General features: G+C 39.5%; 1 protein-coding gene and 4 pseudogenes across 1 annotated transcript; 4 read left to right on the plus strand and 1 right to left on the minus strand.

Annotated features, from left to right (window-relative positions):
* Positions 1-4,023: 4,023 nt before the first annotated feature.
* LOC148777710 (uncharacterized) lies at positions 4,024-11,362 on the plus strand. Its single transcript, XM_088836735.1, has 4 exons — positions 4,024-4,027; positions 6,687-7,248; positions 10,122-10,726; positions 11,337-11,362. Exons 1-4 carry the CDS (start codon positions 4,024-4,026, stop codon positions 11,360-11,362), a joined length of 1,197 nt encoding a protein of 398 aa, XP_088692861.1.
* A 4,571-nt stretch (positions 11,363-15,933) lies between these two features.
* Positions 15,934-35,229, plus strand: LOC148777711 (uncharacterized; annotated as a pseudogene).
* Positions 35,230-44,687: 9,458 nt separating this feature from the next.
* Positions 44,688-51,554, plus strand: LOC148777712 (C-type lectin domain family 2 member D-like; annotated as a pseudogene).
* A 186-nt stretch (positions 51,555-51,740) lies between these two features.
* Positions 51,741-53,238, plus strand: LOC129536953 (PITH domain-containing protein 1 pseudogene; annotated as a pseudogene).
* A 13,856-nt stretch (positions 53,239-67,094) lies between these two features.
* LOC129536580 (killer cell lectin-like receptor subfamily F member 1) overlaps positions 67,095-72,089 on the minus strand; it is a 13,731-nt pseudogene continuing 8,736 nt past the window's right edge.

Raw genomic sequence — 72,089 nt, forward strand, 5'->3', positions numbered from 1 at the left:
TTCCAATTTGCCTTGATTCATGAACCTAACATTCCAGGTTCCTATGCAATATTGCTCTTTACAGCATCGGACCTTGCTTCTATCACCAGTCACATCTACAACTGGGTGTTGTTTTTACTTTGGCTCTGTCTCTTCATGATGTCTGGAGTCATTTCTCCACTGACCTCCAGTAGTTTATTGGACACATACTGACCTGGGGAGTTCATCTTTGAGTGTCCTGTCTTTTTGCCTTTTCATACTGTTCATGGGACTCTCAAGGCAAGTATACTGAAGAGGTTTGCCATTCCCTTCTCCAGTGGACCACATTTTGTCAGGACTCTCCACCATGACCCGTCCGTCTTGGGTGGCCCTACACGGCATGGCTCATAGTTTCACTGAGTTAGACAAGGCTGTGGTCCATATGATCAGATTGGTTAGTTTTCTGTGATAGTGGTTTTCATTCTGTTTGCCCTCTGATGGATAGGGATAAGAGGCTTATGGAAGCTTCCTGATGGGAGAGACTGACTGAGGGAGAAACTGGGTCTTGTTCTGATGGGCGGGGCCATGCTCAGTAAATCTTTAATCCAATTTTCTGTAGGAACAACAGACTGGTTCCAAATCGGGAAAGGAGTATGTCAAGGTTGTATATTATCACCCTGCTTATTTAACTTATATGCAGAGTACATCATGAGAAATATCAGGCTGGATGAAGCACAAGCTGGAATCAAGATTGTCGGGAGAAATATCAATAGCCTCAGATATGTAGATGACACCACCCTTATAGCAGAAAGCAAAGAAAACCTAAAAAGCCTTTTGATGAAAGTGAAAGAGGAGAGTGAAAAAGTTGGCTTAAGGTTCAATATTCAGAAAACTAAGATCATGGCATCCCGTCCCATCACTTCATGGCAAATAGATGAGGAAACAATGGAAACAGTGACAGACTATTATTTTGGTCTCCAAAATCACTGCAGATGGTGACTGCAGCCCTGAAATTAAAAGATGCTTGCTACTTGGAAGGAAAGTTATGGCCAACATAGAGAGCATATTAAAAACCAGAGACATTACTTTGCCATCAAAGATCCATCTAGTCAAAGCTATGGTTTTTCCTGTAGTCATGTATGGATATGAGAGTTGGACCATAAAGAAAGCTGAGCGCCAAAGAATTGAAACTTTTGAACGGTGGTGTTGGAGAAGACTCTTAAGAGTCCCTTTGACTGCAAGGAGATCCAACCAGTCTATCCTAAAGGAAATCAGTCCTGAATATTCATTGGAAGGACTGATGCTGAAGCTGAAACTCCAATATTTTGGCCACCTGATGTGAAGAACTGACTCATTGGAAAAGACCCTGATGCTGGGAAAGATCGAAGGCAGGGGAAGAAGGGGACAACAGAGGATGAGATAGTTGGATGGCATCACCAACTCAATGGACATGAGTTTGAGTAAACTCCGGGAGTTGGTGATGGACAGGGAAGCCTGGCGTGCTACAGTCCATGGGGTCACAGAGTTGGACATGACTGAGTAAACTGAACTGAACTGAATTCCTGAATAAGCAAGTGTGGACAGTAGCATGGATTTTACTTGGGTATATCTGAATAAAGGGGAAATTCCTCTACTCCTACAGAAGGATGGTTTAGACCATTGTTTTTCATGGGCCTATTACAGTCCTTGACAAAACTATTTAAAGATTGAAGACAAATGAGAAAAATAAACTTGTATGTGTTTTAAATGAATTTAAAGGTACTATGTTTAAATCATTGTATTTTATTAGAATCTTTATTTCTACTGGGACATGTGCAGGTGTAGAATACGGTTAAAATATTTTCTTTCCTAAAATTCATGATCACACCACATAGCTTTTTGTCAGTTTTTTAATGGTACTACATGAAAAATATTATAAATGATTATTTTATGCAAGTTTTTATCTTTCACATATGAATGTATTAATATACTTTTAAAAGTCAAGAAAATGTTCAATTATTTAGCTTTTCTGTTTTCTTTTTCTTTCTGTTTCCTTTACAATGTTTAATCTGTTGATTTAAGTTTTTATTCTATATTGAAAAACTATATGCCTTTCTTTTTTTGAACCTGCATATATAATGTTATTAGAAAGAGTTACCAGTCCATGTTATAGAGTGATTTCAACTTCTGGGAACTCATTAAAACTTTAAAATGGATTTTAATTTTTCCAAGTCTCCTCAACCTCATTCCAAATTCTTTAATTTTTTAAACTAGTGAGACTATGATAGCAAATTTTCTGGGACATTATTCCCAACACAAAAGCACATAATTGTCCTCCTTCTACCCTTGAAAGAGGTGATAACATGGTATTGAATAAAATTGCTTTAAATTCTGTCCAGACCCTTTTATAAATAGGAGGATCAATCTATCTGAGTTTTAGAGACCACCTATCATACAAATTTTCCCAATAAAAATTTTTCTCATGATTTTATAATTCTCAAAATTATAGTGATACATAATTCTCAAAATGCCTCGTTCATTGGTGGATCACTAGTTGAAATCTCCAATTTCTACTTTTCCTCCAAAGTTTTTATCTTCCTGAAGCTTGGATGTTGATCGCTTTATCCTAGTGTCTGTTCATTGCCTAGCTCATAGAAAACATTACATTTTAAAGAGAATAAATTAAATGGGAGAAAGAAAAAATACACAATTGAAATTCTGTTAGGTTTTATTTTTTTCAAAATCCATCCAGAAAAAGTACATAAGTTTGTCAAAGAAAGCTTTGGCCATAATTTAACAAATTTTGAGAGGCTTTAATTATTATACAATATTAAGGATGCATTCTCATGTTTCTTTTAATTACTTATCCTTTTTCCTTCCAGTTTCTTTCAATTCTTCCACTGTTCACACATCATGCCCCACCAAAGATTGGAAGCTACATGGGGGGAAATGCTACTGGGTTGCTGAACATGAAAATAAGAAATCTTGGAATGAAAGTAAAAATGACTGTGTCATGAAAAATTCACATCTCATGGTGGTCCGAGACTTCACTGATACGGTGAGGTATAAAATTTTAAGATTATAGCATCCTTCACAACTGCAGTACTTCTTTGTGCTACCAATTTGAAAATTTTGGTGAAAAAAATTTAAACCTCATTGATGTTAACTGCACAATTATTGGTTGAATGAATCATTGAAACTATATTATTATTTTAGGCTTCTTTTGCTTCCTTTGTGGCTCAGCTGGTAAAGAATCCGCCTGCGATGCAGGAGACCTGGGTTCAATCCCTGAGTTAGGAAGATCCCCTGGAAAAGGGAAAGGCTACCCACTCCAGTATTATGGCCTGGAGAATCCCATGGACTATATAGTCCATGGGGTCACAAAGAGTCAGACACAACTGAGCAACTTTTACTTTCACACTCGCTTAGCTAGGGATAGGAGAAATCCTTTTAATGGTATATACCTAAGTTCTTCTCTGTAAGGGATCCTTCTGTTTCCCAGATTGCATTTTAAATGTATGACATGAGTCTCATCTCCCATATTTAATCCATCATTGTTCACAAAGTTTGTAGTCAGACAGCATGGAAGCTGAAATTAAAAATGATGTTCAGGGAAAGGAAATACAGTATCGCCCTTCTCATTAAACTTTGATTTTTGTTGAAAAAACTAATATTTTTCTAACTCTGGCTTAATTTAAATTGAAATTTTCTTACACGAAGGTTGGATACCAAACCTAAATAAGGCCAGTATAGATATTAGTTGGCAAACATCAATAAGGATTCTCAGCATAAGAATTAGTGTGTTGAAATTACAAGCGATGTGAAAGGCTCAGTTTCAGAAAACTCAGTGATGAACAATGCTTTACAAGCCTGGTTAAGTCTGGAGAATTTACATCAGGGCAGCTGTTGAAACTTTTGTAGGGGGAAGAAAAAATTCCTCTGAGTTTCATAGAAATCCACAACAACAAGAAAATGAAAATGGGAAGTAAGTTATCTTCAGTGTAACCAATGTAACCCCAAATATCAAACTGTAAAACTCTTTGTCAGATGCAGTCCAAATTGGTTTGAACATGAACCAAATCCGGAATGGGTGAAGAACTAAAAAGAGACTTTTTTCTTCTCTTAGAAGTCAGGTTAAGACAAAAAAGGGGAAGAAGGTATCAACTTGAAAGGACCTAATAAGAAAACATCTAATAAGAGACTGAGTTACATAGCTTTGTGCTTGGAAACGAACACACAGTTCCTCCTAGGTCTTTAATGTGGAGTTTCAGTTAATTATTAAGTGATGGGTTAGGTTTCTTGTTGCCCAGGAAATATGTCTTTACGACATTTCAGCATTTTTCCATTTGATGATGAGCAGGAAACAGATAAGGTTTTTAGGGAAGTCTCTCATTGCACTCTTTCTCCATGCAGTGATTTACTGTCTGTTTCTACCCAGGAACTGAACCCAGATCTCCCATATTGCAAGCAGTTTCTTTACCATCTGAGCCACCAACAGAATAATAAAGGGGCAAACCACTTCAGTATACTTGCCTTGAGAACCCCATGAACATTATCAAAAGGCAAAATGATAGGATACTGTATGAGGAATTCCCCAGGTCTGTAGGTGCCCAGTATGCTATTGGAGATCAGTGGAGAAATAACTCCAGAAGGATTGAAGGGATGGAGACAAAGCGAAACAAATTCCCAGTTGTGAATGTGACCAGTGATAGAAGCAAGGTCCAATGCTGTAAAGAGCAATATTGCATAGGAACCTGGAATGTTAGGTCCATGAATCAAGGCAAATTGGAAGCGGTCAAACAGGAGATGGCAAGAGTGAACATAGACATTCTAGGAATCAGTGAACTGAAATGAACTGGAATGGGTGAATTTAACTCAGATAACCATTATATCTACTACTGTGGGCAGGAATCCCTTAGCAAAAATGGAGTAGCCATCACGGTCAACAAAAGAGTCTGAAATGCAGTACTTGGATGCAATCTTAAAAACGACAGAATGATTTCTGTTCGTTTCCAAGGCAAACCATTCAATATTACAGTAATCCAAGCCTATGCCCCAACCAGTAATTCTGAAGAAGCCGAAGTTGAATGGTTCTATGAAGACCTGCAAAACCTTTTAGAACTAACACCCCAAAAAGATGTCCTTTTCATTATAGGGGAATGGAATGCAAAAGTAGGATGTCAAGAAACATCTGGAGTAAGAGGCAAATTTGGCCTTGGAGCACGAAATGAGGCAGGGCAAAGGCTAATAGAGTTTTGCCAAGAGAACGCACTGGTCATAGCAAACACCCTCTTCCAACAACACAAGAGAAGACTCTACACATGGACATCACCAGATGATCAACACAGAAATCAGATTGGTTATATTCTTTGCAGCCAAAGATGAAGAAGCTCCACACAGTTAGCAGAAACAAGACTAGGAGCTGACTGTGGCTCAGATCATGAACTCCTTATTGCCAAATTCAGACTTAAATTGAAGAAAGTAGGGAAAACCACTAGACCATTCAGATATGACCTAAATCAAATCCCTTATGATTACAGTGGAAGTCCGGGAGTTGGTGATGGACAGGGAGGCCTGGTGTGCTGCGATTCATGGGGTCGCCGAGAGTCGGACACGACTGAGCAACTGAACTGAACTGAACTGAAGACATAGATTTAAGGGACTAGATCTGATAGATAGAGTGCCTGATGAACTCTGGATGGAGGTTTATGACATTGTACAGGAGACAGGGACCAAGACCATCCCCATGGAAAAGAAATGCAAAAAAGCAAAATGGCTGTCTGAGGAGGCCTTATAAATAGCTGTGAAAAGAGAGGCGAAAGGCAAAGGAGAAAAGGAAAGACACAAGCATCTGAATGCAGAGTTCCAAAGAATAGCAAGGAGAGATAAGAAAGCCTTCCTCAGTGATCAATGCAAAGAAACAGAGGAAAACAACAGAACAGGAAAAACAAGAGATCTCTTCAAGAAAATTAGAGATTCCAAGGGAACATTTCATGCAAAGATGGGCTCGATAAAGGACAGAAATGGTATGGACCTAACAGAAGCAGAAGATATTAAGAAGAGGTGGCAAGAATACACAGAAGAACTGTACAAAAAAGATCTTCACAACCAAGATAATCACGATGGCGTGATCATTCCCCTGGAACCCAACATCTTGGAATGTGAAGTCAAGTGGACCTTAGAGAGCATCACTATGAACAAAGCTAGTGGAGGTGATGGAATTCCAATTGAGCTATTTCAAATCCTGAAAGATGATGCTGTGAAAGTGCTGCACTCAATATGCCAGCAAATTTGGAAAATTCAGCAGTGGCCACAGGACTGGAAAAGGTCAGTCTTCATTCCAATCCCAAAGAAAGGCAATGCCAAAGAATGCTCAAACTACCGCACAATTGCACTCATCTCACATGCTAGTAAAGTCATGCTCAAAATTCTCCAAGCCAGGCTTCAGTAATATGTGAACCGTGAACTCCCAGATGTTCAAGCAGGTTTTAGAAAAGGCAGAGGAACCAGAGATCAAATTGCCAACATCCGCTGGATCATGGAGAAAGCAAGAGAGTTCCAGAAGAGCATCTATTTCTGCTTCATTGACTATGCCAAAGCCTTTGACTGTGTCGATCACAATAAACTGTAGAACATTCTGAGAGAGATGGGAATCCCAGACCACCTGACCTGCCTCTTGAGAAACCTGTATGCAGGTCAGGAAGCAACAGTTAGAACTGGACACGGAACAACAGACTGGTTCCAAATAGGAAAAGGAGTACATCAAGGTTGTATATTGTCACCCTGCTTATTTAACTTATATGCAGAGTACATCATGAGGAATGCTGGGCTGGAAGAAGCACAAGCTAGAATCAAGATTGCCGGGAGAAATATCAATAACCTCAGATATGCAGATGACACCACCCTTATGGCAGAAAGTGAAGAGGAACTCAAAAGCCTCTTGATGAAACTGAAAGAGGAGAGTGAAAAAGTTGGCTTAAAGCTCAACATTCAGAAAACAACGATCATGGCATCTGGTCCCATCATTTCATGGAAGATAGATGGGGAAACAGTGGAAACAGTGTCAGACTTTATTTTTTGGGGCTCCAAAATCACTGCAGATGCTGATTGCAGCCATGAAATTAAAAGATGCTTACTCCTTGGAAGAAAAGTTATGACCAACATAGATAGCATATTAAAAAGCAGAGACATTACTTTGCCAACAAAGGTCCATCTAGTCAAGGCTATGGTTTTTCCCGTGGTCATGTATGGATGTGAGAGTTGGACTGTGAAGAAAGCTGAGTGCCAAAGAATTGATGCTTTTGAACTGTGGTGCTGGAGAAGACTCTTGAGAGTCCCTTGGACTGCAAGGAGATCCAACCAGTCCATTCTAAAGGAGATCAATCCTGGGTGTTCATTGGAAGGACTGATGCTAAAGGTGAAACTGCAATACTTTGGCCACCTCATGCAACGAGTTGACTCACTGGAAAAGACTCTGATGCTGGGAAGGATTAGGGGCAGGAGGAGAAGGGGACAACAGAGAATGAGATGGCTGGATGGCATCACTGACTCGATGGACATGAGTTTGAGTGAAGTCCAGGAGTTGGTGATGAACAGCGAGGCCTGGCGTGCTGTGATTCATGGGGTCGCAAAGAGTTGGACACAACTGAGCGACTTAACTGAACTGAACTGAAGACTTTCCAGGTGGTTTTAGTGGTAAAGAACCTGCCTGCCAATGCAGGACACGCAGGTTTGATCCTTTGGTCAGGAAGATCCCCTGGAGGAGGGCATGGCAGCCCCTCCAGGATTCTTGCCTGGAGAATCTTATGGATAGAGGAATTGGGCGGCTATACTCCATGGGGTTAAAAAGAATCAGACACAATTGAAGTGACTTAGCACGCAAGTACCCAAAGGGTTGTATAAACTTGTTAGAGCTAACATAACAAAGTACCACAGACTTGGCGGCTTAAGCATCAGAAATTTATTACTCACAGCTCTGAAGGCTAGAAGTTCAAGATCAAGGTGTTGGCAGATTTGGTTCCTTACAAGGCCTCTTTTCTTAATTTCTAGATGGCAACCTGCTTGCTCTGTCCTCACACGGTTTTCCTCTGTATGCATGCATCTGTGTCTCTCTGTATGTCCAAATTTCTTCTTCTTATAAGGACAATAGTTATATTGGATTAAGATCTACCCTAATAGCCTCATTTGTGCTTAGTCACCTCTCTAAAAGCTATGTCTCCAAAGGCAGTCACATTTTGAAGCACTGGGAGTTAGAGCTTCAAATGCATACATTTTGAAGAGACACAGTTGAGCCCATATTCTATCCTCTGGCCCCTGAAGCCTGTAATAGGGGTCAATTATACATGTGAAGCAACTGAGCATGGCATGGCATATATGTGAATTGGGCAGTGGTAAAGAATCTGCCTAACAATGCAGGAGATACAAGAGACGTGGGTTCAATCCCTGGGCTGGGAAGACCTCCTGGAGGAGGAAATGGCAACCCACTCCAGTATTCTTGCCTTGGAAATCTCATGGACAGAGGAGTCTTGCAGGCTACAGTCAGTCCACAGGGTCACAAAGAGTCGGACAAAACTTCAGCAATTTAGCACATTATGGCCAGCCATATACTTTGTCTCAGGGGTTATGTTATTGTACAAAAGGAGATGTTACCCACCTCCCAGAGTAATGGACATAAAAACAAAAATAAATAAATGGTACTTAATTAAACTTAAAAGCTTTTGCACAGCAAAAGGAACAAGATTAAAAGACAACCCTCAGAATGGAAGAAAATAATTGCAAAGGAAAAAACTGACACCGGATTAATCTCCAGGATATATAAGCAGCTCATGCAGCTCAACATCAGGAAAACAAACAGCCCAAACAAAAAATGGGGAGAGGACCTAATCAGACATTTCTCCAAACACATACAGATGGCTAAAAAACACATGAAGAGGTGCTCAGCATCACTCATCATTAGAGAAATGCAAATCAAAACTACAATAAGGAATCAACTCACACGGGTGGGAATGGCCATCATCAAAATCTCTATAAATAATAAATGCTGGAGAGGGTGTGGAGAAAAGGGAATGCTCTTGCACTGTTGTTAATTGATATAGCCACTGTGGAGAACAGTATGATGATTCCTTAAAAAACTGGGAATAAAACTACCATATAACCCAACAATCCCACTACTGGGCATATACGCTGAGAAAACCATAATTGAAAGAGAGTCATATACCTCAGTCTTTGTTGCAGCATTATTTACAATAGCTAAGATAACGGAAGCAACCTAAATGTCCATCAATAGATGAATGGATAAAGAAGTTATGGTACGTATATACAATGGAATATTACTCAGCCATAAATAGAACACATTTGAGTCGATTCTAATAAAGTGGGTGAACCTAGAGCCTGTTATACAAAGTGAAGTAAGTCAGAAAAAGAAAACAAATATCATATATTAATGCACAAATATGGAATCTAGAAAGATGGTACTGATGATCCTATTTTCAGTAATGGAGATGCAGACATACAGAACAGACTGGTGGACATAGGAAAGGAGAGAGTGGGAGGAATTGAGAGAGTAGCATGCAAACATATAGATTACCATATCCAGTGGAAATTTGCTATATGATGCAAGGAGCTCAAATGAGGTGTTCTTTGACAATCTAAAGAGGTGGGATGGGATAGGAGGTGGGAGGGAGATTAAAGAGGGAGGGGACACATGTATACCTATGGGTGATTCATGTTGATGTATAGCTGAAACCAACACAATATTGTAAAGCAATTATCCTCCAATTAAAAAAAAACTTATGAACAATATGTGCTCCATCAGCTCAGAGATTGCTATCTTTCTGTAACTTTTCCTGTGTGTTTTCTTGCTTCTAGATTATTGTTTCAGTTCAGTTCAGTTCAGTCGCTCAGTCGTGTCTGACTCTTTGCGGCCCCATGAATCACAGCACGCCAGGCCTCCCTGTCCATCACCAACTCCTGGAGTTCACTCAAACTCATGTCCATTGAGTCGGTGATGCAATGCAGCCATCTCATTCTCGGTCGTCCCCTTCTCCTCCTGCCCCCAATCCTTCCCAGCATCAGAGTCTTTTTCAATGAGTCAACTCGTCGCATGAGGTGGCCAAAGTATTGGAGTTTCAGTTAGTAGTAATCACTATTATTTAGGCAAGAAGCATTCATAACGTGCCAAGCAGTGTTAGAACTGGACATGGAACAACAGACTGGTTCCAAATAGGAAAAGGTGTATGTCAAGGTTGTATATTGTCACCTTGCTTCTTTAACTTATATGCAGAGTACATCATGAGGAACGCTGGGCTGGAAGAAGCACAGGCTGGAATCAAGATTGCTGGGAGAAATATCAATAACCTCAGATATGCAGATGACACTACCCTTATGGCAGAAAGTGAAGAGGAACTCAAAAGCCTCTTGATGAAAGTGAAAGAGGAGAGTGAAAAGGTTGGCTTGAAGCTCAACATTCAGAAAACAAAGATCATGGCATCTGGTCCCATCACTTCCTGGGAAATAGATGGAAAAACAGTGGAAACAGTGTCAGACTTTGTTTTTTTGGGCTCCAAAATCACTGCAGATGCTGATTGCAGCCATGAAATTAAAAGACGCTTGCTCCTTGGAAGGAAAGTTATGACCAACCTTGATAGTATATTAAAAAGCAGAGACATTACTTTGCCAACCAAGGTCCGTCTAGTCAAGGCAATGGGTTTTCCCGTGGTCATGTATGGATGTGAGAGTTGGACTGTGAAGAAGGCTGACCGCCGAAGAATCGATGCTTTTGAACTGTGGTGTTGGAGAAGACTCTTGAGAGTCCCTTATACTGCAAGGAGATCCAACGAGTCCATTCTAGAGGAGATCAATCCTGGATGTTCATTGGAGGGACTGATGCTAAAGGTGAAACTGCAATACTTTGGCCACCTCATGCGACGAGTTGACTCACTGGAAAAGACTCTGATGCTGGGAAAGGTTGGGGGCGGGAGGAGAAGGGGACGACGGAGAATGAGATGGCTGGATGGCATCACCGACTCTGTGGACATGAGTTTGAGTGAACTCCGGGAGTTGGTGATGGACAGGGAGGCCTGGCGTGTTGTGATTCATGGGGTCGCGGAGAGTCGGACACGACTGAGCCACTGAACTGAACTGAACTGAACTGAATATTCCATTGTACATATGCACCACATCTTTATCCATTCATTTGTCAATGGTGCTGCTGCTGCTGCTGCTGCTAAGTCACGTCAGTCGTGTCCGACTCTGTGCGACCCCATAGATGGCAGCCCACCAGGCTCCCCTAGACATTTAGTAATTTATCTTTAGCTTTTATCCCATTGCATTGCTGTGGATTTCCCCTCCACTGTGATCTATTTGAAAACATGAAGCATGTCTTACCTGTTCATTCCTAGCTTCTAGTGCTGTGCCAGTCACATAGAACGTGCTCCTGTGGTAAATTATCTTGCATCTGTAAGAATCACTTGATTTCATACAACATTTTCTATTCTTTTTAGACTTTCCTATGGAAAAATAGACAGGATTCATTTTGGGTTGGTTTGAGGATTCCTCCTGGAGGGGAATTATGGACCTGGTTGGACAACAGCACTTTTGACCCTCAGCTGTAAGTCTTCTGCATTTTTTCTTTTTGTAGTTTTTAATCCCATGTTGTATGTGACAAGAAAAAGACATGTGACATCATTGGATTTGAAATGATCTAATGGGTATGAGATGGCTGGATGGCATCACCGACTCGATGGACAAGAGTTTGCATGAACTCCGGGAGTTGGTGATGGACAGGGAGGCCTGGCATGCTGTGATTCATGGGGTCGCAAAGAGTCGGACATGACTGAGTAACTGAACTGAACTGAACTGAACTGAATGGGTATAAATTTCCTGACTGCTACAGTCTGATAAATATTTCTATAAAATGATTCACACAGAAAGTTGAGAAAGAAATCTCCTTCCATTCACTCAGAAAACTTTTGTATGAAACAGGATTGCCCTGTTACCTGATTTTGGCTTTTTATATAAAAGGTAAATTAGCAAGTGTAAACTCCTTTATGAGTGTACAAGTTTGTTTTACAGAGCATAACTTTCTGATCACTTCTTACAGTGATCAATTTTTAAACAATAAAAACGTCAGAGCTGAGGAACTTCCTTGACATTCCAGTGGTTAAGACTCCGCATTCCCAATGCAGGGGGCATGGATTCAAACCCATCTCCTATCACGGGGAACTAGGATCCCACACACTGCTCAGAGTGGACTAAAAAAAAGTCAGAGGTGATATTTTAGCTCTCTTTAATGAACTATTAGGGCTTCCCTGGTGGCTCAGTGGTAAAGAATCTGCCTGCCAATGCAAGAGATGCAGGTTCAATCCCTGGGTCAGGAAGATCCCCTGGAGAATGAAATGGCAACCTACTCAAGTATTCTTGTCTGGAGAATACATGGACAGAGTCTGGCAGGTTATGGCCTATATGGTCACAAAGAGTCAGACACAACTGAAAGACTAAACAACAAAAATGAACTATTAACTTCTCTGGAGAGATGTTTTGAGAAATAAAACATCAAGTGGGAAGAATTGCTTTGCCTATCATACTGTTGTGTATTTAAATAGTTTTAATGAGTTTATTCTTTATTTAAAAAAATAGAAAACATTTTCTGAAGTCCTTGTAAGCCTCTGGCCATATGCATATACTCATGGCTGATGTAAAGAAAACCATCTGCTTTCTTTCTGTAGGTTTTCAAATGGACGAGAGACCCGGAGTATGAAATGTGCCTGGGTGTCTTCTACCAAGATAACCAAAGAAAGTTGTCAGAAAAATTATCCATGGATTTGTCAACTATAATCCACTTGGCAGAAAATAAGTCTCTATTTGTCTGACTAAGAGACATCACATGAAGTTTGAGCTCAGACCATAAGAAAGCTCAGAGGGCTGTGTGTGTGTGTGCTTTATAGTAGTATTCTCAGAAGTGTGGAAAGGGAGATACATAAAATAAAATGTTTTAGAAAATGAGTGTATATGATGAATATATTTTTACATCTGAATGATGTGGTGGTTTAATCATCCATCTCATCTTACCAGTACTTTTTGAACTTTAGACTTTATCTTTTCTGTATCTTCACACTGAGTGATTCACACTTTCACTTAGCTTAACATGATATCCTTAGTTAATTTCTTACATTCTCACAGTTTCAACTACCACATGCAAAGCAATACATATCAAAATCATATCTGCCGTTCAGATCATTCTCTGATCACCAGACCTGTATACCCTACTGGCTATTCAACACAGCAAGTCTAAAACCTCAAAGGTACTTCCAACTCAACATACAAAATAATCCACTAAATTTCATCATAAAAGGAACCAATCTTCCAGCACTGCATATCTCACACAGACAATTATGCCATCTACAAACCAGTTGTTGTTGTTCGGTTACTAAATTATGTCTGACTCTGCAACCCCATGAACTTCAGCATACCAGGCATCCCTGCCCTTCGCTATCTCCTGGTGTTTGTTCAAAATCATGTCTCTTGAATCAGGGATGCTCTCCAGCCATCTCATCTTGTTATTACTCTCTCTCACATGCATACCTCTAGGCTGCTCTGCACCTTCATCTCATATTACCAAGTTTTCTTTGTGTGTGTTAGTCACTCAGTCATGTCTGACTATTTGCAACCCCATGGACAGAGGAAGAGACAATAAAGAAAGATTAGACCTGATAGGGATTGCTAGGCTTTGTTATGGAATTTGGTATTATTATAAGGAAGATAATGAGGTGTTTTTAAAAGGGAAAAATTGCATTGTCAGTATTTATTTTTAAAATATCACGGAATTCATGGCAGAGAATGATTGAAATGGAGTGAAGATGTTGTTATTACAGCTATTTAATATTTTAGTGTCTTTGTGTTAGGATCATGAAAGTGGTAATAAAGAGAGGAGGACATGTTTGAGAGAGATTTCTGCTGTTTTTCAGTTGCTCAGTCATGTCCCACTCTTTGTGACCCCATTGACTGCAGCATGCCAGGCTTTCCTGTACTTCACCAGAGATATTTAGTTAAAAATAAATAAAACTTGGAATTTTCCCTGGTGGCTCAGAGGGTAAAGAGTCTGTCTGCAATGAGGGACACCCGGGTTCAATCCCTGGGTTGGGGAGAGCCTCTGGAGAAGGAAATGGTAACCTACTCCAATACTCTTGCCTGGAAAATCCCATGGACAGAGGAGCCTCATGGGCTTCCCAGGTAGCCAAGTGGTAAAGAATCTGCCTCACAATAGGGTAGATACAAAAGACACGGGTTTGATTCTTGGGTCGGGAAGATTCCTTGGAGTAAGAAATGGCAGCCCACCCCAGTATTCTTGCCTGGAAAATTCCATGGACAGAGGAGCCTGGTGGGCTACAGTCCATGGGGTCTCAAAGATTCAGACATGACCGAGCACGCATACCAACTTACCAAATTCTCAGGACCACAACTTCATTGAACTAGCTTTTGGAACTCATAATACATTCCACAGCTTTGTCTTAACAGAAGTTGCTCTCTGGACCTGGAATTCTTTCCTCTCTTCTCCATCAAGTTGCCTCCTAAACATTCTCTGCATCTCTGCTCAGTTTTTAAGAGTTTTTCCTTGAGCTGCAGGACAAGGTTGAATATCCTGACATTACATTCCCTTCCCCAGCACCTTTTACATTTTCAGTCTTAATTATACCAGTCTTTTGAGTGAATATTTGATGAATATCCTCTACCTTCACTTGACTGTAAGTAACATGAGGGTCCAATAGCTGTTTTTATATTTCTACCACCTCTTAAATTACCTACTACATAATAACTACCAAAAAAAATTATCATATTGAGTTTTCTCTAAGAGACCACAGAAGCAAAACACCAAAATGTGGTTGGGGAGAAGGGTTGGAAAAGAAGCAGACTGACATAACAGAGGTTTAATTTGCTGCATCATTAAAAGCCAACTGAAAACCCAAGTATTTGTCTGCTTGTACAACTGATACGGAAAGAGAATCTTATAAATACCAAAGGACTTTAAGTGCTTCAGAGACAAACTTCTTGTGATGTTTATGCTCACTTGTTTATGGTGATTATATCTGCACAAGTTTTCTTGCATATCATATGTAACACATACCACCTTATATATGTGTTACATATGTATATATGTGTTACATATCATATGTAACACAAACCACCTTATATATGCTGGGTTGAACATTGTGTATAAACTGGTGAGCAAAGCATTTAAACTGTGGCATATTGGCATTGATGCCGGGAAACACTGAGGCAAGAGGAGAAGAGGGCAGCAGAGGATGAGATGGTTGGATGGCATCACTGACTCAATGGACATGAGTTTGAGCAAACTAAGGGAAATAGTAAAGGAAGGGAAGCCTTGTGTGCTGCAGTTCATGAGGTCGCAAAGGGTCAGACATGACTTAGCAACTGAACAGCAATAACATGTTGGCACTACATCCCAACAAAAAAAAAAAAATTGTTTCATTTTAGGGACACAGTAATGTTCATAAGACAAGAATAAAAGTCAACAAAGAACACTTGAAAGATTAGCAGAACCCAGTGGCCAAGAAGACTCGAGACAGGATATAAGACCATTGGTTGGACATGAGGAAATTGATGTGTTAACATGTGTCAACACATGTTGACCAATGTCAGAATGGTGTCAGAAGCTATGACAAAATAAGAAGCTGGGAGATGTAATAAAGAATAGATCAGAACTGAGATAGAAACCAATGAGAAAAGCCTATATAGAGCTCTCAGGGAAAGAGGGGACAATGGATCCTTTCACTCACATCATTGGAACCCAGTGTGAATTTGTGACAAAAATAAGAAGATGGGAGATGTGAGGGAAAGTAGATCAGAACCAATGAGAAGAGCTTTTTTAGAGCTCTCTGGGAAAGAGGGGACAAAAAAAACAGAGCTAGACAGTGCTCAGCAGGGCGTGGTTAGTTATTGGAGCTAGTGGACTTGTGGTTAGTGATTGGAAAGGTGACTATGGAGTGTTTGCCCGAAAAAAAGGGGACACCAGAGCTACAGAAGGCTAAAACCACGGAGCTGAGCAAACTAAAGAGGGCAAAGAGGAAGGCACATTCCCCACAAGCTCCTCACACAGCAGCCAGCTGCCACCATCACTGCAGCTGCCACCATCGCTGCTCTGTCTTAAGAGATAGAGCTTGTTCCGGTGGCTGCAAGAGACAGAAGATACAGGCTCCAGCCAGAATCAGAACAGGAACAGGAGGATCTGGCCATTTCCCCCATATCCCCGACTTCCCTCATCCCTTTTACTCTCAACTGAGGACTTTCTTCATATGGCCCTGCCTGTGGTTTCCCCTACGCAGTGTCAATGCAAACTGTGCTGGAGCTCTGGAACTTCATACCTCGTGTGTTAAAGAAGGACACAGGAAAGAATGAGTCAGTTCATTACCTTTTCAGAAAAGAAAGCCAATCTTGGGCCAAGCTCTCGAAGACTGGCAACCAAAAGAATCTATTATAAGTATTCAAGATTGTCTTATGTGAGGCTGAGTAGAACATAGTCCTAGGGGAAAACCCTTGAAAGATTAGACTTTGGTATCTCCAGTCTTTAGTAAACAAGGTCAAATGATCAACGTCAAAATAGTAAAATGTGTATACAATGTGTGTATGAGTTGCTTAATCATACACATATCTATTATCCTATGTGAAACTCACAGTAATTCTGTACGGAGTCCAGTTTTTTATTTTTCTCAATTAGGAATCAAAAATATAATAAAATTAAACCACTTGTGCCAATATTCCAAGTCAACTTCTACCTTTGATTATACTTGATATGGGTGAGTGACTGATTAACATTGATGAAGTCCTCTCATTCTTCAAGTATTCTGAATTCTTGTAATAAATAATAGCCATTGAATCACTGTGTTTAGGATTTTATTCTGGAGCCCAAAACCATACTTAGCTTGAAGGTCTGAGAGCTTCTATCCATACTGCTCCTTCTTTGTGCAATCTGTCCTCTGAGAAGAATGATATCCTACTATTTTCTAAGCGTTCCCATCTTTGTTGTCTCTCTGAGTTTACCTAATAGAAGTAGAAAAGTGTGAAGACTGCAGGACCAATGTAGAATCTGCTAGAGGCTGAGCCTAGGTTTCCCTTACCTAACTGATGTCTTTCACGAATATTAGCAAAAACTCATACTGGAATGGTGACATCTAGAGAAATAAATATGCATCACACTCCAGGTGTAATTATTTTTTTTTCCGCCGAGGGCTTTTTTGGACTCTGCCTTTGATGGTCTCAACTCTCCCCTCTCCATCCATGCTGGATCCCACACTTTTCTGGTCCCTCTCTCTCCGGTCCCTACTGAGAGCCAGGAGAAAAAACACATGATTGATTCTACAACCCACTGGACTCACTGTCCAGTCGGTCACAGAACTCACTTATTATACTGACCTACTGACTTAATAGTATATTAAAAAGCAGAGACATTACTTTGCCGACCAAGGTCCGTCTAGTCAAGGCAATGGTTTTTCCCGTGGTCATGTATGGATGTGAGAGTTGGACTGTGAAGAAAGCTGATCGCCGAAGAATCGATGCTTTTGAACTGTGGTGTTGGAGAAGACTCTTGAGAGTCCCTTATACTGCAAGGAGATCCAACCAGTCCATTCTAAAGGAGATCAATCCTGGATGTTCATTGGAGGGACTGATGCTAAAGCTGAAACTCCAATACTTTGGCCACCTCATGAGACGAGTTGACTCACTGGAAAAGACTCTGATGCTGGGAAAGGTTGGGGGCGGGAGGAGAAGGGGACGACGGAGAATGAGATGGCTGGATGGCATCACCGATTCTGTGGACATGAGTTTGAGTGAACTCCGGGAGTTGGTGATGGACAGGGAGGCCTGGCGTGCTGTGATTCATGGGGTCGCGGAGAGTCGGACACGACTGAGCGACTGAACTGAACTGAACTGAACTGAACTGACTTAATATGGCTAGCGATGTCTTTCTTGGGTCTCCTGAAATTAATGTCAGAGTCGGTGTTTCCATAGTTCTCCCAAAGTCTGATTCTTCAAATCATAGTCACCTAGGTAAATGGTCACAGATCTCTTTGGGGAAACATGGGGGAAAGATTAACTATAAGAAGTCTGTCAGTTTAGCAGGGCACTTCCTCAAGGGACATGCCCCTCTCTCTTAATTAAGGAGATTCTGGCTCTGTAAACTGGCTCATGTCTAGGAGTTAACTGAGGGGACGATGTTTCGTTGATTCAAGTTACCATTCCGATCACTCACCCAGGACTCTTCTACTTAAGGGAGACCATTTACAGTCTCTTCAGGTAAGACAAGGTTAACCTTCTCACACACGGGTCACAGGGATACTTCTAATGGTAAAAAGAGCTCGATAGGAGTAAGAGTTCCACATCCCTAGTTTGCTTGGGATCTTCCCATATGTCCCCATTCTAGTTTTCAAGACCTCATTCCTTTCTAATTAGTGTTGAAATGTTAACAGAAGAGGTCTGCAGTTTTGGGAATCCAGAACAACCCTCTCTCCACTCCCCTCACAACGCAGTTAACAGTTCAGGAAATTTCATTTCCCGGAAAACTCAAGATATTTCTAGGAACTTGCTTGTGCTGTGCCTAAATTGTCCCAGCATTGTGTCTGACAACAATAAGCAGTGCAGACTCTGTCCAGCAGAGGGAGCCATTCAACAAAGGCATTCTTAGGCATTATTAGGAAAGGTTTCCCGTTTATAGTTTTTAGGACATGGAGAGCAACTCTTAACATTAATAATTAATAAATTTGTTGTTTTGTTTAGTTTCTAAGTCGTGTCCAACTCTTTTTGCAACCCCATGGCCTTTAGCCCACCAGGCTTCTCTGTCCAAGGGATTTCCCAGACAAGAGTACTGGAGTGGGTTACTATTTCCTTCTTTAGGGCATCTTCCCCACCAGGGATCAAACCCATGCTTCCTGCTTTGGTGGGCAGATTCTTTACCACTGAGCCACCTGGAAAGCCCAACTAATAAGAAAGAAAATGCATTCATATTGGAAAGGAAGAAGTAAAACTTACACTATTGCAGATGACATGATATTATATACAGAAAACCCTAAAGATTCCACCAAAAAATCTGTAGGACTAATAAATGAATTCAGTACAGTTGAAGGATATAAAATCAATATACAGAAATATGTTGCATTTCTATATGCTAATAACACACTATCAGGAAGAGAAATTAAGAAAACAATAACATTTATGATTATATCATAAATGATAAAATACCTAGGAATAAATTTAACCAAGGAGCTGAAAGACCTATACACTGAAAATTATAAGAAGCTGATGAAAGAAATAAAATAACACAAATAAAAAGAAAGACATTCCATGCTTATACATTGAAAGGAAAAATATTGTCAAAATGTCCCTCCTACTCAAAGCCATCTGGAGATTCAATGTAACATCTGTTAAAGTTGCAATGGCATTTTTCAGAAGTAGGACAAAAAAATCCTAAAATTTGTATGGAAACACAGAAGACATAGAGTAGCCAAAGAAACTGAGAAAGAACAGAACTGAAGGCATGATGCTCTCTGATTTCAAATTTTATTACAAAGTTATAGTAATCAAAATAGTATCATACTGGCATAAAAACAGAGATATAGATCAATGGAACACAATAGAGATCTCAGAAGTAAAGCGACATGTGTATGGTCAATTAATTCATGAGAGGAACGAGGAATACACAACAAGGAAGGGACAATCTCTTCAGTCAATGGTGTGGGGATAATTGGACAGCCACATGAAAGGTAGTGAAGCTGACCCACTGCCTTACTTCATAAACAAAGTTAGTGCGAAGTGAATTAAAGATGTGAGTGTAAGACCTGAAGCCAAAGATCTCTTAAGAGAAAAAATAAGCAATAATTTCCTTAACATCAGTCTTGGTAATGATTTCTTGGATTTGACACCAAAAGCAAAGAAGGTAAAAGTGAAAAATAAACAAGTGAGACTACGTCAAACTAAAAAGCCTCTAAATAGCAAAGGAAACCATCAAAAATTAAAAGGCAACCTACCGAATGGGAGAAAATGTTTTCAAATTATGTACCTTATATGAGGTTATTATCTAAAATATATAAAGAATGCATGCAACTCAATAACAAAAATTAAAATAAAAATTCCAATCTGATTTTAAAATGTGCAGAGAATCTATATAGACATTTTTTCAAAGAAGATATACATATAGATGGTCAATGGGTACAATAGAAGATGTTCAGCATCACTAATCATCAGGGAAAAGGCAAATCAAAACCATGAGAAAATATCATCTCACACCCGTTAGAATGACTATTTTCAAAAAGACAAGAACAAGTGCAGGAAAGTCTATAGAGAAAAGAAAATCCTTGTTCACTATCGGTGGGAATGTACATGATTGCAGTCACTGTGGAAAACACTATAGAAGTTCCCCCAAAAATTAAAAATAGGAGAAAACAAGATGGCAGAGGAGTAGGAGGACATGGAGTACATCTCTCTCCACATTAGGAATACACCTTCAAACATGGAAGTGCATGGAGAACAGCAGCTGAAAGTGGACAGGAGTACCTGACCAGGGGAAAAGAATATATAGAACCACGCAAAACTTGGTAGGACTAAGGAAGTAGGGAGGGAAACAGGAGTGTTAGTGGGACTGGACCTGCCCTCAGTGGGTGGGGGAACTGAAGCAGGGGTCCAATCTCCACATCGGGGCAACTGTCTTAGTCAGAGGAGAAACATTTAATGGCGAGAGTGAAACAGCTGATCTGTGGCAGCCTAAATAGAATGAGGATCAGACAGTCCTTGCAGCAGACAGGGCCGCAGATCCCCTGGAAGGCGCGGCAGCTGGGAGCTGGAGTTTAGGGATTGTGGAGCAATCTCAGGGTGAGAACTGCTGTTGGCTGCGGAGAGACGGATGGAGGTGATGTGAGGAAGGAGATTGTGGTGGGAAATGTGTGGAAAATGCCTGTGGAGGAAAGCCGGGCAGCCATGGAAGCAAGGCCATACTGCTGAGTCAATCATAGGGGGTGGAGCCATCACCATTGCCTCTCTCCCCTCACACTGCCAGCATCAGCAGTTGAACAATAGAGAGGCTGGCCCATCAAACACCTGATGCACTGTACTACGGAACAGGACCCCACCCTGGGTGCCCCTTTAAGTGCCTGACTTGCCGGTCTGCAGAGTAGGATTCCAGCCAGGGGGGTCCCTCTTTGTGCCTGACACGCCAAACAACAGAGAAGGAACCCAGGCAAGGAAACCGTCTAGGTGCCTAAATGGGTTGAGCTACAGAGAAAGACTGGCCAAAGAGGCCTTCTGATCGCCAGCCATAAGAGACTCACAAAAAAGACTCTGATAGGGCCATAACTCCTGTGGCGGAGGCAGTCCGTGTCCCTGCACACTTGTCACCAGGGTCCTTGCAAGCCTAGCAACTACTCCACCTTCAGGCTCAACTCTCACTGGGGCAGAGCTGCCACAGGCAAAAAAGTATTGTGCCTATTCACGCAGGGTCACTTCGGTTGTGCCCAACCCTTTGTGACCCTGTAGACTGTTGCCTGTTAGGCTTCTCTGTCAGGGAGGGGGGTTCTCCAGGCAAAAATACTGGAGTGCATCAGCCAATACTGGTTGCCATACCCTTCTAAAGCACTGTGTTTCCTGCTTCCCTAGCTGCCAACTCCTCTGAGTACTTAGTGCTGCCAGAACCCCTGCGACCCAAGCAGCTGCACCACCTGCACACCTGGCCCTCACAGGGGCAAGCCCAATCCTCCAGGGCCGCCTCAGGAGCAAACCCCAGTGGACGACCCACATGCAGAGGAGGAAATAAAGCCGCATTTGAAACCCAGGGGCAGTGTGGCTAAGGAAGAAGACCCAAAACCTTCCCACCAGCTGTACAAGTTGCAGATTAAATCCATATGATCAACTAGGCAGACTCTGTGTCTATGGAACATATAAAAGGTCATTGAGAGCTCCCACAAAAGAAAACTCACTAGTTCTGATAGCTGTGGACATTGGAGGCAAGAACACCCAGGAGTAGAACCAGATTAGAATTTGAGCTGCCCCCACAGCAGGTTCAGAGATCAAGCACAGAGTTGGAGGGCATCCTAGGGAGATGAGGTGAACTGTGACTCCCAGCGAGGGAAGGGACTCTGACAGCTGCGACTCAAAAAAGACATTTATTATTCTTATGTTTTGACTTGCTCTGTAGATTCTTTTGGATTTTTTTCTTTTTTTCCCTTTCTCTCACACTCCCCCCCATTATAGGTGTCGATTTTATTGGCACTATGAAATCAAATTAAACTTTTGAGCTTTTTTTCTTTTTCTCAATCACATTTTTTATTGTTGTTATAAACCTCTGTCTCTACATTGGGCTTTTGCTGCTCTGGGGAGTTTTCCTTTTTTTTTTTTTCCTTCTCTTTTTAAACTTATTATTATTTTTTCTACACTTATTCCTTTGCTTTTCCTACTGTTCTGTTCCTCTTGCAGTTAATCTTTAATGTATATAAATCTTCTTTATCTACCTCTATTTAACTTTGGATATCTATTCTTTCTTTTCTTTCTTTCCTTTCCTCTCAACATATTTGTTAGTTTTATTTTCATTGTTTTATACCACAATTGGCTCTTTGCTTTAGTTTTGTTTTCCACTTTGTGCTTTAGTTAGTTTTGTTCTGGTAGACAATTTTTGGTTTCCCTTGTTCTCCAGGTCAATCTATTGTACTTTATTTTTGTTGGACTGTTTTGATTCACTTGTGGGTGTATATGTGTATATTCAGTCACATTTTTTATTGTCGTTATAAACCTTTGTCTCTATGTTGGACCTTTGCAGTTCTGTTGAGTTTTCCTTATTTCCTTTCTTCTTTCTTCTTCTGTTTTTTTTCCTCTTTCTCATACTTTTAAGTTCTATTTTTTTTAAACCTATTATATTTTTTCTACATTTATTCCTTTGTTTGCCTTTCCTAATGTTCTTTTCCCCTTTCAATTAATCTTTAATGTATATAAATCTTCTTCATCTACCTCTATTTAACTTTGCATATCTATTCTTTCTTTTCCTTCTTTCCTTTTCTCTCAACATATTTTTAGTTCTGTTTTCATTGCTTTATTTCCCACTTGGCACCTTGCTTTAGTTTTCTTTTCCAGTTTGTACTTTAGTTAGTTTTGTTCTTAACTGGTAAATATAATTTTTGCTTTCCTTTGTTCGCTGGGTTGTACTTTATTTTCGCTGAACTGTTTTGATTTTGCTTATTGGTGTATATGTGTATATTCCATTAATTTAATTATTATTTGCCTGTTTTGTAACTGCCACTTGTCTGGGGTTCATATTTGGTTTCTCATTTTTGGATATTTGTTTTAATCTCACTTAATGTCATAACAAACCAGTTGTGGAATGTTCATTCCTGACCAACAATCAACCCCTGAGCCTTTGGAGTGGGAGCACTGATTACAGAGAACTAACCCTTGGGGGGTATCAAATAGTGAGAACTCACACAAAGGAAACCACTGGAATACAAGACCCAGCATCACCCAACCACCAATAACACCCCGGTGTAGGACACCTCATCTAAACAACAAACAAAACAAAAATACAAACCCAATCATCAGCAGACAAGATTATCACCTCACTCAGCCTTGCCCATCAGAGGAAAAACAAACAAACAAAAATTCAGAACAAATCTCACCTTAAAAGAAGCTTACACAAACCACTGGACCAACCTTAGAGGGCAGAAACCAAAAGGAAGAAAGAATTCAACCTTGAAAACTTGGAGAAAGAGATCTCAAACACAATAAGTTAAAAAAAAATGAGAAGGCAGAGAAATACCACACAAAGGAAGGAACAAAGTAAAAACACAGAAATCCAAATAAATGAAGAAGAAATAGGCAAACTTCCTGAAAAAGAATTCAGAATAATGATAGTAAAGATGATCAAAAACCTTGAGAGCAAAATGGAGAAAATGCAAGAATCAAGTAACAAAGGCCTAATTAAAGAATAAACATGCAGAGACAAACAACACAATTGCTGAAATTAAAAATACTCTAGAAGAGTTGGACACAACTGAGCACCTTCACTTTCACTTTTCACTTTCATGCATTGGAGAAGGAAATGGCAACCCACTCCAGTGTTCTTGCCTGGAGAATCCCAGGGACAGGGGAGCCTGGCGGGCTTCCGTCTGTGGGGTCACACAGAGTCAGACACGACTGAAAACGACTTAGCAACAGCAGCAGCAGCAGAAGGAATTAATAGCAAAATATCTGAAGCAGAAGAACAAATCAGTGAGCCGAAAGAGAAAATGGTGGAAATGACTTCTGAGGAGCAGAATAAAGTAAAAAGCGTGAAAAGAACTGATGATAGTCTCAGAGACCTCTGGGACAATATCAAATGCACCAACATTTGAATAATAGGGGTCCCAGAAGAAGAAGTGAAAAAGAAAGGGTATGAGAAAATTTTTGAAGAGATCATAGTTGAAAATTTCCCCAACATGGAAAAGGAAAGAGTCAATCAAGTCCAAGAGGCACAAAGAGTCCCATACAGGATAAACCCAAGAAGAAACACACCAAAACACATGCTAATCAAACTGACAAAGACTAAACACAACGAAAGAATATTAGAAACAGCAAGGGAGAAGGAACAAGTAACATATAAGGGAAATCCCACACACTTAACAGCTGATCTTTCAGCAGAAACTCTGCAGGACAGAAGGGAATGGTAGGATATATTTAAAGTACTGAAAGGGAGAAATCTACAACCAAGATCACTGTACCCAGCAAGGATCTCATTCAAAATTGATGGAGAAATAAAAAGCTTTTCACACAAGCAAAAGTTAAGAGAATTCAGTACCACCAAACCAGCTTTAAACAAACATTAAAAGGACTTATATAGTGAAGAAATACAAGAGAAGAATAAAGATCTACAAAATTAACCCCAAACAATTAAGAAAATGGCAATAAGAACATGTGTATCAATAACTACTTTAAATGTAAATTGATTAAATATTCCAACCAAAAGACACAGACTGGCTGAATGGATACAAAAACAAGACCCCTAAATATGCTGTCTACAAGAAATCCACTTCAGACCTAAAAACACATATAGACTGAAAGTGAAGGATGGAAAAATATATTCCATGCAAGTGGGAAGCAAAAGAAAGCTGGAGTAGGAAATCTTCGTATCAGACAAAATAGACCTTAAAACAGAGAAGATTACAAGAGATAAGGAAGCACATTACATAATGATCAAGGGATCAATCCAAGAGGAGGATATAACCATTGTAAATATCTATGCACCCAACATAGGAGCACCTCAATACATAAGACAAATACTAACAGACATAAAAGGAGAAATTGACAGTAACACAATAATAGTAGGAGGCTTTAACACCCCACTCACACCAGTGGACAGATCATCAAAACAGAAAATTAATAAGGAAACATAAGTCCTAAATGATACATCAAATGAGATGGATCTCATTGATATCTTCAGGATATTCCATCCAAATGCAGAAGAATACACCTTCTTCTCAAGTGCACATGGAACATTCTCTAGGATAGACCACAATTGGGTCACAAATCAAACCTTAGTAAATTTAAGAAAATTGAAACTGTATCAAGCATTTCCTTCAACCACAACACTATGAGACTACATATCAATTACAAGGAAAAAAACTGTAAGAAACACAAACACATGGAAATTAAACAACACATTTCTAACTAACCAGCAGGTTACTAATAAAATCAAAAGGAAAATCCAAAAGTTTCGGAAACAAATGACAATGAAAACATGACAACTCAAAATCTATGGGATGCAGCAAAAGCAGTCCTAAGAGGGAAGTTTACAGCAATACAATCCTACCTCAAGTAAGAAGAAAAACAATGAATAGACAACCTAAATTTACACATAAAACAACTGGAAAAAACACAAAAAAAAATAGTAGAAGGAAAGAAATCATAAAGCTCTAAGCAGAAATAAATGAAAAAGAAATGACGTAAAGGTTAAAAAAACTAAATGCTGGTTCTTTGAGAAGATAAACAAAATTGACAAACCCTTAGCCAGACTCATCAAGAAAATAAGAGAGACGAACCAAATCAACAAAATTACAAATGAAAAAGGAGTGGTTACAACACAATGCAGAAATACAAAAGACTATAAAAGACTATTATGAACAGTTCAGTTCAGTTCAGTTCAGTCGCTCAGTTGTGTCCGACTCTCCGCGACCCCATGAATCACAGCACGCCAGGCCTCCCTGTCTATCACCAACTCCCGGAGTTCACACAAACTCATGTCCACAGAGTCTGTGATACCATCCAGCCATCTCATTCTCTGTCGTCCCCTTCTCCTCCCGCCCCCAACCTTTCCCAGCATCAGAGTCTTTTCCAGTGAGTCAACTCGTCGCATGAGGTGGCCAAAGTATTGCAGTTTCAGCTTTAGCATCAGTCCTTCCAATGAACACCCAGGACTGATCTCCTTTAGAATGGACTGGTTGGATCTCCTTGCGGAACAAGGGACTCTCAAGAGTCTTCTCCAACACCACAGTTCAAAAGCATCAATTCTTCGGTGATCAGCTTTCTTCACAGTCCAACTCTCACATCCATACATGACCACGGGAAAAACCATAGCCTTGACTAGACAGACCTTTGTTGGCAAAGTAATGTCTCTGCTTTTTAATATATTATCAAGGTTGGTCATAACTTTCCTTCCAAGGAGTAAGTGTCTTTTAATTTCATGGCTGCAATCAGCATCTGCAGTGATTTTGGAGCCCCAAAAAATAAAGTCTGACACTGTTTCCACTGTTTCCCCATCTATTTCCCATGAAGTGATGGGACCAGATGCCATGATCTTTGTTTTCTGAATGTTAAGCTTCAAGCCATCCTTTTCACTCTCCTCTTTCACTTTCATCAAGAGGCTTTTGAGTTCCTCTTCACTTTCCGCCATATGGGTAGTATCATCTGCATATCTGAGGTTATTGATATTTCTCCCAGCAATCTTGATTCCAGCTTGTGCTTCTTCCAGCCCAGCATTCCTCATGATGTACTCTGCATATAAGTTAAATAAGCAGGGTGACAATATACAGCCTTGACGCACTCCTTTTCCTATTTGGAACCAGTCTGTTGTTCTATGTCTAGTTCTGACTGTTGCTTCCTGACCTGCATACAGGTTTCTCAAGAGGCAGGTCAGGTGGTCTGGGATTCCCATCTCTTTCAGAATGTTCCACAGTTTGTTGTGATCCACACAGTCAAAGGCTTTGGCTTAGTCAATGAAGCAGAAATAGATGCTCTTCTGGAACTCTCTTGCTTTCTCCATGATCCAGCGGATGTTGGCAATTTGATCTCTGGTGCCTCTGCCTTTTCTAAAACCTGCTTGAACATCTGGGAGTTCACGGTTCACATATTGCTGAAGCCTGGCTTGGAGAATTTTGAGCATGACTTTACTAGCATGTGAGATGAGTGCAATTGTGCGGTAATTTGAGCATTCTTTGGAATTCCCTTTCTTTGGGATTGGAATGAAGACTGACCTTTTCCAGTCTTGTGGCCACTGCTGAGTTTTCCAAATTTGCTGACATATTGAGTGCAGCACTTTCACAGCATCATCTTTCAGGATTTGAAATAGCTCAACTGGAATTCCATCACCTCCACTAGCTTTGTTCGTAGTGATGCTTTCTAAAGCTCACTTGACTTCACATTCCAAGATGTCTGGCTCTAGGTCAGTGATCACATTATCGTGACTATCTTGCTCGTGAAGATCTTTTTTGTACAGTTCTTCTGTGTATTCTTGCCATCTCTTCTTAATATCTTCTGCTTCTGTTAGGTCCATACCATTTCTGTCCTTTATCGAGCCCATCTTTGCATGAAATGTTCCCTTGGAATCTCTAATTTTCTTGAAGAGATCTCTTGTTTTTCTTTTTCTGTTGTTTTCCTCTATTTCTTTGCATTGATCACTGAGGAAGGCTTTCTTATCTCTCCTTGCTATTCTTTGGAACTCTGCATTCAGATGCTTATATCTTTCCTTTTCTCCTTTGCTTTTCACTTCTCTTCTTTTCACAGCTATTTGTAAGGCCTCCTCAGACAGCCATTTTGCTTTTTTGCATCTCTTTTCCATGGGGATGGTCTTGGTCCCTGTCTCCTGTACAATGTCATGAACCTCCGTCCAGAGTTCATCAGGCACTCTATCTATCAGATCTAGTCCCTTAAATCTATTCCTCACTTCCACCGTATAATCATAAGGGATTTGATTTAGGTCATATCTGAATGGTCTAGTGGTTTTCCCTACTTTCTTCAATTTCAGTCTGAATTTGGCAATAAGGAGTTCATGATCTGAGCCACAGTCAACTATATGGCAATAAAAGGAAAATAAAAATGGAAAAATAAAATGAAAACCTAGAAGAAACAGACAGATTCTTAGAAAAGTTCAATCTTCCAAGACTGAACCAGGAAAAAATTTTAATTACGAATAACCCAATTACAAGCACTGAAATTGAAGCTGTAATCAAAAATCTCCCAAAAAACAAAAGCCCAGGCCCAGAAGTCTTCACAGGAGCATTCTATCAAACATTTAGAGAAGATTTAACGTTTATCTTTCTAAAACTATTTCCAAAACTTGCAGAGGAAGGAACACTTCCAAACTCATTCCATGAGGCCACCACCCTGATACCAAAATTGGACAAAGACAGCACAGGAAAGAAAACTACAGGCCAATGTCACTGATGCACATAGATGCAAAAATCCTCAACAGAATTCTAGCAAACAGAATTCAGCAACACATCCAAAGCTCATACACCATGATCAAGTTGGGTTTATTCCAGGAATGCAAGGATTCTTCAAGATATGCAAATCAATCACTGTGATACACCATATTAACAAATTGAAAGATTAAAAACCACGTGATAATCTCAATAGATGCAGAAAAAGCCTTTGACAAAGTTAACACCCATTTATGATTAAAACTCTTCAAACAATGAGCATAGAAGGAACCTACCTCAACATTGTAAAGGCCATATATGATAAGCCTACAGCAAACATTATTCTCAATGGTGAGAAACGGAAACCATTCCACCTAAGATCAGGAACAAGACAAGGATGTCCACTTTCACCATTATTATTCAACATAGTCCTAGAAGTCCTAGCTATATATAGCAATCAGAGAAGAAAAAGAAATAAAAGGAATCCAGATCAGAAAAGAAGTAAAGTTCTCATTGTTTGCACATGACATGATACTGTACATAGAAAAACCTAAAGATAGTATCAGAAAATTACTAGAGCTAAACAGTGAATTTAGCAAATTTTCAGGATGCAAAATCAATACACAGAAATCACTTGCATTTCTATATACTAACAATGAAAAATCAGAAAGAGAAATTAAGGAATCAATCCCATTCACCATTGCAACAAAACGAATTAAATATCTAGGAATAAACTTACCTAAGGAGACAACAGAACTGTACACAGAAAATTATAAGACACTAATGAAAGAAATCAAAGACGACGTAAACAGATAGAGAGATATTCCATGTTCCTAGGTAGGAAGAATCAATATTGTGAAAATGACTATACTATCAATTGCAATCCACAGAGTCAATGTGATCCCTGTCAAATTACCAATGGCATTTTTCACAGAACTAGAACAAAAAGTTTCACAATTCATATGGAAACACAAAAGACCCTGAATAGCCAAAGCAGTCTTGGGAAAGTAGAATGGAGCTGGAGAACACTTCCTAACACCACACACAAAGATAAACTCAAAATGGATTAAAGACCTAAATGTAAGACCAGAAACTATGAAACTCTTACAGGAAAACATAGGCAGAACACTCAATGACATAAATCAAAGCAAGATCCTCTATGACCCACCTCCTAGAGTAACAGAAATAAAAACAAAAGTAAACAAGTGGGACCTGATTAAACTTAAAAGTTTTTGCACAGCAAAGGAAACTATAAGCAAGGTGAAAAGACAACCCACAGAATGGTAGAAAATAATAGCAAATGAAACAACTGACAAAGGATTAATTTCCAAAATATACAAGCAGCTCATACAACTCAATGCCAGAAAAACAAACCCAATCAAAAAGTGGGGAAAAGACCTAACAGACGTGTCTCCAAAGAAAACATTCAGATGGCTAACAAACAAGTGAAAAATGCTCAACATTGCTCATTGTTAGACAAATGCAAGTCAAAACCACAATGAGATATCACCTCATACCAGTCAGAATGGCCATCATTAAAAAGTCTACAAAAAATAAATACTGGAGATGGTGTGGAGAAAACAGAATGCTCTTGCACTGTTGGTGGAAATGTAAATTGATACAGCCACTATGGAAGACAGTATGGAGATTCCTTTAAAAAGTATGAATAAAAGCACCATAGGACCCAGCAGGGCCACTCCTAGGCATATACCCTGAGGAAACTAGGGTTGAAACAGACACCCATACCCATTGTTCATTGTAGCACCATTTAAATAGCTAGAACATGGAAGCAGTCCATCGACAGATGAGTGGATAAAGAAGTTGTGGTACATATACAAAATGGAATATTAATTCAGCCATAAAAAGGAACACAACTGAGTCAGTTCTGATGAGGTGGATGAACCTAGAACCTATTATACAGCGTGAAGTGAGTCAGAAAGAGAAAGACAAATATCCTATTTTAACACACATATACGGAATCTAGAAAAATGGGACTGTAGAATTTATTTACAGCAATGGAGAAATAGACATGGATATGGGGGGGGGAGAAGAGGGTGAGATGTATGGAAAGAGTAACATGGAAACTTACATTACCGTATGTAAAACAGATCGCCAATGGGAATTTGCTGTATGGCTCAGGAAACTCAAACAGGGGATCTGTATCAACCTAGAGGAGTGGGATGCGGAGGGAGATGGGAGGGAGGTTCAAAAGGGAGGGGATATATATATACCTATGGTTGATTCAGGCTTCCCTGGTGGCTCAGAGGTTAAAGCGTCTGCCTCCAATGCGGGAGACCCGGGTTCGATCCCTGAGTCAGGAAGATCCCCTGGAGAAGGAAATGGTAACCCACTCCAGTATTCTTGCCTGGAGAATCCCATGGACGGAGAAGCCTGGTAGGCTACAGTCCACGGGGTCGCAAAGAGTCGGACATGACTGAGCGACTGAACGGAATGGTTGATTCATGTTGAGATTTGACAGAAGACAACAAAATTCTGTAAAGAAATTATCCCTCAATAAAAAAATAAAAATAAAAACTCCTAGAACTTTAACATCAGGAATTAGTTTCCTAAGAATTAGAACATTGAGATTAAAAGTTAAGAATAAAATCAAAGAGTCGAGAGAAAGCTTTAAAAAAAAGTTAGAACTGCCATGCCATCCTGCAACCTCACTTCTAGATGTTTATCCAAAGAAAATGAAAACACTGACTTGAGGGAACTCCCTAGGTCCAGTAGTTAGGACTCTGCACTTTCACTGCCCAGGCCCATGTTTGGTCGGGGAACTAAGGTCCATTGCAGTACAACCGAAAAAAAAGAAAATACTGACTTGAAAAGATACATGCACCTTCATACTCACTGCTCAATTATTTGCAACAGGCAAGATATGGAAATGACCTATGTGTCCACTGACGTCTGAATGGATTAAAAAAAATGCAGCATATGCACAATAGGATATAATTCAGCCATAAAAAGGAATGAAACTACCGTCTGTGACAAACTGGATGGACTTTACCATGGGCAGAGGGTGGAATGTGGGCAAAAGAAGTTGAAGGATAAAAGAAGTCAGGGACACAAGCTTCCAGTTATAAAACAAAGAAATTCTGTAAATCCCATAGCTGTTATGTAAAGCATAGTAACTCTAGTTAATAACACCGTGTTGCATATTTGAAAGTTGCTGAGAGAGTGGATCTTAAAATTTCTCATCACAAGAAAAAATAGTCTGTGTGATGATGGATGTGAGCTAGACTTGTGATTGTTTCATGGTGCGTATGAATAACAAATCACTATGCTTTGTAGCATGTATATTATCATATGTGACTAGTCCAGGTTCGACGCATGATACAGGATGCTTGGGGCTGGTGCACAGGGATGACCTGGAGGGAGGATATGGGGAAGAGGGAGGTGGGAGGGGGATTCAAGAAAGGAACACATGTACACCCGGGACAGACTCGTGTCAATGTATGGTAAAACCAACCAATATATTAATGTAAGGTAATTTGCCTCCAATAAAATAAATTAAATAAAAAATAAATAAATAAATAAATAATAAAAAGGAAACATTCAGTCACGAGGAAGGAAAAAAAAATCACTGTGCTATATACTCGAAACGAATATCCTGTTGTACATCAAGAATACCTCGATTTTCAAAAACAGAAAATTTAAAAACAATCGGTAACTGACTTCCCCACTGGAGCTTAGTAATAAGGAAGGAAAAAGGGGAAAATGCAATGAGTTGATACCCTATAAGAAGCTTAAGGAATAAGAGAAAAAAACTTTAAAAAACTCTGACCTCAAGAGAGGCAAATGGATATGGAGACAAGAGCATATGAGTGTGCCCTAATCTGTCTTCAGAGTCTGGCCAAACACTGTGTAATTCCACACACTGGAAATCATCTCTGGTGATTTCCAGAAATAAAGGAAGTATATCTGGATGTTCCAGAGAGTGGGGAATGGAGAGGGACAGAGGGGATTTTAAGGCCCCTGCTGGCAGGCAAACTGTCTGTTGGTATTGCTGAAACAATACCTATATCCAGAAACTGTAAGAACTGGGAAATATGAGGCCTCACCATGACGCCAAGACAGTGCAGCGGAAGAATAGCAGTGTTTCTACACAATTCTGTGTTCTGTGCTTTACCTCCCAACATTTCATAGACCTATTCTATGTTGGTATACATGCTATAAAATACAGTGTCAGTATTTGCAATTTTAGAGATTTATTATATTCTTTTGGGGCTTCCTTGGTGGCTCAGTAGTAAAGAATCTGCCTGCCAATGCAGGAGACCTGGGTTCGATCTCCAGGGGAAGATTCCCTGGAGAAGGAAATAGCTACCCACCATGGTATTCTTGACTGGGAAAGCCCATGGTTGGAGAAGCCTGATGGGCTATAATCCATGCTGTCGCAAAAGAATCAGACATGATTTAGTGAATACCGATCAGATCAGATACTTATTTGAACAATGATCAAACTTTATATTACCCTTTATTTATTTTGGATACATTGTTTGATAATAATTTTTTATACCACAAAGAGAATTGAAACTAAAACAAAATACATGTCCCTCCATTATTAACAATAATGAGTTTATTAATCTCTCAATTTCATGTTTTCTAATAGAAATTATTTCTATGCAATATCCTAGAAGAAAACTGACTTGATTTGATGGGCTAAACAGACACATGAGTCCGTTAGATAAAAAGAGGTTGTAAGATTAGTCAAGAGATACCTGGAGTGACAAGCAAATTTGGCCTTGAGGTACAGAATGAAGCAGGGCAAAGGCTAATAGAGTTTTGCCAAGAGAATGCACTGGTCATAGCAAACACCCGCTTCCAACAACACAAGAGAAGACTCTACACAAGGACATCACCAGATGGTCAATACTGAAATCAGGTTGATTACATTCTTTGCAGCCAAAGATGGAGAGGCTCTACACAGTCAGGAAAAACAAGACCAGGAGCTGACTGTGGCTCAGATCATGAACTCCTTATCCAGTCCACTATACAGTGGAAGTGACAAATAGATTCGAGGGATTAGATCTGATAGAGTGCTTGAAGAACTATGGATAGAGGTTCGTGACTTTGTATAGGAGGCAGTGTTCAAGACCATCACCAGTGGAAAAAAAAAAAAGGCAAAATGCTTGTCTGAGGAGGCCTTATAAATAGCTGTGAAAAGAAGGGAAGCAGAAGGCAAAGGAGAAAAGGAAAGATAAACCCATCTGAATGCAGAGTTCCAAAGAAGAGCAAGGAGAGATAAGAAAGCCTTCCTCAGTGATCAGTGCAAAGAAATAGAGGAAAACAATAGAATGGGAAAGACTAAAGATCTCTTCAAGAAAATCAGAGATACCAAGGGAACATTTCATGCAAAGTGGGGCTCAATAAAGGACAGAAATGGTATGGACCTAACAGAAGATATTAAGAAGAGGTGGCAAGAATACACAGAAGGACTCTACAAAAAATGTCTTCATTACCCAGATAACCACGATGGTATGATCACTCACCTAGAGCCAGACATCCTGGAATGTGAAGTCAAATGGGCCTTAGGAAGCATCACTACGAACAGAGCTAATGGAGGTGATGGAATTTCAGCTAAGCTATTTCAAATCCTAAAATATGATGCTGTTAAAGTGCTTCACTAAATATACAAGCAAATTTGGAAAACTCAGTGGTGGCCACAAGACTGGAAAAGGTCAGTTTTCATTCCAATCCCAAAGAAAGACAATGCCAAAGAATGCTCAAACTACCGCACAGTTGCTCTCATCTCACACACCAGCAAAGTAATGCTCAAAATTCTCCAAGTCAGGCTTCAACAGTACATTAACTGTGAACTTCCAGATGTTCAAGCTGGATTTAGAAAAGGCAGAGGAACCTGAGATCAAATTGCCAACATCCATTGGATCATCAAAAAAGCAAGAAAGTGCCAGAAAAATATCTACTTTTGCTTTGTTGACTACGCCAAAGCCTTTGACTATGTGGATCACAACAAACTGTGGAAAATTCTTCAAGAGATGGGAATACCAGACCACCTGATTTGCCTCTTGAGAAATCTGTATGCAGATCAGGAAGCAATAGTTAGAACTGGATATGGAACAACAGATTGGTTCCAAATAGGCAAAGGAGTACATCAAGTCTATATATTGTCACTCTGCTTATTTAGCTTATATGCAGAATACATCATGAGAAATGCCGGGCTGGAGGAAGCACAAGCTGGAATCAAGATTTCCAGGAGAAATATCAATAACCTCAGATATGCAGATGACACCACTCTTATGGCAGAAAGTGAAGAAGAACTAAAGAGCCTCTTGATGAAAGTGAAAGAAGAGAGTGAAAAAGTTGGCTTGAAGCTCAACATTCAGAAAACAACGATCATGGCATCTGGTCCCATCACTTCATGGCAAATAGATACAGAAACAATGGAAACAGTGACAGATTTTATCTTCCTGGACTCCAAAATCACTGCAGATGGTGACTGCAGCCATGAAATTAAAAGACGCTTGCTCCTTGAAAGAAAAGTAATGACCAACCTAGACAGCATATTAAAAAGCAGAGACATTACTTTGCCAGCAAAGGTCCATCTAGTCAAAGCTATGCTTTTCCAGTAGTCATGTATGGATGTAAGATTTGGACTGTAAAGAGAACTAAGGTCTGAAGAATTGACGCTTTTGAACTGTGGTGTTGGAGAAGAACCTTGAGAGTCCCTTGGACAGTTAGGAGATCCAACCAGTCCATCCTAAAGGAAATCAGTCCTGAATATTCATTGGAAGGACTGATGCTGAAGCTGAAACTACCTTACTTTGGCCACATAATGCAAAGAACTGACTCATTTGAAAAGACCCTGATGCTGGGAAAGACTTAGGGCAGGAAGAGAAGGGGATGACAGAGGATGAGACAGTTGGATGGCACCACCAACTCAAAGGACGTGAATTTTAGTAAGTTCCAGGAGTTGGTGATGGACAGGGAGGCCTGGCGTGCTACAGTCCATGGTATCGCAGAGAGTCAGACACGAATGAGCAACTGAACTGACTGAACTAAAGATTTGCATTAGAATAGGATCTGCTTAACCAAATATTATGAATTTCATCTCAAGTACTGTATATACTGAATATGTTTCCTGAATGAGTAGAAGAATAAATAAAAGTATGGAAGGAGTCTGGCATTTACAGAAACATAAATTATAATATCCCAGTAGCAATGTGATTTTTATGTTAGAAAACAATCAAGTGAACATTTCTTCAAATATCTAGTGGAATAAATCAAAAGCAACAAAATTTGAGGTTCTGAAGGAATTTTCATTTAATTAGATTAGAATATTTTTCTCAAATTTGGTACAAATGTCACGGTTTGTGTGATTATCAGTTATATGTAATCCATATACATCAACGTACATCAATATGGACATCCGTCCACATCAATCCCTCAGTAAGTTTGAGGCCAATGTGCAAGTTTTAAAATTCAAGTCAAGGATTTACAGAGGGAGGTAATCCTGAGTTCCCAAGGAGCAGAAGTGTTGAGAACATAGAGTTCATTCGACACTAGTTAGATTACCATTTGTTCATCTACCCAATGCTCCTAACTCCTTGTACAGGTCAATCAAATAGTTAAATTAGCCTTAAATTTTGAAGAAAACAAAAGCAGTGAAAATATGTAAGTAAGCTAGTCTTTCATCACAATTCTACAGTTATCATTAACCAGAAATTAATTATACTACCTGACTCTAGATACAGACATGGTCTATAAAACTGACACTCAGAAGGTGAGAATTAGGTTGTAATAAGAACCGTGGCAACAGAAAGAGGATTGAGAGTCAGAGCTATGCCAACTGAAGGACAGAAAGACCAGGATTCTACAAGACCAACATGGCTACTGGAAACTGATGTTTTTTGGAAAAAGAATCAACCACAGAGATATGACGTAGAAATTCATTTTATCAGAATATTTGGAAGAGTTGAAATAAACAGTAACTCACATGTTAACTGAACAAATAGAAGATTAACACGGCAAATAATCCCATATTTGCTGTAAACAACACATTCTCTGGTGTCCCAAACTCAAATACTGAAAACTCACCACTTACAATAATAGCACTTAGTATTTGTTTAGCATAGTTCTAAGAGCTTTAAAAATCTTAAATATATTTGAACCTCATATGAAAAAAAGAAAAAACTACTAAGGGGACACTGTTGTTATTCTCATTTTCAATGTTTTTTTGTTTTTTTGGCTACAGGGCTTATGGGATCTCATTTCCCCGACCAGGGATTGAACTCACTCCCCCTGCAGTGAAAGAGCAGGGTCTTAATCACTGGACCACCAGCAAAATCCTTATTATTTTCATTTTAAAGATGAGGAAACATTCTGGAGAACTGGAGTAAACTTTACAAGGTCTCACATCTAGAAAGTGCCAGAGCTGAAATTTAAACTCAGATTACCTGGTTTCAGAGTCTATCCTTAGCTATTTGATTATATTGTGCTTAATGGCCAGATGGCAAATTTAGTTGAGAGAAGATGAGAGTTTGGGGAACAGTGGTGAACTTGGGCAGGATATTCAAAATCAATATTGCTGTTTTCTACTTGAACCCCTGTAGGACAAAACCCCTGTTCCTATAAATCAAACATCCTGGCCATTCTTGACATGCAGTCTGCCTTGGACCAGCATTGTACAAATTCACCACATGCATCATATGTACACGTTAATCCATAAATCTTAACAGCATCAATCATTAACAATTATTTTAGTCCCGGAAGAACCACTTGCATTTTGGTGACAGAGTGACAACAAAATAAAAGTTTGTCTGTGGTCTAATGTTATTATATCTCAATACAGAAAATTCCATGTAAGAAATATACTTTCAGATATTAGAAAAATAAATTTCTCAACCCTAAGGAATTGATATATTCAATGTTTTCAATCATGAAAGTATAGAAATAATCATGTTTTCTTCTCAGTTCTGACTGCCTGAAAGCTCAAAACTTAATTCTTATTTACTAATCATAAGTTTGCTTAGCTTTTTTAATGGCAGTATACAAAACTGCATTCCTTTCTTTGGTCCTGATAATTAATAACTATTTCTCTAAGTGTATATTTTTTCAAATCAACTCAAAAACTTTTAAAATAAATTTTTGTGGCTATAAATGTGGGGGTTGGTTTATTTCCTTTTTTAAGTCAACTCCAGGATATTTCTCCTATTAGCAGATATCTAGATTGGGGTTTATACCTGAGTACTTCTAGAATGTTTTGACAGTAGATTACTGAATACAAGGAGCCTGATTTATTACTCTTCCCTGATGAACTGTATATTTTGCATGTCCTATAACACTAAGCACAAAGCTATGAACAGAGGAGGCATTCAAATTAATTAATAACTCAATGAATAAAGTGAATATCCTCAACCTTAGGGTGCTCAGAAACCAGTCAACCCTCCAACTCCTTTCTGGCAGTAGATCAGGGACTTCCCAGAAAGAAAACTGCAGCTTCGCACATTTCCATGTAAGAAGTGAAACCAGAAGTTTGTCTTTTAATATTGAGAATTGAGGTTAGAAATCTATTTCCATAACATTCCATCCCTTCCCACTATTTGTTCTTATTATGAGTCAACTTTCTGGTTTGGTAGAAATAAAGTCATTTCCTTCAAAAATCTCTAATTTCCGCTACTATATTCTACTACTCTAGGGTTGGATAGTTAGATCAATCTACAAAGACATTATTTTATTTCTAAGTAAAACAGGAACTAGATATCTATCCAGTACACACTTACTATAATAAACATGCAAGTGCAATTTTTTAAATTTGGAAGAAGAGTCTTCACTTCGTTATACATAAGATGGATACAGACATCCTAGTTTTAGCTGTGTGAAACTAACTTATTCAGTCTTTTGATTTCTGATCTGTAAAATGAATATAATAAAATATGGCCTCTCTATTAACCATAGGAGTTACATCAACTCTGCAATACCTAGGAAAGCATATTGTTTCACCAGCTCTGTCTTCTGGCTGGATGTGGGGACTCAACTGGTTTCTCCAGGGGTCTGCACTTATCTCTATATTTTTGTTTTTTATCCCATGGATCTGGGCTCCATTTGTACGTTGCTTTCTCCATGAGACTGGAAAATAACTTCTGCATTTTAACTCTTTATACTTCCTAATCCTAGAGGAAGAGAGATGCCTTTCCTCTCCCAGAGTTCATATGTTAAATATCAGGTAAGTTACTTAAGAGGGCTAGTAAAGAATCTGCCTGCAATGCAGGAGATATGAGCTTGATTCCTGGGTCCGAAAGATCCGCTGGAGGAGGAAGTGGCAACCCACTCCAGTATTCCTGCCTGGAGAATTCCATGGACACAGAAACCTAGAGGGCTACAGTCCGTGGAGTCGCAGAGAGTTGGACATGACTAAGCAACTAAGCACACACACAAAAGTTACTTAAGAAAGACCTAGTTTCAGAGAACATCTATTTCTGAAATAGTGTCTGTTTGGGAGAGATGGAAAACTCTAATTGATCAGTCTAGTTTATGTGCATAACCCTTGGCAGGTAGGGTAGCCCCACCAGTGGCAATTCCAGTGGGTCCAGATTAGGTTTGGGAGAGAATTTGCTCCAAAGGAAAATTAAAATGCTGGAAGCCATTCCCGACAAAATATGCTTGTGAAAAAATAAGAAAATTAGGTAGGTAGGGGAAAGAGAAATTAAAGAAGTGGCTTCAAAGATTGTGCATGAAAAATTACTCTGTAGCAAAGAGTAACAGTTAGTCTTCCTGTGCTCACAAAGAAAAATAGTAGCTGAAAGCCCATGATATGAGATTTGGAGAATAATTTTTTCTTTTTCTATTGTTCTTTTGTTGTTGCGGTTCTCTTTCTTTCTTTCTACTTTGATATGGACCATTTTTAAAGCCTTTACTGAATCTGTTACAACTTTGCTTCTGTTTTATGTTTTGTTTCTCTGGAAGAGAGGAATGTGAGATGTTTGAGAGGCATACGGGATCTTAGCCCCCTGACTAGGATCAAACCCATACCCCCTGTATTGAAAGGCGAAGTCTTAACCACTGGACAATTAGGAAAGTCCCCAGAGAATAATTTCTAAAAAGAGAAAAGCATGCTAAATGGATTTTTTCCAAAACTTGTCCAAATTATTTTAGGCCTTGGGTTATATACCACACTTTTTACCTCAAACTTTACTTTCCCTTTTGGAAAAGAAGTAAAGAAAAGCACAGATGAAATAATTAATTTAATAAATCAGGAGTATTAAAATAAACAGCACTTTTTCTCCATGGGAAAAAAGATATCACACATAACAATGACTGGTCTGGGTGAGTTTTTACATTATTTATTCTAAAAATATGAAAACTGATGTAATTTAAGTGGCAAAACTACCCTCTCTAACATTTTATAATATACATCTCATCTGCAGTAGCAAGTACACTGCATTTAACATTAAGAGGAAGGTGGGTGGCAAAGAAGAACTTAAGAAGCACTTGTCTTTCCTTTCCTTTGGCATGTAGCAAAATTCTTTATCCTGGAGGATTTTATACATTGATTCTTTCTAACAATATCTGTTAAAAGAAAGAAGGAATACATATATAAAAACAAAGCTCATGAAATGCATACATGAAGAGTTCCAAATAAGTTTTAGGGCTTCCCTGGTGACTCAGTGGTAAAGAATCTGCCTGCCAGTGCAGGAGACACGAGTTTAACCCATAGGTGGGGAATAGCCCCTGGAGAAGGAAACAGAAACCCACTACAGTATTCTTGCCTGGGGAAGTCCCATGAGGAGCCTGGCGGGCTACAGTCCATGGGGCTGCAAAGAGTTGGACAAGACTGAGCGACTATAACAACAACAAAATAAGCTTTATCAACACTTTGAGAAGGGATAAGTATCTTAAAGGCAGATTAGAATGTGAGAAAATAAAGAGAATGAAATTCCTAAGGATATGGAAGAGAGTTAAGGTCTGTGCTTGACCTTTCCAGGTATTTCCAGTTTGCTCAGCCCCTACGGTGTCCACACTTCTCACCCATGCATTTGCCTTTTTTCTTTGGGAGACTGTGTGTTTGCCTTTTTGTTTATCCTCAAGTATATAAACCCCTGGTTAGGTTTGATTGCGTTTAGGCACTGAGGTTCTTGGCTGTTTGTCATTGTCCCAGGCCCTCCTTTCCCTCATACAGCTGTAAATGGGAGGTTTTTTGTTGTTGTTTGTTTGTTTTTTAATTATTGCTTCAGTAAGATCTTAGAATAGGGAACCCTGAGAATTAAATTGGAGAGCTAATATAATTTTCTATGTTTCCTCATCTTGCCTCTGTAGGGACAGTGCTCTGAAACATGTCTAATACATGTCAAATACCTGTGAAGGTATTGCTGAGCTACAAATAGTTTGAATAGCACTTGAGAGGACCACAGAGAGAATAGCTGTGACTATATGAGCCCAGAAGGCAAGAAATGGACTTGGAAAGAAAAGAGATCTCTTCATTTTCTCCTAAATTGCCTGTAGAATAATGATTGCTGAGCTGATTGAATGTTTAAAGACCATCCAGCAAACAAATTCAAAGTTTAAATAAGGCGTAATTTCAAAATTATATGGGCTTCCCTGATGGCTCAGAGGGTAAAGAATCTGCCTACAGTGCAGGAGACTTAGGAGACTCAGGTTCGATCCCTGGGTCAGGAAGATCCCCTGGAGGAGGGCATGGCAACCCACTTCAGTGTTAGTGCCTGGGGAATCCCCAGGGACATTGGAGTCTGGCAGGCTACAGCCCATAGGGTCAGAAAGACTTGGATATGACTGAAGTGAACGAGCATACACAAAATTATATAACCAGACGTATGTTATGGCATGATTCAGTGATAAAATTAAGCTTGTGATCTGCCCATTATTAAATGTTTCTGGTCACTCTTTGTTTAACAAAAGACAAATGTGAAAGGGAACTGATAATATACAGGAGAAATGTGAAAAGTTTATACGCAAATCATTTTGAAAAAAGATGAACCTTACCTTATATAAGTAACTGCCTATCACTATTGTCCCTAAAGGATGCCAACAGGCTGAAACAGCTCTCTTATGTAAGTTCAGTTCAGTCGCTCAATCGTGTCCAACTCTGTGAACCCATGGACCAGCACGCCAGGCCTCCTTGTCCATCACCAACTCCCAGAGTTTACTCAAACTCATGTCCATTGAGTCAGTGATGCCATCCAACCAACTCATCCTTTAGGTAAACTCCTTAATTAAAAAACAAGCAAAAAAGACTCAATATTGATTTAAAACACAAAAGCAGACCAATGGCAGATAAAGCAGATTTGAACAGGGGAGCTCCGTAAGTGCTCCAGCGAGCTGCACTGTGTGGATTACTGTCCCCAAGAAGGGCTTCCCAGATGGTGCTCATGGTAAAGAACCTGTCTGACAATGCAGGAGATGTAAGAGACATGGGTTCGGTCCTTGGGTCGGGAAGATCACTTGGAGGAGGGCATGGTAAACCACCCTAGTATTCTTGCCTGGAGAATCCAATGGACAGAAGAGCCATAGTGTCTCACAGACTCGGGCATGACTGCAGCAACCTAGCATGCACAAACGTCCCAAAAAAGGTCCTTGTAACATGCAGTATGGCTTTCACCAGAAGTCAAGGGTACTTCCCATAGGTTTGCGGTCAGCCAGAAAGGAGCACCAGCCAATGGGATAGTAACAGTGACTTGAAATTTGGTGAGCGGCTAGGATTAGCGTCTTGTACCTCTGACATCTCCAGGGGAAGTGCTTCTGGAGCAGCTGTTGCTGCCTCAACCTGGACTGGAGGAAAACAAAGATAACAAGAGACAAGCTGCAGTGTGAGGCAGAGCCGCAGAGTTGCCAGCTTCTGTGGGATAGCACTCAACCAACGCAGCACAGGCTGGTAAGTGCTCAGGGTTTAGGGTGTGGCTTATAATAGAGCGCTAATATGGCAATAGCTGAGTGGTACTCCAGCAAAACGTATAGTTATAAGACAGTATGTAAAGTTTAGGAATAATTTGTGCTCCAGGTAAAGTCTTGAATGAAATAATCTAGCCATCAGTTTCCCTAATCTCTCTCTCTCTCTTTAAGGCACATACGTGTACACACAAACACTAAATCTGCCCAGCTCCTGAAATAATTATTTGGAGGATGCAAAATAATGTCCACACATTAAGAATTTCAACATACAAAATTAGAGGGAACTCTATGCCTTACAATCTACCTTTGAAAAAATGCCACCCCATTACTGTTTGCTTGCCTCTCAAGGAGGTGACTTTGAAATCCAGGTTGCCATGGTTTCATCCTCACTTCTGTCAAATAATATAACTTGGTGATCATTATCTGAGCAAAATGCTCATAGCACAGTACTTTTGTTGTTGAACCTGAGGTCTGCTTTCTAAATCTGGAAGGAGACACTTAGCACATCAGAGCATTTACTCCTAAACAGAGAGAAGTAATAGAAGAGAGCAAAGTGGTTAAATGATTAGAGCCAACCTCTGCCCCATATTGACTATGTTACTTCAAGAAAACTTTTTAACCTCTCTTCTACTTTAAGGAAGTTACCTCATCTATAAATTAATAATAATGATAAGCTCCTATTTGATAATGTTATGGTGAGTTTAAATTACTTCATAGAAGTTAAAAGCTCAGAACTAGACTTACTGTCAAGGAAACACAATAAATATTAGATATGATTTTTTTCTGTTATTATTATATTACTAAAGCAAAATCATGTTCTTTTCAAGAAGTTTTAGTTGCTATTTTGTGGCTCAGCTGGTAAAAAATCCACCTGCAATGTGGGAGACCTGGGTTTTATCCCTGGGTTGAGAAGATCCCCTGGAGAAGGGAAAAGCTAACCACTCCAGTATTCTGGCCTGAAGAATTCCATGGGCTGAGTCCATGGGATTGCAAAGAGTCGGACACAACTGAGCAACTTTCACAACTTGCTATTTTACCCTTAAAACTTTTGGACTTGAATCTGTGGCTGGGATCCATAATCAGTTCAGTCACTCAGCTGTGTCCGACTCTTTGTGACCCCATGGACTGCAGCACGCCAGGCCTCCCCATCCATCACCAACTCCCGGAGTTTACTCAAACTCATGTCCATTGAGTTGGTGATGTCATCCAACCATCTCATCCTTTGTCATCCCCTTCTCCTCCTGCCTTTCATTCTTTCCCAGAATCAGGGTCTTTTCAAATGAGTCAGTTCTTTGCATCAGGTCACCAAAGTATTGGAGTTTCAGCTTCAGCATCAATCCTTCCAATGAATATTCAGGACTGATTTCCTTTAGGATAGACTGGTTGGATCTCCTTGCAGTCCAAGGGACTCTCAAGAGTCTTCTCCAACACCACAGTTGAAAAACATCAATTCTTCGGTGCTCAGCTTTATAGTCCAACTCTCACATCCATACATGACTACTGGAAAAACCATAGCTTTGACTCGATGGACCTTTGTTGGAAAAGTAATGTCTCTGCTTTTTATTTGGCCACCTCATGCAAAGAGTTGACTCACTGGAAAAGACTCTGATGCTGGGAAGGATTGGGGGCAGGAGGAGAAGGGGACAACAGAGAATGAGATGGCTGGATGGCATCACCGACTCAATGGACATGAGTTTGAGTGAACTCCGGGAGTTGGTGATGGACAGGGAGGCCTGGCATGCTGTGATTCATGGGGTCGCAAAGAGTCGGACACGACTGAGCGACTGAACTGAACTGAATGGTCAAATTAACTAAAAGTATGTGAAGGTCAGGGTCATGGTGTGAAGGCTTAACCTGTTGGCTCCATAAACCCCTGAACCTCACTTCCTTCACACTGAATCCAGTAGTTGGAAGGGTTATTTCAGCTGCCAGCCCTCTCTAGTAGCTTCTCAAGCCGCACTGATAATGATTTGGGGATAGCGTGTGCCAAACAGGAAGCAGTTCAGATTCTGAGGAACTTTCATTGTAATTCATATACTACTGTTGTGTTCTCATTTGAGAGTGCCCTATCATGATATGCTCATCTTAGATTGCCTTAACTTTGCATTCTCATTTGAGATTGTCTTCCATCAGATTACTGAAGTAAGTCCAGATACTGAGCCGGAATCTTGAAACCAGTGTGTTCTCTCCAGCCTGTCTGTATTTTTTTTTTTTTCTTACTCAGAAAGAAACATGAATGACCACAAAAGGCTAACAACTGTAGGAGATTCCCAATCTTCAGGTAAGAAGCACAGGTGTGACAGGCACTATGCTATATTTGTGAAATAAACAAATTTACACTTTGTGAGTTTTTGCTTTCAATTCTGAATCCTAACCCTCCAGAGGGAGTCAGCATTTCCTCTCTCCTACCCGTGCAAAATTATTTCCAGTTGTGTATCCAAGGGAGCTTATAAACCCTATAAACAGATACACACTGTGAATTAAAGGTACCTGATTTTCATATTATTTTAACAGCTTTATTGAGAGAAAGCTGACATTACATTAAAATGCACATATTTAAAGTGTACAACCGAATAGATTTTGATGTACATGACAATATCCAAGAAACCATAAATGCATTCAAGATAATGAAATATTTATTAACACCAAAATTTTTCTCATATCCCTTTATTATATTTTTCTCTTGATAATTTCAGCATGCCCTCCTTGAGAGAATCACACATCAACTTTCTGACACTACAGATAGATACGCATTTTATGGAATCTTATATAGATGGACTCACACAGTATATACTCATTTCAGTTTGGCTTCTTTTGTTCAGTATAACTATTATGAAATTCATCTGTGTCATTGTTTGTATCAGTAGTTCATCTCTTTTTTGTTGCTGACTAGAGTTCCCTCATATAGATAAAACACTATTTATTTATTCACCACCCACAGTTTGGGGTTATTACAAATTAAGCTTCTATAGAAATTTAGGTACCAATCTCTGTATGGACATACTGTTCCATTTCTCTTGGGGAAGTACCTAAGTGTAGAAATAATGGATCATATTGTAGGTGTATATTTAGCTTTTTAAGAGATTTTTACAGTGCTTTCCAAAATGATCTTGCTGTTTTCACCAACATTGAATGAGTTCCAGTTCTTCTATATTCTCACTAATACTTGCTATGGTGGGACATTTTAACTTTAATTATTCTAATAGTTAGGTATGTAGTAGTTTCTAAATTTAGCTTTAATTTGCACTTTCTTTATGACCAATAATGCTGAATATCTCTCTATGTGGTAATTTGCCATCTATATATTTCTTATTTCATGAAATGTCTGTTACACCTTGTTGTTTCTATTTTTGTTATGTTGTGTGTTTTCTTAAGTATCAAGTTCTTTATATATTCTAAAGGACCCAAGACCTTTATCAGACTTTGAATTTGAAAATATTTCTTCTAGTCTCTGATTTGACTTTTCATTTTGTTAAAACTGTTTTTTGAGGAGCAGAATTTTAATACAAATCCAATTTATTATTTTTTGACATCATGCTTTTTGGTTGGATTGACTCTTTCTCTAATCCAAAGTAACAAAAAAAATTTCCTGTTTTCTCTGAAACTTTTTATAACTTCAGCTCTTACATTTATTTCTATGATCCTTTTTGAATTAGTTTTTACATATGGGATGTGGTATGGATCAAAAAGTTTTTTGTTGTATATGGATATCCAATATTTCCAGTACTGTTTATCAAAATGACTATCCTCTTTTGCATCTTTGCCAAAAATCTGGTGTCTGCACATGTGTGGGTCTATTTCTAGACTATGCTATATTGACAACTTTAGTTTTTATAATAAGTCTTTAAGCCAGGTAATACTTGTGCTCAAATTTAGTTCTCTTTCAAACCTGGCTATTCTAGTTCTTTTTACATTTCAATAGGAATTTTAAAAACAGCTTGCCTACTTCTACTCAAAAAAAAAAATAAAAAAACAACTGCTGAGAACTTTGTGTATGATTGTGATAATGTACAGATTAGTTTGAGCAGATTGACATCATAACATTACTGTGTGTTCTAAAGCATGAAGACAGTATCTTTCCATTTATTTACATCTTCAGTTTCTTTCAGCAGTGTTTTGTATCTTTATTGTACAAGTTTTACATGTCTTCTGTCAGACATAAATCCATAAGCATTCAATATTTGTAAGCTATTGTAAATGGTAAGTTATATTTTAATTTCCTATTGATAAATGCTAGTATATAGAAATGTGGTTGGTTTGTATATATTAATCTCAAATTCTATAACAGTATAAGGTCACATAAGTAATAAAGAACTGATTAATTTTTGTATAGGAGATGTTATCTGTTCCAACCTTATTATGGAATCACAAGAACCCTCAAAAGAAAATAAAAAGAAATTTTGTATCATTAAAATGATCACAGTTGTCATTTTTCTGGTGATCCTAATAATTACACTGGCCACAATTCTAGCAGGTGGGTGGTTCATTTCCCAAATATGTTTATATCAACTCTCCTCTAAAATGTTTCACAGTACTTGTGCCTTTCAAACTTTAGCTCAGAATTAAGGGTAATTTCAGACATCTTACATGAAATAAGCCTATGTTTCCTCCTATATATCATGAGAATAACTTTGTTGTTGCTATTTTTCAGTCCCTAAGTCATGACCGACTCTTTGCAACCCCATGGACTGTAGCATGCCAGGCTCCTCTGTCCTTCACTATCTGCCCAAGTTTGCTCACCTTCATGTCCATTGAGTTGGTGATGCTATCTGATCATCTCATCCTCTGCCACCCCCTCTCCTTTTGCCTTCAGTCTTTGCCAGCATCAGAGTTTTTCCAATGAGTCAGCTCTTCACACTAGGTGGTCAAAGTATTGGAGCTTCAGCAACAGTCCTTCCAATGAATATTCAGGGTGGATGTCCTTTTAGATTGACTGGTTTGACCTCCTTGCAATCCAAGGGACTCTCAAGAGTCTTCTCTAGCACCACAATTCAAAACATCAATGCTTTGGTCTTTTCGATGGTCCAACTCTTACATCTGTACATGACTAATGAAAAACCATAGCTTTGACTATATGGACCTTTGTTGGCAAAGTGATGTTTATGCTTTTTAATATGCTTTTTTATACACTTTTAATATGCTTTTAAAAATATGCATCTAATATACTAGCCATACTAAATAATGTGTACTCCTGAACATTTTTTGTTGAGAGAATGAGTATCTATTAGGTTGTTATATGGAGGAGATGCCTGATGAGAGGCCTGGGTTGGACATATCAGTTTACTAATATCAGTACATATATAATAGTCATGTACATATATAATGATACATATAAAATCAGTACATATATAATGGTCATGAAAATGAGAGAGACTTCCTAGAAAGAAATATCACTTGAGAAGAACATCAAGCCCCAGTTTGAGCAATAACAGCATCTACTTAAGTGGAATCCATCAAGATTTTCTTTCAACCTAGCAAAAAAGGAGTACAGAAATTTAGGAATGATGAAGTCTAACACCTTCAGACAGAAGGGCTAACCTGGTGAATTTTATTCAAATGAACAACTGTTTGAAATTAAGGGAGTTCCACCCCCTCAGTATATAATATATTATTCAATCATGTTTAGTTGAAAAACACAGATCTTCCTCTGAACACATATCATGCCTGGAAGGCTTGATTGGTTTCCTAGGAAAGTGCTTCTATTTTTCTGAAAATACAACCACCTGGGCAGCAAGCCAGAACTTCTGTGCCTCTCATGCTGCAACTCTTGCTGTATTCAACACCACAAAAGAACTGGTAAGAAAATGCTTTTGAACCATAATTATATTTTCAGAGGTTATAGCTGGTGTGGAGAATAAGAAGGTCCAGAAAAGACCCTCTGATAAGCAGAGAGGGGGCTCCTACTTTCATATTTATTCAAACCACAGAAAACGTTCATATCTCATTCATGTAACCTCAGATGAAACCTCATAGTAAGTTATCAGGCAACATTTAGGAGATGACTTTCCCTTCCTATTTAGAAGCAAGTTACACTCTGAGGCATTTTCCCTTGGCCCCATGTAAAGCAATTTAAATACTACTGCCCATGAGAAAGACCACAACTGTTCTTCAAAGAAGTTCAACCACATAAGTACCTAGGCTGTATATTTTCAAGGGCTTCCCTAGTGGCTCAGTGGTAAAGAATGCGCCTGCCAATGTGGGAGACACAGGTTCAATGCCTGGGTTGGAAAGATCCCCTGGAGAAGGAAACGGCAACCCACTCCAGTATTCTTGCCTGGGAAATCCTGTAGACAGAGGAGCCTGGAGGGCTACAGACTTTGGGGATCACAAAGAGTTGGAAATGACTTAGTGACTAAATAACAATAAGAACATCAAAAGGAATTATAGCAATGAAACTCCGAAAAACTCTAAAACCATTTCCACAATTCAGAATTGAAAAGTTATAATAAAGCTCTCAGTATGAACTGATACTAATCTACCTGTTTTATATCAAATGAAAGTTGTTTTTTGTGGGACTATATGAAAGAAATGATAAGCAGAAACATAACAGTTTGTCAGAGATGCTGGAGAGAATTAGTACATGAGTTGTTATAACCAAGATGATCCAGGAGCTCCAGGGTACAAAAAATTCTGAACTCGAAAAATTCAAAAGTGTACAATACAAAATGCCTTGAAACAGAATCAGTAGAGATGTAGAATGCCGGAGGTGATAAGAGACAGAACGGTTAAGACCTTAAGGAGCATAGGGACATATTTAACATTTGCTGACAACTTGCTCTACTAGGAATGGACAGAAGAGGAACTGACCCACATTAATATTAATTTTGTAGAAAATTCTGGTAAAAATATTTAAATGAATGCATTAGAATGGTGGAAAAATGAAAAGTTATAAATTCTATTCCATAGTATAATAAATTATGAAATTAAGTTGGGGGAAAATGAGAAATATCAGATGGATATGGAAACAGAACAAAAGCTTTATTATTTATCTGTTAAATTAATGGAATAAGCACAAGAGAAAAAGAATAGAACAAAATAATAAGTGAAGATACACAGAAGGAAAACTGGTTCTCTGAATAGACAAGATTGATCACAGAAAAGGAGAAAGACATACTCAGCCTAAGAAATACAAACTATGGAGATGTAAAAGAATTATGGCACCCAGTTAGATCTTGAAGAAAAGGATAATTGTCCAAACAGTTATTTAAAGAATTGTTTAGACATAGACAATCTAAAAATTAGAATATATATATATATAGATAGGCATATTTCTTAAGAATTAAGTGGTAATCATGAAAGAATAAAAATGTTTAAGAAAGGTGTTCAAATAGAGACATAAAAAATATCAATCCAACAGAATTTAGTAAAAATAAATATGGAAAAATAAAACACAACATCGATAAATCCAGATATAACAAAAATCATGATAAAATATAAGTATCTTTAATTTAGCTCTTAAAAGACAAAAATTTTCAGATTGGCTTTATAAAAGCAATGAAGTTCAGTTGTGTCCTACTTACAGAGACATAACTAACACACACACACACACAGAGGAAAATTAGAGAAAAGGTAAAAAGAAAAGATATGCAAGGCAATTAACCAAAATCAAACCAACCCATAAAGCTAGGTTAGTGGTAATAAATAACAGAAAATATAATGTATCAGAATAAATACGGAGATATATAAAACCTGAATAAACCAATAACTATTTAATACATTTTACTACTGAACAAAATTCTCCCATCCTAAAAGCCACCGAACCTAGAAAGATTTGATCAAGTTAGATCAAAGCTTCACAGAAAAATTAATTTCTGTTTTATAAAAACTCTATTAGAAAATAAAAAAGAAAGGAAGTTACCCAATGCAATTTGCTACAAAAGCTCTTACAAAAGTAACATAACATGTGAGTTGAGTCATGCACCAGAGAAGGGCAAAGTCACCTGAGATCATTTCCAAATCTGAAAGTCTGTGTTTTTTTTAATGTATAATGACTTAGACCAAAAAATTCATAAGAATGAGGCATTTGCTATTTATTCTATAAATATTCTTTATCAAAGAATTTTCTGAAGTGATATTCTGACCATTCTCAACATTGGATTGGACTGAGGCGAAAACCAGGGCAGACTTGGAAGTGGATCGATGGAACGCTATACAACCAGGATTGGTAAGTCCTGAGGGTATGATTGACACACCTGAAACTGGGGCTTAGAACCTTTCCCATCATGGAGAGATCTGAGTTATAAACCATACACCCGTTCTCCTAGAAGTTTCCCTTTGGTGGAGAAAAAATGGTAACACGAGCTACTATACAAATTATTTAATGCCTATAATATTCCAAACACAATGCTTCATATAATCATTGTACCATCCAACCTGTACAGAAACTGTGAGAGGTGTAATATGTATTATTCCATAATAATACAGGTGAAAGAGAAATTAGTTTTCAAAGATGTTGAATAATTAGAATATTATACAACATTTAAAATATATTTGACAACAGATCCTTGCCTTCTTAATCATATAGATTATTGATATTTTGAGTTTATAAGGGCTTCCCTGGTAGCTCAGCTGGTAAAGAATCCGCCTGCAATGTACGAGACCCCAGTTCGATTACTGGGTTGGGAAGATCCCCTGGAGAAGGGATAGGCTATCCACTCCAGTATTCTTGGGCTTTGTTTGTGGCTCAGAAGGTAGAGAATCTGCCTACAATGTGGGAGAGCTGGGTTTGATTCCTGGGTTGGGAAGATCCCCTGGAGAAGGGAATGGCTAACCCACTCCAGTATTTTGGCCAGGAGACTTCCATGGACTATACAGTTTATAAAGCTATGTTTTAGGACAGGCAAAACATATGAATTCAGTTTGCTTTATATTCAAATAGTATGATGTGGGTTAGAATAAAATCTGAGAGCAGACAATAATCTTCAGTATCCACTCATTCTGTGGCCCTTTTTTATTTCTTTTGTGTTTTGTTTCAGGTTTAAAATAACTGGGATTGGTGAATGTGCCTATTTACACAAAACTGGGATCAGCAGTGCCAGTACCCATTTAGTTAGAAAATGAATTTGCAGCAAACCAGACACATGCACATCAAAAAGTTAAGACACCCCAGATTTAACATACTTTACATAAAATGTAATTTTTATTCCTTCAGAAAGAAATATATTAATATAAAGGTACATGAAATTCATGCTTAGAAATGTTCATTGATATTTCACTCAGGGCGGCCAGAGCGAAAAGAGCGAGTCTCGGGGAGCGGCGGCAGCTGCGGGGCCGAGGGGACGCGCGGGCGGTGGCGTCGCCATGTCGCACGGCCACAGCCACGGCGGGGGCGGCTGCCGCTGCGCCGCCGAACGGGAGTAGCCGCCTGAGCAGCGCGGCCTGGCCTACGGCCTGTACCTACGCATCGACCTGGAGCGGCTGCAGTGCCTCAAGGAGAGCCGCGAGGGCAGCGGCCGCGGCGTTTTCAAGCCGTGGGAGGAGCGGACGGACCGCTCCAAGTTTGTTGAAAGTGATGCAGATGAAGAGCTTCTGTTTAATATTCCATTTACAGGCAATGTCAAGCTAAAAGGCATCATTATAATGGGAGAAGATGATGACTCACACCCCTCTGAGATGAGACTGTACAAGAACATTCCACAGATGTCCTTTGATGATACAGACAGGGAGCCAGATCAGACCTTTAGTCTGAACCGGGATCTTACAGGGGAATTAGAGTATGCTACAAAAATTTCTCGTTTTTCAAATGTCTATCATCTCTCAATTCATATTTCAAAAAACTTTGGAGCCGATACCACAAAGGTCTTTTATATTGGCCTGAGAGGGGAATGGACTGAGCTTCGCCGACATGAGGTGACCATCTGCAATTACGAAGCATCAGCCAACCCAGCTGACCACAAGGTCCATCAGGTTACCCCACAGACACACTTTATTTCCTAAGGGCTGGCCAAGACTCCCACAGAGGTGTTGTGTTGGTGAAGAAGTATGACATCCTGTTGGGAAGGACAAAGAGAGATGGGGCTCCAAAGAGAGTTGGCTGCCACAGCCTCTGCCAAGCTTTGTCTTTGGGGCTTGCTGCAGAAACCTGGCCTATGGAAGACACCGCACCCCCAGGAAGGGTTATGTGGGTGCCAGGGGACAATCATGGTTCTCTAGAGCCCTACAGAAATTGGGTCTTGGGCTGGTCAGTACCTGGCAGCCATGGATAATGCCTGCCTTCCCAGTTTATGTGGCCATGGGATCCCAAGTGTCTTGTTGCTTTGTGGCAGGATTATTGTGTGACTTGTTTTTAAAATGGAAATTATTCCTGGGCTGCAGTAAACTTTCTGAAGCCTCAGCATTGTGTTTGTATTAACCATCAGGAGGGTCTCCAGCTAGAAATACTTGTCCCTGCTTGCTCCTTCTCCCTGTCATCTTTCAACATTCTTGTCAAGTTGCCCAGCTTGGAGTTGTCTGTCATGCACCAGTGTCCCATGTTATAGCTTGAAGAGCAGAAATCTCCTGATGTTGCTTAATAGCTTGGGAGGGTCTTTTTTTCCTATTGCCCAGGTAAGCGGTCTCAGGAGAGCATTGTTTCTGTGTTTGTGGGTATCCTGGTCGGGGTAGGATTGGGACTTTGATATGCTTCTCTTTGGGACATCCTTAATGTTTATCAGCTTTTAACTAGTGTTGTAAGCCCAATGGCAGAATTTGGAGATCTCAGTTCTTCTGTTCATGGCTTTTTATTCACTGTGACTAATAAGCTTCCTAATAAATCCTTGCCAGACTTAAAAAAAAAAAAAAGAAAGAAAGATATTTCACTCAAAACCTCTAAATCCATTTTTATAAATCTGTTAGATTCTTGGCATTCAAGATGTATATGCCACAGCATATTTAAAAGTTCCCAAATTGCTTCTAGAATCAAATCTGATAGGTAATATATTAAAATATGTATGAAAATTTTAGATGACATTTCAAGAGATTTAATAATATGAGTTGACTAATGTCATTCAAAATTGTTTGCTTTGTTAAGCAAGAATTCTGATATTTTTACTGTTAATTTCATTATCAGTCCTAGTTGATTTTCTTTTAGTTTTGCAATATTTGCATAACTTTATGAGATTCACTCATGAATAATGTAGTGTAGTTCAACACAAGAATCGTGCATAACATGTTGACTTACTAGTTGAGTGAATCTCTTTCACACACCAAACACATAGAAGAAAAAATGAAACAGTAATAAAAAGATTTCACATTCAGACTGCCATGTGACAGAATCAAGGTGATGAATAAATAGTGTGAACTCGCAGAGTGCTATTTGTGAATGCCAAGGACCTATTGTGCGATGGACATCATGAATAGTACAAATTTGGGGGGGCAGGTGGGTGAGGAAGTGATTTGAACCTTGCTGCTCAAACTGCTGCTCTCTATTTGAGAAAATGAATTAGGTTCCGTGTCAGAATGTGTAACTCTTCAGAAGACATTATCTTCATGTTTACTCAAGGTTAACAACATCTCTTTGTAAAACATTGTTTTTTTGAAATAATTGTGAAATCTGTGTTCTGCATCCCATGGGTGCTTCGTGTATACTCATTGACAGAAATTTAAGTAGTTGTAATAAAAGAACACATACTGGACTTGCACGAATTAAGGAAAATAACTTAGCAGAGTCTCACTGTTGCATCTTCTGTTATTGACCATGTCAATTTCCATCTTCCTAAGCTCTCTTCTCACCCTCATTCTCATTTGTTTTCCTCTCTGTTCTCTCCTCGTCCCCACTGTTTATAAATCCTTATTTGATTATTTCAATATCAACATGAATAGGGGAAAGAACCATACAGAGTCAGATAAAAGACAAAAAGAGAAAATCTCTTTCCTAATTAAAACCAACCATTGCATGGTTCCTTAGAAAACTCAGGACTTTGTTCTTAAGGTCTTAATTTTAAAAGCTTGTGCTGTATTATTACTTCATTGTTCTCCTGTATCAGGAGTAAATAAAATTATTTTAATTGAAAACTAGAATGGAATAAATGGGACAAGGAACTTAGCATTGCCTGTAATTTGTTTAGAAAAGCAGACACTGAATAAATGAACTTTCAAACATTGAATTACCAAACAGTGTAAGAAGTACAAAATCAAATGGATATGAAGTATGCAAGGTTCAGTGGTAGCACAAGAAAGAAAGTGTCCAAAATTTGAGAAAGATGTGCCCAGAGAAGATATTTTTTAATTGACAAGAAAGTGGAGATATTCAAGGAAGAACATTTTCAGGAAAAACAGTGGCAGCAGAGTGAAAAGCATATTTGAGGATAGCAAATGCTACAAAATTGAGAAGCTATAATCTGTCTGGAAGCACCAGAATGAGAGGGAAAGAACAAGATTTGGAGCTGAGAGTGGGGATTGGGGAGGGAGGAAGAGAGGGAAGGAGACCCAGGGCCAGATTCAGAGGGAATTATTTGCTCTGCTAACTGAAGTAGTGAAGTTCAGAGCTGATGCTCTAAACTTCTAGTACCTTTAGTATCTAAAGATACTAGATACTTGATGGGCCAAGAAATTATTTGAAAGTCTTTTCAATTGATTGAAAGAAGAAATGATAAGAGCAGTGCCAGAAATGGTGGTAGGAAGAATAGAGAAGAGTGAAATGACTCAGAAACTCTTTCAGAGATAAACTCCCAGAATATATTGGACAATGGGATGAAGAATAGATGTTAAAAAAAATAAATTCCATGTTTCCCTTTAAGAAGTCAATCAGAGGAACAGTGGGATTACTAACTGATACAGCAGGAAAAGGATATTTTGGAATTACTGAATTTTAGGAGTTGGCAGGAATTCCAGGGGGAAATGCTTCACAGGAAATGGGATGTACAGTTCTAGAATTCAGGAGAGAGTCTGGGCTGGTATGTGACACGGATACAGACAGAGGTGCACAGATCTAAGCTCACATGACAAAATGAGGAAAAGTGCATGGTGGCAAAGATGACAGTTATCTGCCGAATGAAAAAATCATTTGCTTCTATACTACTTATTGCTTTTTTAAATATTTTAGGTGAAGTTTAAGGTCATTTGGTCTGGTCAGAGAGCTGAATCTGGGCCTCTGAGAGCACCAGTACAGCAACAGTCTTAATTTCAGACACATAAATCCATTCACGTATATTTGCAGAAGCATAAAATGAGAACAATGCATATTTTCTAGGATATAGATGCGATACTCACATATTAGACCTGTGAGCCTTCTAATACTGGAGTGTCCAAAATCAAAGAGAAAAACACACTGTTTCAAGTTATAATTTTAAAAATTATATGGTCATTGTATCAGCCTTCTCTAACAATAGAGTAACAATGTCAAAAAATCCCTTTGTATGACTCATGGCTTTTATGAGACCTAATGCATTCTAAAGGAGATCAATCCTGGGTGTTCATTGGAAGGACTGACGCTAAAGCTGAAACTGCAATACTTTGGCCACCTCATGCGACGAGTTGACTCACTGGAAAAGACTCTGATGCTAGGAAAGGTTGGGGGCGGGAGGAGAAGGAGACGGCAGATAATGAGATGGCTGGATGGCATCACCGACTCTGTGGACATGAGTTTGAGTGAACTCCGGGAGTTGGTGATGGACAGGGAGGCCTGGCGTGCTGTGATTCATGGGATCGCGGAGAGTCGGATACGACTGAGCGACTGAACTGAACTGAACTGAACTGAATGCTCTTTCATTACTTCAGTTCAGTTCAGTTCACTCACTCAGTGGTTAGTGACATAGATTTTTTAAAAGCCTGCCCTAAGTGTATGAATTAGTTTCAAAATAAAGTTGTTACTTTGTAAAATCAAATTGAAAGTTTTGGTGTTTTATAAATAAAATCACAAATATTCTCTCACATGTCCACTGGGGGGCGATAATAAATAAGTATGGTTAGAACTGGACATTTAATTTCTCAAATTATGAGAAGACAACTTCTAAGAGTGAAAACTTTTTTATCCTTGATTATAATTTTTGTTATACCTTAAGTATAATGCATATGCATGTAAATATAAATATTCACATGTATATATGTATTTATGACTCGTTGGAAAAGACTCTGATGCTGGGAGGGATTGGGAACAGGAGGAGAAGGGGATGACAGAGGATGAGATGGCATCACTGACTCGATGCACATGAGTTTGGGTGAACTCCGGGAGTTAGTGATGGACAGGGAGGCCTGGTGTGCTGCGATTCATGGGGTCGCAAAGAGTCAGATACGACTGAGCGACTGAACTGAACTGATACTAATAAGCATAAACAAAGCAGGGAAGTAACATGCTAATTTTTACAGTGATTAACGAGAAAGCCGAAGTGTTCAACATTACTGAGTATAAGTGGAGAAAAATGAGAAATATACCCTCATCATTGTGTGAGAGTGAACATGTGACACTTCATTTGACCTGAGAGGGATCACTTAGGAGACGGAAATGGCAGTCCCCTCCAGTATTCTTGCCTGGAGAACCACATGCAGCTTGGTGTGCTGCAGTCCATGGGGTCACAAAGAGTCAGACAGGATTTACGTGACTCAGCAGCAATAGTGGTTAATAAAACTTCAAACCTTATCATTCAATTTGTTGGGAAAAAAAAGAAGGGCTCACTTGGAAAGGAGAATATGAACTCCATTAATATGTGGTATTTATGGACATATGTTCCCAGAATGGTAATTCAATACTTATGGGTAGCTTACTACAGGATTTTAGTTAATTATTCTCTTTATCTCTTGGAGCTGTGTTTTTGGTTTGAGCTAAGACGCTGGCCCCGGCTCAACCGACCACGCAAAGAGGCGCGGCCCTGAGGAGCTACCCCACACCTGAGACCAGGGCCGGCGGCTGAGAGGACCTACCCCACGTCCAATAGGCAGTGGCTGCGAGGGTGCAGGAGGGCCGAGAGGAGCTACTCCACGTTCAAGGTCAGGAGAGGCAGCCTTGAGGAGATACCCCTCATCCAAGGTAAGGTGCAGCGGCTGCACTTTCTTGGAGCAGCTGTGAAGAGATATCCCACGCCCAAGGTAAGAGAAACCCAAATAAAACGGTAGGTATTGCGAGGGGGCATCGGAGGGCAGACACACTGAAATCATAATCACAGGAAACTAGTTGATCTGACCACATGGACCACAGCCGAATGTGGTCCACTGGAGAAGGGAATGGCAAACCACTTCAGTATACTTGCCTTGAGAACCCCATGAACAGTATCAAAAGGCAAAATGATAGGATACTGAATGAGGAATTCCCCAGGTCAGTAGGTGCCCAGTATGCTACTGGAGCTCAGTGGAGAAATAACTATAGAAGGAATAAAGGGATGGAGCCAAAGCAAAACCAATACCCAGTTGTGGATGTGACCAGTGATAGAAGCAAGGTCTGGTGCTGTAAAGAGCAATATTGCATAGGAACCTGGAATGTTAGGTCCATGAATCAAGGCAAATTGGAAGTGGTCAAACAGGAGATGACAAGAGTCAACATAGAAAGTCTAGGAATCAGTGAATTAAAATGGACTGGAATGGGTGAATTTAACTCGACCATTATATCTACTACTGTGGGCAGGAATCCCTTAGAAGAAATGGAGTTGCCGTCATGGTCAACAAAAGAGTCTGAAATGCAGTACTTGGATGCAATCTTAAAAACGACAGAATGATTTCTGTTCGTTTTCAAGGCAAACCATTCAATATTACAGTAATCCAGGCCTATGCCCCAACCAATAATGCTGAAGAAGCCGAAGTTGAACGGTTCTATGAAGACCTACAAGACCTTTTAGAACTAACACCCAAAAAAGATGTCCTTTTCATTATAGGGGACTGGAATGCAAAAGTAGGAAGTCAAGAAACACCTGGAGTAACAGGCAAATTTGGCCTTGGAGCACAGAATAAAGCAGGGCAAAGGCTAATAGAGTTTTGTCAAGAGAACGCACTGGTCATAGCAAACACCCTCTTCCAACAACACAAGAGAAGACTCTACACATGGACATCACCAGATGATCAACACTGAAGTCAGATTGATTATATTCTTTGCAGCAAAAGATGGAGAAGCTGTATACAGTTAGCAAAAACAAGACCAGGAGCTGACTGTGGCTCAGATCATGAACTCCTTATTGCCAAATTCAGACTGAAATTGAAGAAAGTTGGGAAAACCACTAGACCATTCAGATATGACCTAAATCAAATCCCTTATGATTATACAGTGGAAGTGAGGAATAGATTTAAGGGACTAGACTGATAGATAGACTGCCTGATGAACTCTGGACGGAGGTTCATGACATTGTACAGGAGACAGGGACCAAGACCATCCCCATGGAAAAGAAATGCAAAAAAGCAAAATGGCTGTCTGAGGAGGACTTACAGATAGCTGTGAAAAGAAGAGAAGCGAAAAGGAAAGATATAAGCATCTGAATGCAGAGTTCCAAAGAATAGCAAGGAGAGATAAGAAAGCCTTCCTCAGTGATCAATGCAAAGAAATAGAGGAAAACAACAGAATAGGAAAAACAAGAGATCTCTTCAAGAAAATTAGAGATTCCAAGGGAACATTTCATGCAAAGATGGGCTCGATAAAGGACAGAAATGGTATGGACCTAACAGAAGCAGAGGATATTAAGAAGAGGTGGCAAGAATACACAGAAGAACTGTACAAAAAAGATCTTCACGACCAAGATAGTCATGATAACGTGATCACTGACCTAGAGCCAGACATCTTGGAATGTGAAGTCAAGTGGGCCTTAGAAAGCATCACTACGAACAAAGCTAGTGGAGGTGATGGAATTCCAGTTGAGCTATTTCAAATCTTGAAAGATGATGCTGTGAAAGTGCTGCACTCAATATGCCAGCAAATTTGGAAAACTCAGCAGTGGCCACAGGACTGGAAAAGGTCAGTCTTCATTCCAATCCCAAAGAAAGGCAATGCCAAAGAATGCTCAAACTACTGCACAATTGCACTCATCTCACACGCTAGTAAAGTCATGCTCAAAATTCTCCAAGCCAGGCTTCAGCAATATGTGAACCCTGAACTCCCAGATGTTCAAGCAGGTTTTAGAAAAGGCAGAGGCACCAGAGATCAAATTGCCAACATCCGCTGGATCATGGTGAAAGCAAGAGAGTTCCAGAAGAGCATCTATTTCTGCTTCATTGACTATGCCAAAGCCTTTGACTGTGTGGATCACAATAAACTGTGGAACATTCTGAAAGAGATGGGAATCCCAGACCACCTGACCTGCCTCTTGAGAAACCTGTATGCAGGTCAGGAAGCAACAGTTAGAACTGGACATGGAACAACAGACTGGTTCCAAATAGGAAAAGGAGTACGTCAAGGCTGTATATTGTCACCTTGCTTATTTAACTTATATGCAGAGTACATCATGAGGAACGCTGGGCTGGAAGAAGCACAAGCTGGAATCAAGAATGCTGGGAGAAATATCAATAACCTCAGATATGCAGATGACACTACCCTTATGGCAGAAAGTGAAGAGGAACTCAAAAGCCTCTTGATGAAAGTGAAAGAGGAGACTGAAATGTTGGCTTGAAGCTCAACATTCAGAAAACAAAGATCATGGCATCTGATTCCATCACTTCATGGGAAATAGATGGAAAAACAGTGGAAAAAGTGTCAGACTTTATTTTTGGGGGCTCCAAAATCACTGCAGATGCTGATTGCAGCCATGAAATTAAAAGATGCTTGTTCCTTGGAAGGAAAGTTATGACCAACCTTGATAGTATATTAAAAAGCAGAGACATTACCTTGCCAACAAAGGTCCGTCTAGTCAAGACTATGGTTTTTCCCGTGGTCATGTATGGATGTGAGAGTTGGACTGTGAAGAAAGCTGATCGCCGAAGAATTGATGCTTTTGAACTGTGGTGTTGGAGAAGACTCTTGAGAGTCCCTTGGACTGCAAGGAGATCCAACCAGTCCATTCTAGAGGAGATCAATCCTGGGTGTTCATTGGAAGGACTGATGCTAAAGCTGAAACTGTAATACTTTGGCCACCTCATGCAACGAGTTGACTCACTGGAAAAGACTCTGATGCTGGGAAAGGTTGGGGGCGGGAGGAGAAGGGGACGACAGAGAATGAGATGGCTGGATGGCATCATCGACTCTGTGGACATGAGTTTGAGTGAACTCCGGGTTTGGTGATGGACAGGGAGGCCTGGCGTGCTATGATTCATGGGGTCGGGGAGAGTCGGACACGACTGAGCGAATGAACTGAACTGAACTGAACTGAAGGCAATACTTAGATTGGAGAAGGCAATGGCGCCCCACTCCAGTACTCTTGCCTGGAAAATCCCATGGACGGAGGAGCCTGGTTGGCTACAGTCCATGGGGTCACTAAGAGTTGGACACGACTGAGTGACTTCACTTTGACTTTTCATTTTCATGCATTGGAGAAGGAGATGGCAACCCTCTCCAGTATTCTTGCCTGGAGAATCCCAAGGACGAGGGAGCCTGGTGGACTGCTGTCTGTGGGGTCGCAAAGAGTCGGACACTACTGAGGTGACTTAGCAGCAACAGCAGCAATACTTAGATTGCAATGCAGGAGACCCCGGTTCAATTCCTGGGTCAGGAAGATCTGCTGGAGAAGGAATAGGCTACCCACTCCAGTACTCTTGGCTTTCCCTTGTGGCTCAGTTGGTAAAGAATTCACTGGCAATGTGGGAGACCTGAGTTCAATCCCTGGGTTGGGAAGATCCCCTGGAGAAGGGAAAGACTTCCCACTCCAGTATTCTGGCCTGGAGAATTCCATGGACTGTATAATCCATGGGGTCGCAAAGAGTCGGACAGCAATACTCAACGTGCAAACAGACTAATTATTTCATATTTTAATATTTAATTATTTAAATGTTTAAATGTTTACATCAAAATCAGTGTTTCAAAAATCACTGATAACCTGGCTTTGAAATCAGAGATCCTCAGGTCTCTTAATCTTCCTCCCCTTCCCTTCAATTGTAATGTTTATCCATTTTTTTGACATTTCTCAAATGTTCATATTAATAAAACAGTATATGCAGGGCAAAGGCTAATAGAGTTTTGTCAAGAGAATGCACTGGTCATAGCAAACACCCTCTTCCAACAACACAAGAGAAGACTCTACACATGGACATCACCAGATGGTCAACACCGAAATCAGATTGATTATATTCTTTGCAACCAAAGATGGAGAAGCTGTATACAGTTAGCGAAAACAAGACCAGGAGCTGACTGTGGCTCAGATCATGAACTCCTTATTGCGAAGTTCAGACTTAAATTGAAGAAAGTAGGGAAAACCACTAGACCATTCAGATATGACCTCAATCAAATCCCTTATGATTATGCAGTGGAAGTGAGAAATAGATTTAAGGGACTAGATCTGATTGATAGAGTGCCTGATGAACTCTGGACGGAGGTTCGTGACATTGTACAGGAGACAGGGACCAAGACCATCCCCATGGAAAAGAAATGCAAAAGAGCGAAATGGCTGTCTGAGGAGGCCTTACAAATAGCTGTAAAAAGAAGAGAAGCGAAAAGCAAAGGAGAAAAGGAAAGATATAAGCATCTGAATGCAGAGTTCCAAAGAATAGCAAGGAGAGATAAGAAAGCCTTCCTCAGTGATCAATGCAAAGAAATAGAGGAAAACAACAGAATAGGAAAAACAAGAGACCTCTTCAAGAAAATTAGAGATTCCAAGGGAACTTTTCATGCAAAGATGGGCTCGATAAAGGACAGAAATGGTATGGACCTAACAGAAGCAGAAGATATTAAGAAGAGGTGGCAGGAATACACAGAAGAACTGTACAGAAAAGATCTTCCCGACCAAGATAGTCACGATAATGTGATCACTGACCTAGAGCCAGACATCTTGGAATGTGAAGTCAAGTGGGCCTTAGAAAGCATCACTACAAACAAAGCTAGTGGAGGTGATGGAATTCCAGTTGAGCTATTTCAAATCTTGAAAGATGATGCTGTGAAAGTGCTGCACTCAATATGCCAGCAGATTTGGAAAACTCAGCAGTGGCCACAGGACTGGAAGAGGTCAGTCTTCATTCCAATCCCAAAGAAAGGCAATGCCAAAGAATGCTCAAACTACCGCACAATTGCACTCATCTCACACGCTAGTAAAGTCATGCTCAAAATTCTCCAAGCCAGGCTTCAGCAGTATGTAAACCGTGAACTCCCAGATGTTCAAGCAGGTTTTAGAAAAGGCAGAGGCACCAGAGATCAAATTGCCAACATCCGCTGGATCATGGAGAAAGCAAGAGAGTTCCAGAAAAACATCTATTTCTGCTTCATTGACTATGCCAAAGCCTTTGACTGTGTGGATCACAATAAACTGTGGAACATTCTGAAAGAGATGGGAATCCCAGACCACCTGACCTGCCTCTTGAGAAACCTGTATGCAGGTCAGGAAGCAACAGTTAGAACCGGTCATGGAACAACAGACTGGTTCCAAATAGGAAAAGGTGTACGTCAAGGTTGTATATTGTCACCTTGCTTATTTAACTTATATGCAGAGTACATCATGAGGAACGCTGGGCTGGAAGAAGCACAAGCTGGAATCAAGATTGCTGGGAGAAATATCAATAACCTCAGATATGCAGATGACACTACCCTTATGGCAGAAAGTGAAGAGGAACTCAAAAGCCTCTTGATGAAAGTGAAAGAGGAGAGTGAAAAGGTTGGCTTGAAGCTCAACATTCAGAAAACAAAGATCATGGCATCTGGTCCCATCACTTCATGGGAAATAGATGGAAAAACAATGGAAACAGTGTCAGACTTTGTTTTTTTGGGCTCCAAAATCACTGCAGATGCTGATTGCAGCCATGAAATTAAAAGACGCTTGCTCCTTGGCAGGAAAGTTTTGACCAACCTTGATAGTATATTAAAAAGCAGAGACATTACTTTGCCGACCAAGGTCCGTCTAGTCAAGGCAATGGTTTTTCCCGTGGTCATGTATGGATGTGAGAGTTGGACTGTGAAGAAGGCTGATCGCCGAAGAATCGATGCTTTTGAACTGTGGTGTTGGAGAAGACTCTTGAGAGTCCCTTATACTGCAAGGAGATCCAACCAGTCCATTCTAAAGGAGATCAATCCTGGATGTTCATTGGAGGGACTGATGCTAAAGCTGAAACTCCAATACTTTGGCCACCTCATGAGACGAGTTGACTCACTGGAAAAGACTCTGATGCTGGGAAAGGTTGGGGGCGGGAGGAGAAGGGGACGACGGAGAATGAGATGGCTGGATGGCATCACCGACTCTGTGGACATGAGTTTGAGTGTACTCCGGGAGTTGGTGATGGACAGGGAGGCCTGGCGTGCTGTGATTCATGGGGTCGCGGAGAGTCGGACACGACTGAGCGACTGAACTGAACTGAACTGAACTGAACTGAACTGATATATTTTTGCATTTGTTATACTAAGTAAGCATGGTTTTATGCTCTGTGCATTTGATTTTTTTGAGTTGAATATTTTATATTTCTTTCCCAGAAAGCTATAATTATTTCTGTTTATACATATGAATTTGAAATAAATTTTTAAAATTCTTTTATGATCTTTAAATTTTGCTGTTAGTGAATCTAAGACATTAAAATAGTTCTGTCGGTGAATTTAAAGTCAATCAGCAAACATTAGTCATCTCTCAGCTCCAAGCCTCAATGAAGGTTCTTGGTTAAAAAGCACAAAGCAAGAAACCTGGAAATTTTTATTTATTAGTCTGTAAATCTAACACTGATATTTATTAAAAAAGAAAAAAACAGAAGTGACTTTATGTCTCTGTATACAGGTTTTGTTTATCAAAACTAGGGGAAGCTCTAGCTAACTAGTAAAAATGATGCTGGGGAACAGGTTGCAAATACATACTTGATAACATAAAAAGTACTTATCTACCAGTATGAATCAGACATCTTGTTCACACAATGATGAGGATTATTCACTTTACTGAGTTTATAGCACATGAAGAAATATGAATAACTAAACAATGGTTTAGGAGAAAAAAAAAAAGGTTCTAAATGTTAGGATTAAAATCAGTGCAGGGAACTATGAAAATATATATTAAATCCTTACAATTTAGCCTGGAGTAGACAATAGTCACGGAAGTATTTTCTTGTAAATGACATTTCACTGGTGACCTGAAAAATAAGGAAGAGTTGAACAGAAGAGTGGGAAAGGGAACAGTGTTGAGCTGAGGCAAACATGATTGGGCAAGAGGCAAAAGACAGCACACCACATTTGAGGAACTCAAACAGGGTTAGTGTGCTTGCATCAACACAGCATGGAGGTGGGGGAGGAACAAAGAGTGGCTGGAGCAGATGGTAAAAGGCTTAAACAGTGAAAAGCCACTGAAGGAAATCAGGTGGCGAGTAATGTGAGGATGTGAGGTTCAGAGCATCTAAACCATGATGACAACATGGAGAATGGACTGCGGCACACAGAAAAGCTAGAGCAATAATCCAAGATGATTGGGTGATTAATAAAGTGTATAGAGACAGACCCAGAAATAATCGTGTGATAAAACTGACAGGGTTTAAATGAATTTTTATATATTGAGAGAGAGAAGAAGGAAGAAGTCATGGTTGACTCCCAAAGTTCTGGCTTGAACTAGAGTGAGCGTGTTGCTACCAATCCACTAATCTGTTTAAGTTCATTAGTTAAGGGGTCTTGAGATGTACATAGAGATGTCCAAGGGGCAATCCTCTATAATAAGGTCTGGGCTAGGAAGTATGGGTTTGGGAGTTGTCAATGAATTGGGGAGATTGGGACTGACGTATACACGCTTGTTTAGTAGTTCAGTCGTGTCCGACTATTTTGTGACCCCAAGGACTGTAGCCTGCCAGGCTGCTCCATCCATGGGGTTTCAAAGGCAAGAATACTGGAGTGGGTTTTCTCCAGGGGAACTTCCTGACCCAGGGATCAAACCCGCATGTATTGAAGGCATTTTTTTTTACCACAGAGCTACCAGGGAATCCCCAACATATGCACACAACTACATAGGACGGAGAAGCCTGATAGGCTACAGTCCATGGGGTCGCAAAGAGTCGGACACGACTGAGCGACCGAACCGAACCGAACATATAAAATTGTTTTTTTGTGTATAACTGATAAGAACCTGCTGTATAGCACAAGGAGCTCTACTTAATACTCTGTAATGACCTATATGTAAAAAGACTCTTTAAAAAAACAGTGAATATATGTATATATATATAACTGTAACTGTGGTGTTGGAGAAGACTCTTGAGAGTCCCTTGGACTGCAAGATCAAACCAGTTAATCCTAAAGGAAATCTGTCCTGAATATTCATAGGAAGGACTGATGTTAAAGCTGAAACTCCAATACTTTGGGCACCTCATGCGAAGAGTTGACTCACTGGAAAAGACTGATGCTGGGAGGGATTGGGGGCAGGAGGAGAAGGGGATGACAGAAGATGAGATGGTTGTATGACATCACTGACTCAATGGACATAAGTTTGAGTAAGCTTTGGGAGTTGGTGATGAACAGGGAGGCCTGGCATGCTGCAGTCCATGGGGTTGCAAAGATTCAGACGCGACTGAGCAACTGAACTGAACTGATAACTGATTCACTTTGCTGTACACTTGAAACTAGCACAACATTGTAAAGCAACTACACTTCAATAAAAATTATTTAAAAATAGAATAAATTGATAGCGATTGAAGTTATAGAGTGGATGAGTTCAGCCAATAGTTGCGTGTAATAGAGGACCCACAAGAACTCTGAGGAATATCATTATTTAAGAGATCAGATGAGAGAATAGATGTTGCAGAAAATACTGAGGAGGAATAGTTGGAGAGGTAGAGAAAATTTCAAGAAAACTTTGCATCATAGATGCTAAGGTTAAAAAAGATTTCAAAATGAATGCCAGGTCAACAATGAGTAACACTGCTGAGAGATATAGTGAAAGCAAACAGTCCTGACTGTGTTTTGTCAGAAGTGTGGCAAGAACACGTTAGTGCAATAGTAGGAAAAGCAGAAACTACATTTTAGAATGTGGATTGAGAAACAGAAAGAGGAAGGCAAGTATAAAAATTTTTAGGAAATTTGACTTAAAAGGGGTGAGGGAAAACTGGGTGGAAACCAAAAGACACATGTGGTTAATGAACAATTTTCTTGTTGCTTTCATGTTTAATGGCTGATAGAAAGGAAGGCATAAGAAGAGAGAGGTTAAAGAAGACATGATCAAGGAAGGGATCGCCTTGACAAAAATGAAGTGGATGCAATCCTGACCATAGACTTGGAGATCTAATTTAGATAGAAAGAAGTGTGGTTTTTGTTTTTTTTTTTCTTTTTGGAAATGGAGAGAAAAAAGTGACAGACAAGACACAGACAAATGTATAGATTCAATGGTAGAAAATTCAAAAATGTAACATCCAATGGATTGTCTTTGAAAAAGTAAAAAGTTTTTCCATTAATGGTGAAGACAAGGTGTAGGGAGAGAATTCTTGAGGAGACAAAGCAATAGTTTCTGTCGGAAACAGCCAGTATCATTCATGAGAGATGACTATGAAAATGTCATTTCAGTCCTCAGGTAGAGCCAAGAACTCAAGGCTGATTGCTTTGATGGGTAGTGACCCACGTCCACACTATTATCAGCACTATCACAAATAATATTTTTTGTAGAAACAAAGTGATTCCACAAAAATGCATAATTTTTTTAAACAGGAAGATTTATACCTGTGATCAATTCAGAGGTCATTGTCTGTAGATGAAGGAACCACACCTTGACAAATCCAGTAATTCTGAATGAGACACTTTTCAGAAAAACACCCTTTTTTGTTATTAAAGCACAAGCATCATCTTCAACCTCGCCAAGAACTTGAAATCTATAGAGGAAAAGGCAACATGCTAGTGACTCACATGAAAACTGGGCTCTTCCCCAGACACCTGTTCTCACTCTGCTAAAAGCACAACTCTGTGTATTCTGTTTTCTCTCTCCTTAGGAAGAATGTACTCTCCAATCTGGAGTTTGAGACATTGCAAAATTTAGAGAGCGAATGCACATTAAAAGCAATTTATTTAATGAAGGAATTCCTCCAAATATTTTCCTAAACAGTCATTTATAAATATCATTGCTGCTGCATCACTTCAGTTGTGTCCAACTCTGTGTGACCCCATAGACAGAAGCCCACCAGGGTCCCCCATCCCTGGGATTCTCCAGGCAAGAACATTGGAGTGGGTTGCCATTTCCTTCTCCAATGTGTCAAAGTGTAAATATCATTACTATGTGGAATTAAAATGAAAATTAAAATGTAAGAAACGTTGGTTTCCCAATCCATTCCATCGTGTGAAAGCTAAAGATTTTAGGAGACTACTAGGATATGCATGTTTGTATCACCCCAAAATTCATATGTTAAAATCCTAACCCCAAAATGATATATTAGGAGTTAGGACCTTTGAGAGATGCTTAAGTCATGAGGGTGGAACCTTCACGAATGGGATTATTTCCTTACAAAGGAGGTTCTAGAGAGACCTCCAGCCCCTTCCACTATGTGAGAACATGTTGAGAAGGCTCTGGCTGCAAACCAAGAAGAATCCTCTTAACAAAACAAGATCATTCAGGTACTTTTATCTTGAAATCCCACACTCCAGAACTGTGAGGAATATATTTCTGTTGCTTATAAGCTACCCGGCCTGTGGTATTCTGTTATAGGAGCCAGAATAGAACAAGACCTTTCAAAAATCTTTTTTCACTGTTGGTAATGAGCCTCTTTGTTTCTACAAAAGATCAACTCCCTTTTAAAATTTGTAAACTCACATAGACACCTCAACAAGAAAATTTCTGTGCATGTGGGTGTATAAGGATATACCCAGATTCTTTATCTTTAACATAAAAGAAGGAAACTTCCCCTAAATTCTGTTTTTCCATGATGTTCAAGCCAACTTTTCCTGTCTTAAATAAGCAAAATATCTTAGAAATCAGAAAATACTCAACTTAAAGAATCAGATTAGCAAATTAATAATTCTAATCAGGTTTGCATGTGGATGGCAGAGCATCACATTCTACAGGAAAAATATAATGGTAAAAGGAGTGGATATATGCATAACTGGTTCACTTTGCTGTACATCTGAAGCTAATAGGACATGTTAAATCAACTAAACTCCAACAAAACTTAAAAATAAAATATTTAAAAAATTAAAAAGGATCATGCTGATTTTCTAGAAAAAATATGCTGGGAGATATCCATTAAAAATAATCAAAGATAAATTTTTAAATTTAATTTAGTGTGGAGGGTGTACAGAGATTGTGGCATATGTGAGTACAGAGTATGAATTTTAACAAAAGATATTGTAAATAGTCTCTGGGTAAGAATATTCATTTGTTGGGTGACTTCCTTCTTTTGAGAAATTTTTACTTTCCCTCAGCCAGCCTGATAAGTCTGCTGTATCACTCTTGAACATCTCTATTTTCTTTCATTTCCTCCACATCACATCTCTTTAAGAGATACCACAAAATTTCAAATTTTCAAGAAGTTAAGTCAACTTTTAATGATCCCCCAAGCCTTGATACTGAGAGTAGAAGTTTTTGCCCTGGACTATCCAAACCTTCTACCTGTGTTTTGAGGATAAGCACAGAATCCCCAAAGATTCAGTACTCTCTACCCATAGAATTTAAACAGAAATGAATGAGCACATAAAATAGATACAGATATTGTTTACTGGGATAATAGAATATGAAAAGAGTCAAATGGCTGTTTGTTGTGTTACATATAACTTTTTCCTTAATATTTCCCAGTTATAGGGGTGGGGAAAGCTACCTTTGTGAAGGCTCCACCCTCATGATTTAAGCATCTCTCAAAGGTCCTATTTTTCAATACATCATGGTGTATTAATACATCGTGGTTAGGATTTTAACACAAGGATTTTTGGGTGATACAAACATGCAGATCATAGCAGTCTTCTAAGATCTTTATTTTGCATATGAGAGAGGGGATATGTGTATACATGTGACCATTTCACGCTGTACTACAGCAAAAGCTAATGCAACATTGTAAAGCAGTTATACTCCAATTTAAAAAATAAGAATTATTCTTAAACCTCTTTTCTTAAGAAGCATGTAATAAGAATTTAAATTTAGAGAATTTTGCATTGATTATGATTTTCCATTTATACCTCTAGCATTATCTGTAAGTTAAAAGAAAGCTAAATATGAAAATAGTTTAGGAGTCTGTTTCTCTAAGGCAAATTTCCTGATCATTTACACACTAACAAAGATTAAAGTCTTCAGTCTGTAGGAACCAGTTGGCTCCCTACAGGTTCAGGCAGCCCCCAGTTGGGATTGACTGTTGAACTATTAAATTCCCCCTATAGTACTCAAATGACAGGTGATGCAGTGTTAAATAATCTGCCTGCCAGTGAAGGAGATACAAGAGACTCGGGTTTAATCCCTGGGTCGGGGAGATCCTCTGGAGTAGGAAATGGTAACCCACTCCAGTATTCTTGCCTGGAAAATTCCATGGACAAGGCAGCCTGGCGGGCTACAGTCCATGGGGTCGCAAAGAATTGGAAATGACTGGACATACACACACACTCAAATGCCAGAAACACTCACAATTGTAGATTTAATGGGGTGCCATCCAGCCAGGTCCATGTCTTTTGTGGATGAGAAATATTCAATCTGATCCAAAAGTAAATTCCATCTTGTATATTGCTCTGTAAGAAATCCTGTGAAAGGGATCCATAGGAAATGAACTGTTTCACTGTTAAAACAGCTTCTTCTGACCTTTGTCCAGACTTTAAAGGTTTTGATATTTATCCTCCTAATCAGGAAAATCTTAAGAAGGTTTAAAAGGTTTTCTACATACTTAAGGTAGGAAATTAATATGGGAAGGTTTCCAAAGTATTCTTGCATATATTGTGTAAAGGCATTTGCTACTTAATGGAATTCATGAGGATGATATAAACAGCAACTGATGAAGGGATACAAAGAGAATTTGATCAAAAACTAGGAATTAATGTCTACCCAAAGGAGAGATAGCTATCTTTTTGCCTACCAATGTGCAGTCTTGAAGAAGACTGATGTTTATGGGTAAAATAAATAATAAGTCTAAGGAGCCTCCATCTGTCCCACCCAAGATACCAGGAATATTGTCAGATATGGGTAGCGCCTTTGATGAGTACCTCTCTGGGCTTCCCTGGTGGTTCAGTTGGTAAAGAATCTGCCTGTAATGCAGGAGACCCAGGTTTGATCCCTGGGTTGGGAAGATTTCCCTGGAGAAGGAAATAGCAACCCATCCCAGTATTCTTGCCTGGGAAATCCATGGACAGATGAACCTGGTGGTCTATAGTCCATGGGGTCACAAAGAGTCAGACACCACTGAGCACACAGTAGCTCTTCTCTTAGTTTTAAAAGGACTTTTTTTCTTTTTCATGGCAAATGAGCTCTTACCAATTCAGCCTTATCTTGGATCACCAAGAGATGTGATTTCATTGTTGAACAGAATTTTTGGCTATCGATCCATGATTGATAGGTTTTGAAAAAGTTATAGCATTTCCCTTTCTTCTGTACCCAGTCATTAGGGCATAAGTTTTGGCTAGGGTTTCCTGAAACATAAAAACAGAAGAAATAAACTCAAAAACAAGGTTTGAATATCAAAATCAATTTTGGCACTAATTTTGTAAAAAATTTCTTTTTAAAAAAATTTGTCTCACTTTTAAGAGATGAATGCCTCCTCCACTGATAGTCCTTAAAGAGACTGTTGTTGTTGTTCAGTTGCTAAGTCACTTCTGACTCTTTGCGGACAAAGAAATAAATGCCAGAAATAGTCATTTTTGTTACTCAGTAGCTAAGTGGTAGTTCAGCTGATAAAGAATCCGCCTGCAATGCAGGAGACCCCAGTATGATTCCTGGGTCAGGAAAATTCCCTGGAGAAGGGATAGGCTACCTACTCCAGTATTCTTGGGCTTCCCTTGTGGCTCAGACAGTAAAGAATCTGCCAGCAATGCAGGAGACCTGGGTTTGATCTGTGGGTTGGGACAATCTCCTGGAGGAGGGCATGGCAACCCACTCCATTATTCTTGCCTGAAGAATCCCCCACTGTAGCCTGGTGGGCTACAGTCTATGGGGTCACAAAGAGTCGGACATGACTGATTGACTAAGCACACAAGTGGTGTCCAACTCTTTGTAAACCCATGGACTGTGGCCCGCCAGCCTTCCCTGTCCTTACTATTAAGGGCTGCTGCTGCTAAGTTGCTTCAGTCGTGTCCGACTCTGTGCGACCCCATAGACGGAAGCCCAGGAGGCTCTGCCATCCCTGGGATTCTCCAGGCAAGAACACTGGAGTGGGTTGCCATTTCCTTCTCCAACGCATGAAAGTGAAAAGTGAAAGTGAAGCCGCTCAGTCGTGTCCGACTAGTAGCGACCCAATGGACTGCAGCCTACCAGGCTCCTCTGTCCATGGGATTTTCTAGGCTGGAGTGGCTTGCCATTGCCTTCTCCATACTATTAAGGGCTACAATTAAATAATTTCCTGAGTTCTTTATTCATATGAATGTACAAAATGTTTTTCTTTATATAACATTTATGACATAAAATTATTAACTTCATGTTCCACATTTCATAAATAAAGGCACTAAAGCTAAGGTTAAGCAAAGAATAAAGAGGGCAACTAAAATAAAGCTTAAGTAACTTACTAAAGGTCATACAGTTTAGAGACAGGAGATAGAAAAACTTAGAGAGACTA

Source organism: Moschus berezovskii, chromosome 6, assembly GCF_049115385.1.
Source record: "Moschus berezovskii isolate FMDL1 chromosome 6, NW_MosBer_1.0, whole genome shotgun sequence".
In the NCBI taxonomy this organism is placed as follows: Eukaryota; Metazoa; Chordata; class Mammalia; order Artiodactyla; family Moschidae; genus Moschus; species Moschus berezovskii.

Coding starts and splice junctions, on each gene's coding strand:
- LOC148777710 (XM_088836735.1), top strand. Junction 7,249..10,121: donor ATTGATGCTTTTGAACTGTG/GTGCTGGAGAAG, acceptor CGTGCCAAGCAG/TGTTAGAACTGGACATGGAA. Junction 10,727..11,336: donor CGATGCTTTTGAACTGTGGT/GTTGGAGAAGAC, acceptor GTTCATTCCTAG/CTTCTAGTGCTGTGCCAGTC.